Source organism: Aulonocara stuartgranti, assembly GCF_965226115.1.
Source record: "Aulonocara stuartgranti genome assembly, chromosome: 5".
Classification (NCBI taxonomy): Eukaryota; Metazoa; Chordata; class Actinopteri; order Cichliformes; family Cichlidae; genus Aulonocara; species Aulonocara stuartgranti.
The window spans coordinates 31606117-31666635 of NC_138943.1; the positions used below are offsets into that span (position 1 = coordinate 31606117).

The 60519-nt window shown below is 41.1% G+C and overlaps 2 protein-coding genes across 10 annotated transcripts in view; one reads left to right on the forward strand and one right to left on the reverse strand.

The window, feature by feature from the left end:
• Positions 1 to 3746, forward strand: part of arl6ip5a (ADP-ribosylation factor-like 6 interacting protein 5a) — a 4878-nt gene extending 1132 nt beyond the window's left edge. The window contains exons 2-3 of the mRNA XM_082534277.1: positions 2532 to 2749; positions 2923 to 3746. Coding sequence (XP_082390403.1) covers positions 2532 to 2749; positions 2923 to 3083 — 379 coding nt within the window. The 3' untranslated portion in view covers positions 3084 to 3746. The remainder of the gene's footprint in view (positions 1 to 2531; positions 2750 to 2922) is intronic.
• Positions 3747 to 7271: 3525 nt separating this feature from the next.
• Positions 7272 to 49276, reverse strand: frmd4ba (FERM domain containing 4Ba). 9 transcript variants are annotated; one of them, XR_014276956.1, is made up of 25 exons: positions 48887 to 49276; positions 29812 to 29877; positions 29604 to 29698; positions 29365 to 29457; positions 29009 to 29093; positions 27654 to 27710; positions 27247 to 27269; positions 23247 to 23330; positions 22419 to 22484; positions 21830 to 21887; positions 21316 to 21402; positions 16353 to 16429; positions 14818 to 14956; positions 13511 to 13652; positions 13279 to 13412; positions 13083 to 13199; positions 12463 to 12691; positions 12267 to 12323; positions 12044 to 12179; positions 11075 to 11239; positions 10216 to 10979; positions 9986 to 10109; positions 9379 to 9611; positions 8856 to 9003; positions 8294 to 8407 (listed from the first exon to the last, which is right to left on the reverse strand). XR_014276956.1 is itself a non-coding variant. In XM_082534388.1 (24 exons), exons 2-24 carry the CDS (start codon positions 29875 to 29877, stop codon positions 8351 to 8353), a joined length of 3006 nt encoding a protein of 1001 aa, XP_082390514.1. In that variant the 5' UTR covers positions 48887 to 49271; the 3' UTR covers positions 7272 to 8350. The 9 variants fall into 9 exon arrangements, 6 of the variants coding, with proteins under 6 accessions (XP_082390514.1, XP_082390515.1, XP_082390512.1 ...); XR_014276957.1 differs by having other exon boundaries at positions 9400 to 9611; positions 9986 to 10112; positions 48887 to 49274; XR_014276958.1 differs by having other exon boundaries at positions 9986 to 10112; positions 48887 to 49274.
• Between the last annotated feature and the right edge of the window lie 11243 nt (positions 49277 to 60519).

Genomic DNA, 60519 nt, shown 5'->3' on the forward strand with positions numbered 1-60519 from the left:
TTTTTGCAAGCTTACCAAAGAAGTATTAAAAGTCAGTGTAGGCAGATTAAGTAGGGACTATGTGCAGTGTACTCAGTATTATACCTGTAGACCAAACCTACAAGAAGAAGAGGATTTTCAGGATTAGAGCAACATTCCTACAAATTAGCAAGAAATCAGCTCTCCATGTTGACTAAACAATAGAGCTAAATATGAGGAAGTAGAGCTAAACCGTCAAAGTATAGATGAGGTGACTGTAACAAGACATTAAAAGAAAAAGTCACTGCAAAAGGAAAAGTTCCAAGTAAAAGTACTACAGAATGCCCAAAGAGCCTCTGTGGACTTTGTGGAGATTAACTTTTCTGCTATAAAAGGATGAACATCTGCATATGACAATGAGTTGATCATGCTACATTTTAACCGCTTCCACCTTCATCAAGCCGTGTTTCCTGAAGTTTTCTTGAGCTTTTTTGATGCCAGTAATCCAACAAAGCCTGACTAAGTTGCTTAGCAGGCCACTAGCCACATTTACTGAGGTCATGGACTTGGCCTGGTGGCATCACTGTCGTCGTGCCAAGGCTGGATCTATCACAAAGCAAATATGTCTGCACAGGCACAAGAGATATCTTGATGTCTTGATAGAGATGAGAATAGAATGCTTCAATCTGCTGATTTATTTAAACCTTAGACAATGTGATTATATCAAATTTGGACAATGAGAAGTGTTATTGTGTTTTGAAAATGTAATAAATGCTCAGATTGTCCTATCCTGGATTTGTAAGATTTCAGCCTCACAAAAGTTAATTCTATTTTCTGTTCCTTAGTGCTCTAAATGTTTTTAGTGTGTGAGACATCTGAGCCGCCGACGAGCCAGTTTAGCAGCCCTGCTGTTGAAGAATGTGGTTTGGCATCTTTTGCACTGTCTGTAGTTTCCATGAAACAAGAAAAAGAAAAGGATATCATGTGCATAGCAGTATATGTTGCTCCAAGTATTTAAATCGTTAAGTGTTATCAGGGCCTTCACACATGCATGAAGGCATGCACATGTGCGCTAACACACCTTGATACCATCACTGATTCTGCTTTTCCTCTTTAGCCCTGAGAATATCCACAGCACAGTTTTCCAGTCCATCTTGAATGTGGTCAGCGCAAAGAGGACAGCTCTGGTTTTGCTTATATGCAGTTTTAACTTGCATTTGTGGATGCACCAGTTTAAAATTTATTTCTCATCAGTAGTTTTTAGAAGTGTTCCTGTGCTATTATGCAGTGTTGCGCAAGGGTCTGAAGAGGTCACAGCTAACTCGGTGACACCCCCACACTTTTGGACTGTCTTCTCTGAATCTTTTAACAGCAACACTTCGGGCAAACTCAACCTGTTTTGGATGCTTGTTTTCTATCAAGTCATATTTCTAAGTTTTAGTGTGAAATGTTCCACCAGAGTTGTTTGGGGTTTTTTTGTTTGTCTGTTTTTGTTTTGTTTGCATTTCACAACTTTTCCATTTTTCTTTTATGAAACAGGTTTAGTGGCATCAGGTTGCAAACAGCAAGGGGCGTTTCTCAGTTTCAGTGGAAAAATATTAATCATCCCAAGTGTACACACACTTATAAGTATTAGGGGCACATTAAGAAAAATGGAGTTGTTTCAAGACAAACTGCCACGTTTGCCTGTGTACATGAGTTAGTGATCAGCCAGCGTGTGATACAACATACATGCTCTGATATTGAAACTATCGATGCCCTACGAACTGTCCATTACAAGCTGTTTCAAAAGAGAAATCATTCCCTTCATTGTTGCTAAAACTGATTCTGAAGTAGTTTCACCAACTCAGAGGGCAGAGCAACCGTGGCATTTTGTCTTGAACAACTGTAATCTCCACATTTCGACTTTTTTCTCGAAATAGAATTGCGACTCTAATCTTGAAATTTTGACTTTATTCTAATTCTTTTTATTCGCTAAATTTTTCTTGATTTGCCCCTACTGCTGTTTCGTACAATTAAACTAATCTGAGATTTGATTTTTGTAAACCAATCTGATCCACTCAGCAGTTGCTGTTGCACACACAGCATCTGACCACTTGATGGAGCCAGTTAGCACACAAGAACAGCGCCTGTGCTCCAGCTGCATGTCAGATTCAAGATTCGGGACTGTTTATTGTCATTATGCAAGCATAACGACATTAAGGCAAAAAAAAAAAAGAGCCTTAAATCACATAAATATACTGACAAAATACATTATATGCAGCATGTACACAGTGAAAGTGGGCCTTTTGCATGCTTGGACTGAACATGAGTTATTTACTGGCTGTGTATGTCTGTGTATACCTGAGTGTCATAATCGTGTGAAGCTGAGCAGTAGAAAAGCGCACTTTACACAAGTTATTTTACATATTATAAAATGCACATAAGGAGGTATAACCCGAGGGGTAGGACCTGGAGTTGGGCAGACGAATATTGCACACAAGGGTTGTACGTCGTTACCATGGCGTCAAGTTCAGCAGTATGCCAAAGCTATTTAAACTTGCCCTCATATGTTCTATGCTGCTGCCTTGCAGGATCCTGAAACCTCTGGAGACGCTCATAGCCATAGTCGTGGTGTCGGTCGTGTTCGTGGTTTCGGTGTGGGTGGGGGAGAACGGAGCTGCGATCAACAACTTTAAGAAGCAGAAACCTTCAGCGTTCATCATTTTGATCATGGTTACCAGCTGCATATTGATTTCCATGCTGGGGAGCATCTTGGTATTCATGTGGGCCATCACTTTACCCCTGACTTGTAAGTTTGGCTTTCAGAGGGGATTGGGTGATTGAATGTCTAATAATTCTTCAGAGCATAATGATCACTGCATTTGTGACATCATGAAATGTTTCAAAATCAATGAAACACATTTTCCAGATCCTCAAAGTGTGATATTACAGCTGACATTTTTCTACGGGTTTGTTTTTCAGTAATATTTGCACATGCTTCATGTCGCAAACGCAATATGATGAATAAGCTGGAGAACAAGATGGATGGATTTGGACTGAAGAAGACGTTTATGGGCATTCTGCTGGATTCTCTGGGTCAGCAGGAGGAAACCATTCAAAAGATAAACAACTTTCTGAATTAAAAGTTAAAGAGTGACTGGATTTGAGAAGAACCAAATGCACATCTGTGCGCCAAAGATTTTGACTTTTTTTTTTTTTTTAATTTTGCTTAGATTTCATACGTTTGTCTCTCTCAGTCTAAACCCCTTGAAGTTTCATGCACAGCTTGTGATTTAAAATGAAAGATTGTTATCTAAAGGGCTTTATCTTTACCTCAGGGCTTCTGTCACTCTACCCAGAACTCGTCAGGGTACTTTTTTTTTTTTTCTTTCTCCGAACAGTGATGAGGGCGTGTGAGTGCAGCCTCACATCTCTGCTATGCAGTGTGCAAGTGTTCCTGTAAAACCAGCTGCAGACTTAACCCTGGGTACGAAATCTGTGTTCAATCATTCTCAGAAACAGCCGTCAGCCCTGTCTGTTTGTACTCAGCTAAAATTGCGAAAGCAGCACGAGTGTTGCCTTTTAACAAAGAATGAAGAGTGCACGCTCAGTTTAGCTGTACTGCCAAGAAGCTCGGAGGCTGGATTGAATAATCTGCTCACGTAAAATGTAACACCAGCTTCAGTCCACCAGCCCACCCGATGCTCATCCAAATAAAAAGTAGACAAAAGAGAGAGGACTGCTGTGTCTCAAGTCAAACTGCTTTGTCAATATTGTAAAATAAAGACTTCAAAGGTGACCCGTGACCATCAGTGTTCCCTCTGAATCTTTGAGTGCTTCATCTTGACAGTGATGGATTGGTTAACTTTACTTTCCTCTCCACTTACCCCAAATGCTAATCAGTGGGCTTGCAGTAGATTATAGTGCAGAGAGCTGACAGTAGATTCATCTGCACTCACTCACCTCCAAACCTGATTTAGTCGCTGTGTCAGCTTCTCTTTTATTGGATTCCATTTAAAATTGATTGCAGATAACAAGAATCCATCCAGAACCTAATGCTCTGTTATTCGGTTTGAAGCGGCAGCGAGGGGAAAACGAGAGGATGGTCCATGTTAACCCTTTGCTTTCTAAGTTTGCTGTAGATGATGATCTCTTCGCATTGCTCAGTTAGACTCAGCTGCTGGGTTTCCCCTCCTTTTTGTACTTCAGCACTGATTTATGTCCTGCGGTGCTTCATCAGCATCCATATTGTGAAACTTGGACGAGTGAGTATAAGCACCGGTGGCAGTCTAGTCAAGTAAAGTCATGTCTCAGAGGGCACAGTGGAAGCCCTTGTTCTAGCTGCTGATGCAGCTGCTGCGAAGATCGTATCAGCACGTGTGCTGCTGCACACCCAACAGGTGTGTGTGTTTGGTCTTTTCTTCTTCACAGTCTCTCCAGGAGTGAGGCCTCTTTTACACTCTACAATACCAAAATCTTGTTTCTGTGCATTTCTGGGCAAAAATCAGCTGCTTTCACCTGCTGTGCGCTTCTTGCACGGGTCACTGAGCAATGTACAGTACACAGTGCTTGCTTTTGCATGGTTACGCGTACTTGCTGTGCTGCCTTCCACTTGACCCCTGCGTCCCCACCCCCCTCCTTTTCCCTGAGAGGCTTTGGCTTGTGGCTAGCTAAGCTGGTTAGCTAGCCTCATAACTCAAACAGCCTGTCATTCAGCAGATCTCGGCTGCTTAGACCTACACCACAGTCGATCATGTGACCCATTAATGATGACCCACCATGACCTGTGCAGTCTGCTGTATCCTCATGTGAGCTGTTCCACCTTCCGGTTTGTCCATGGGCTTTTTGTTTTTTTTTTGTTGTTGCTGTTGCCTCCTTTTGAAGGAAGAGACAGGAATGAGCTGTGAGAGCATGTGACCTGGTCAGCTAATCCAGTCGTTCACCTTTCATAGCTTGTCAGAGTCATTACTCCCTGAATCCTGGGGAAGTCGCAGGATTCGGGGAGTAAGCACAGCATGATTTCAAGCCATTTTAATCTCAGTTTGGCTGAGCCCTGTGGCTGCTCAGTTTAGTGTTTCATGTGTGACACTTCCTGTGTGTGCTACCATTGGGAACATTGTACATTCTATATTTAATAATCACTCAGTGTACAGCTGGTCTATTACAGTCTTTATCATATAACTGCCTGCACTGACGAAAATCAAGGATTAATGAAAAAAGTGAAACTGAACTAAAACATATTAGCTGCGGGGCTGTAATGCGGAAACAAGAAGCTGAAAGGTCCTAAAACGGACAGCCATGGAGCTTAGGGGATTTGGTGAGTTTTTCTTTTCCTTGAACTTATTTACACAAAAGAAAATGTATACAAAAGATGGACACCATGCCACCATGACGCCACCCATTGTTTATTTAAGTCCAGTTGTCAGGCATCGTGCGTGTGTTTCCGCCATTGCTATTGTCATTTTGGAAACAGACTTGCTGAACGAGGGGGGGGGGACCTGACAGAAAATCAACGGACAGTACCCACTCATGAGTTGTCATACACAAAATATGACCGTTATACTGGTTATATTACCTATATAAAGCAAGGCTGCCCAGCAGGCGGGTCATTTTCCACTTGGATCACTGTCCTTCTGGAGCTGTTTGAAATTTCTGTTCCCATTGTTGATTGTAACACATTTGCAGTTTATTATAGTTCATTTCAGTATTTTCACACATTGCTTGTAACTGCCACTTGACCTCATTCAGTTGCAAACTGATAGCAGACTGACTCCATCTTATCATTTTATCACCACATCAAGGCACCAAAGTCTTTTTGAAGAAGCCAACTGACAGCAAGTGGTCGTAGACATGGTCCCTGTCTACGAAGCGACCCCATCAAGGACACGAAGTGAGGAGTTCATTACACACATTCATGATAATTTGGGTTGTGCTGCAGTCTCCAACCACTCTCTTCCCTAGTTTGCCCCAAGGGTTGTTTTTCCCCATAAGCCTCTATGCAGAATGCAGGTCTAAGGCACTTCAGGATCCAGGAGCTGTGTCGATCATTTATGTACAATCTATGGTTCTCATGGTAATCTAATACACTATTCAACACTGTTTAGTGCAGGTTTAAATCAGAAACCATTCAGTCAATGAACTTGTAATACAGATATTTGATGCCAGTACTTCCAGTACTTGACAGGTTTCAATACTTTGCGTAACTGACGTTTCCATTAGTCACACAGGTATTGGAGTCCATGTACAGCCTTAATCCACTCTGCATTACAAGAGTTTTGTGTGTTGCGTTTTAGATAAAGAGAAAGTCAATAGAAATCTATTGTTTATGTAGTGAAGTGTCAGCTGGAACAGCCTCCCATGATGTGTAACTACAGCTGGTGTGGCGCGGCCGAGACAGGGAGACAGCTGGATGAAGAGCTCTCCCCCTCTTTCGCTGCCCGAGGAGCTGGAATTGTCCAAGACCTCCCTTGAGCTTGCTCAAGAAGCATAAAACTGAGAGGCACTCTGAGCAAGGAAAGCTGCTCAACTCTGGCCGTCTTAAAGAGGGGACCCGAGGCAGGATACATCGATAGAAAATGTGCAGCAGCACAGGAAGGAAAGGAAGGGGAATGGTAGTGAAAGGTTATAGTACAATGTGAAGGGAGGAGGGCTCGGATAACATGTGTAAAACAGACTTCTCATAACATGAATGCCTGCAGGGAGGGTTTGATGCTATAAACACTAGCTTGTCATTCACACAGAAGACACAAGGAGAGGTTTTATAGCCCATAGTGGGTGTGACAGCCTTTAAAGACTGGTTTGGTCGGTTTACAGCTTAAGAACCCGCACACACAAAAAAGCGCCTGGTTACACAGCAAGGCAGTGAGAAAGTACAGCAGAGCGACAGAACTCTGCAGAGCAGTGAGTTTCTAAAACCGGCTCATTTATTCACACTTGACTGTCATTATGAGTGATTGCAGCTCTGTATTCATTCATTCTTAAGATGCTCAAAAGAAAAAAACCCAGTACTTTAGAGTTATCTCTCTTACTATAATCTGCTTCCTTGAATGAACACCAGATAAGCAGCTTCCAAATTTATATGAGGAAAACTCATTTGTGTTGTGTTCTGCAGTCATTAAATGTAAATGACACTTTAGGTTTTCTACCTATTTTCCTTCTGGAAGTGGTGATTATTGCACTTTTATACCCAATTTCATTAACTGAATTGGCCCAGCAGACGTTCATTTAGCTAATTCAAAGGATTTGGATTTAAATCCTGTGTTGTCCTGCACTAAGGGGGATAAGACGCTTCGAAGGCTCAGTTTTAAATAAATATCACCCACAAACAAAAGCACTGGGAAATTCAATTTTTTTTAATCCAAACCATTGTAATTATACAAATTACTAAGAACCAGCTTAACAATAATTGTTTACTATATATTACATGCTTTTCAAATACATAAAAATGCTCTAAAATAATAAAAAAAGACTAAGCCAGTGTATTTACATACCAACATTTACACAGTTTTAATCTCTTGAGAGAAATTTGGAGCACCAGTCCATGATTTCCAGCATGGATGAAATAACCATGTTCAAAACAAAACAAAACTGGTTTTTCTGTCTTCCCACAGAGGCAGTAATATTCGAAACTGGTGACTCAGGTAATACTTAAGTGGTGCAACAAATAAGCATTTGGCTCAATTATGGTGTAAGTATTGACAGTGAAGCAAACTGAATACTTTGTAAATGACAAACGAGTGTAGAGACCGGAACGGTAACAGATGTTGTAATAGAAACGTGGATCAGGTGACTGCAGAATGTTTCCGGAAGGAGCCTTTTCTCTCGACTCCTATTTAACGAGTTCAGTGCTTCATTAATGACCTTATAAATCCGTGTCTAATCCTTCATGGTTACAGTGTTCATATGAGTGTGCAAGTAGCACAACAGGATCAGTCATGTTCTTTGTTCATTGCCGCTCGGTATCCTCTTAGAGAGACAGTTTTCGTCCTTGGTTCAGTATCTCTAAAGAGTAATGCTATACCCTTTGCTATACCATTCAGTCCACTGCAGGGCTTGGTATAGTTTCAGTGCACAGGTCCCATCACTACAAACACTCGCAACCCCATGATTAGACACTCCAATGGGGTTCTTGTTGTGATTTAAAATACAGGGATGGGCATCAGTTTGGCAACTGCGTTCAAGAGATCCAGAAATGAGAATACTTCATTTAACGTGCTGAGTTCCACAGAAGTTAAATTCCTTCATTCTTTGGGTTCCTTTTACAAGGAAATTACAAAACAGGTAAGTGCAGTTTAAGGCACAGTGACGTTTTGTCAAGGTGAAGTTTTTGCACAGTTGTAAGGTATCCGGCTAAACTATTGTTCCTGGTTTTGAGTCTTCATGCCAGTAAAGCTGTTCTTCGGGGTCCATGTTAGTGTGCATTTGGCTGTTGATGTGGGAGTCCATTTGGCTGACATCTATATAGGATCTGTAATGAACACACAAAACAAACACATTAGGCTGCAAACTGCTGACTGTGACTGACTACGGGGTTAGAATCGATTAACCCTGGGCTGTGCATCTAAACTACAAAGGTAAAATGTCAATATAAAACAGCAATGTGAGCCATCACCTGTGTTTCAGATTTTGTAATGTGAATGCTGATTTCAAAGCCAGGGTCAAACATTCTCACCCAGTTATAAGGCAGATGCACACAGACACAATAGTCGTCTATACACAAACACATGGCCTTCCAATGCAACAGTGCTCAGGGGTCACATTTTCCCTTTGCCACACAAGTGCTCTCCCACCACCACCACGAGGCACCAAAGTTCGTCAGTGAAATCAAATGATCTGGTGCTTTCTGTCAGTCCCTGCTATGCATAAAAATTAACACATCACCATCACCATGTGGGGAAGTTTTTACACTTTCTCACCCTTTCTTCTCTCCTGTGACTTTGATTATTGGGGGGGAGGGGATAATTTTCCTGGTCAGTAGCATAGGAAGCACCACCACACCTCTCTAAATACCCAGGGGGGCATGCCATCCTATCACATCCTCGCCACTCAAACTCTGGGAGACATCTGTGCATGAGAGGGGGGCAAAGGTCAGTGGTGAATGAAAGCGCATGGGCAAAGAGTGGAGGGAAAAAACAAACAAACAAAAACAAACAAAATCTTGACAGTAAAGGAAGACTGCGGAGAAATGTGACCACTGGATGACAATGTGGCAGTTGAGGAGGAAGTAGGACAAGCATATTTATATTTTTTTATATTTTTTCTTAAGGAAGCCATGCAATCACAGTATCAGACATGACACTGAATGATCAGTCAAACATCTCAAAAATGCAAAGTTCACTTCAAAACATCAACAAGCAGACTCACGAGTCAGACTGCGGGCACACTAAAAGAAGCAACTGCACGGGGTCTGGCCGATGCTGTTTACTTACTATGAGCTACCTTTAGAAAAAGACACCTTACTGAGCCTGTGCCCTCTGGAGGATTGTGGCTGCGCAGGGCTGGAGGCCACCTGCCTGACCCGACAGCCAGGGGAGTAGTAGGAGGAGGGGGAGGAGGAGGGAAAGGAAGAAGAGGGCAGGGAGGAAGTGGAAGGATAACCAGAGGAGGAAGAACTAGCAGGGATAAAGGCACAGCACCTCTGGCCATCAGGGCTGTGCCAGGAGTCGCCATATCTATAAGAGAGCAGGGGCCAGTGGACAGTTAGGGAGAGCAGAACCATTTTTAAGCTCTTAGGAGGAACTGACTGCGGGCAGCACAGATCCTCTAATCCCATCAATGAATACGGCTGTGAAATTAAACACTGGCCTGTTTGTGGATTCAGTTTCATAATTTATAGGTGAAGGTAAAGAAAAGATGAAATTGGCAACACATTATTTCACATTGCTGATGGGTGTAAGGGATAAAACACCAAATAGCAGCTCGTGTTTTCTGTAGCCATTCCCTCTAGGTAATTAAACACTAGCACTTAACTCTGAGGATAAGAAGGATCAGGGAGTGGCTTATTGGATAAGTAGAAGAGCTGAGGGCCAGGTTTTTCCCATCTTACCTGCTGTGGGTGGAGTGGGCGTAGGAGGCTGTGCTGTAAGAGAAAGACTGCGGTGCATGCACGGGCATGTCATATTCCAGCATAGCACTGCCGGTCATGTGACTGTGCCAGTTTCCACTGGAGGCTACTGAGGACATGGCAGAAAAATGGTACAAGTCAGAAAACAACCCACCAACATGTAGAACCAGTGTTAGAAACATAATTCAGAGGACATTGTGAAATTGTCTAACCTGACGAGTAGGAAAGGTTCCTGCTGCTGTAGGCTTGTGGTGCATGTGTGGTTGGATAGCCCAGACTCTGCTGGGAGCCTCTGTCATACTCATAGTCGTACGCAGCCTGTTTTTGTGCAGTGTTACGTTTGTACCAGCCTCTCAAGTGTTCAGCCACCAGGGCCTTCTGGATGTTCTTGTTGATCTGTTCGTTGCTTCGAGGCACTGGACGCTGCCTGGATGGCCGTATCGTGGCGTACACGTTCTGTGATGCACCGTCTATCTCGTCATTACCGTAGTGACCATACACGCTGGGGCTTTGATAAGCTGTTTGGGTGTGGTGGTAGGAAGGGTTAACATTATAGTGTCCCTCCATTTCATTGTCGTAAACATAGACTCCATTGGAGTAAGGCTCCGGTTCTGCGTAGTTGGGATAGCCTGTGACATAGTAGGCTGTTGTGGTGGGCCGAGCCCGAGGCTGGTAGCCATAGCACCGAGTGTCTGGCTGAGCCAGGTTGGGCATGCTGCCCGTGTTGGCGTACATGTCTTTTCTGTGGCGCCCGCGCACTCTGCGCCCGTGGGTGTGGTGGTTACCAGGGACGCTGTATTCCACACTAGACTGGCTTGTGTAGGAGGAACCGTCATCGAGCATCTCGGTGCTGTTGCTGCGTCGAGCTGACGGGACAGTCAGTGTTGGCATGGATGGTTTGGTCTCGATCATGAGCTGAGACTGTGACTCCAGACTCCCGCTACGCTGGCGGAAGTGTTGTGGAGAATCCTCTGATCTGCAATTAAAATTAAAGTTTAGTGAATGTAATGCATAAGAGCCGTTTATGAAGCGGGTCTTCAAAATAATGAAAGAACTACATAAAGCTCATACCTCAGCTGTGTGCTGCTGTATGCGTTGCGGGTGAGGAGGGGAGTGGGTGGCATGCTGCGTGCATCACGTGGCTGCCTGGAAGCTGCTTTACATGGGCTGCTGTAGACCGATAAGGTGTCATTGTGACTGTAATGGTGCGCTTCCTGGTCTTGGTCATAATGTAATCTAGAACACAGATAGGAAATATGTTCAGATGATTAACACCACTATCTTCTTGACAGTAAATCTAGGAAAGGAAGAAAAAAAAAAGGAAAAAACAAAACAGGGTTTGCTCGACTGCGGCACTTTAGTCATTCCTTACACCTGAATGAGTTCCACTGCATAGACCATTAATCTTTTCATGCAGCAGCAAGCATTATGACTTTTACCACCCTTCTTTTAAATGAACCTGAGAGTAAAACATCACCCGCACCACTCTAAACACTAACGCAGTAGCTGGTGTTTAAACAACATTTCCAGCACCGCCTTCTGTTTCCCTTTTCCTCTCAGCTTGGGATTGTTGTTTGCTCCTTTACAGGCAGAGACATGTTGTTTTTTCATCTATTTTTAAAGCCGGTGTGTTTGGGCTGATAAGCAGACTGTTGGAGAGGCAGGAGAAGGAGGGAGGAGGTTGACTGTCAGGAATGTAGCTCTGGATCTACTCTACAGGTCTGTACTAGCTTCACGCTTCAGGCCCCTGGAGAAACAACAGGCATTGCGTATCTCCACAGAAAAACAGTTCAGCCATGTTTCCCTGTCATCAGTCATCATACCCATCAATCCAGTGGTTCTCTCAACTTGCCTACATGTATCTTTGTTTTTATTTTCTAGCATTTTACACGCATACTTCCAACTGCCTGTGTGTTGAGCTCTGCCTGTATACTGTGTCTGAACAGAGTTGTGTAGTTGCTCACATTCAGTCTCCTCTTCAGTCACAGTGTTAGGACACTAATAAAGTATGCTCCATGAGTGTGGGTGCTGGTCGCATACCTGCTGTCTGCGAGCTGGTCATTGGCAGAGGCTCGTCTGTCTTTATTGTAATGAGCATCCAGAGTGTCTGCGTGGTGTGGTCTGGGGGAGTATTGGACTGAACGAGACCGCTGCCTCTGGGAGCCAAGCTCATCATCTGGGAGTGAAAAGTCATTGTTTTAAGTATAACTCATTCATAAATGAGATGGGATTTAGGAAGCACATGCACACTGAGCACACTAACCATCATCCAGAGTGAGGCTGTCAGATAGCGAGCTGAGTTCTGAAGGCTGGGGATCATCTGGTCAGAGGACAGAGAGAGACAAGTGTTCTAAGAAATGTCTCTGATATTATTATCCACAGTCTTGTCTCACTATGACTAATGTTCTACAAGCTCTGATATGCAAGTATGTGTCACTGCCACTGTTCGTGAAATCTACCTCGTAAGATCAGTGAGGCTCTCTGAGTGGGTTTCTGTCCTTTTTTGACCCTGTAGTCGTTGATCTGTTTCTCAATCTCTTCCAGGTTTCTCATAGCGTCAAGATAGTTGTGCTTCCTTTTCCTTTTCACAGTCTTGCACAGGTCAGCCTCATTGGCTAGCTTCATGGCTGCTTCCACAATCTTTTGCTGCAAGGCAAACCGACTCTCCAGATTCCTCAGATGTGGATCCTGTAGGAAAACACAAGACTGACACAGTTAATGGGGACTTTCCAAAAAACACACAGATCTTGTTGGAGCAGAGGCACCCATATGAACAAAGAAACAGACATAAAGCACTCAAAGCTAAAAACACAAAGACATCAGTCTTTTAGAGTCATTTTATATACTCATCTTTAGTTAAAGACAGAAACTAGGTACAGCTCCCCATAAGAGTCTCATATGATATGTTACACAGTGTAGGCCTCAAAAACAGAACTGAACTCCAAAAGCCTCACTTTAAAAAGTCAGCTGATCTAAATGAGCCGTAGCTAAACAACAACAGTGGGGCACTAATGGTGTTTCAAGTGTCACAGCAGCCTCACACAGCAAAACCACAGCACAAACAAATATCTGCATTCACCTCATCATAGGGGAAAAGATCATCCAGTTTGAAGGCTGTCCCAACACGCCGTCGCACGTGAGGAACCTTCTCACCTGTGGCCAGGGGATATTCCTTAGGCAATCTTCCTGTAAGCTCCTGCAAATGAGAATAGCAGCCAGAAGTCAGCTGAGAATTTGACACTTTTGGAAACAAATCCAGTAAGACAGACACTCACAGCTTCTCTTAAGCAGATCTTTTTCAGTTCTTCAAGTTTCGCTGACAGTTTGTCTTGAAGTTCCTTTTCCTTCTTTTTCAATTCAGCGATCTTCTCTTTCTTCTGTTCCTCGCTGACTTCAGAGTCAGCAGAACCTGGAACAGGGACAAAATAAAATAAAAAAAATTAATACATTATCACCTATCAATCTGATGTAGAATAGAAGTCATTATTTGATTATCTGTCTGCTTACCAGTTGAGATTAGGCTTCCATTGCTGGCCATTATTAGGTGATTTTTGCTCTCAATACTGGAAAGTTTAGTGATCCGGGGGGCGGAGATCTCAGTGAGGTCTACTGCGATGTCTCCTGAACTCCTGGTAGTGGTCATCTTTGACTGTAAGTGAGGAAAGAGAAGATTAGGAGGAGAAAAGGGAAGGCGATAGTATTTAATTTTATTGATAGCACAGTGCATCATGACAGCTGCAGTGGCATGCTAAATATTTATCATCAATTGACTTCATTGACTTCCTGTGCATGGCATCAAACCTGACATGCCATGCGCCTCCAAGACATAGCCTGAATAACTTCATATAACTGCAACCGCACACACTCAACCATCTTAACTATGAAATGCACATAACACACATAACACCTGCCTCAGTGCTCAAGCCCAGTGTGCGTTTCCGGAAGAGTTGAACACTTGTTCCAGGATCTTTGCTTTTAATTCACAGTGTATTTTACTTTTCTGTGCTTTCCAAACTAAATACTTTCTTTGTGCACATGTGCCTTATCCCTTATCCCCCCACCTTAAGCTACAAATAAAACAAAAATACGTCAAATACTACAATTCTATAATGAATACTATATCCACAACATCATAAAAGTATTTCCTGGGGTGCAATTTCAAGCACTTTGTGCACTTTCAGTTTCATTTTGCAAAAGTGAATTAGAGAGGGTCTGGTTACATGAATTATAACAGCTTTTAAACTTAAGACCTAACAACCTTCCAACATAAAACTCAATGGCATGGAATCTGTTTACTTTAAAACTGGAAGCCCTCGATAAACTCTGAGTCAAGATATTTACACTAGTCACGAGTAAGGGACACGGATCAGGCAGTGTATCACATGAAGAACAGTCATTGTTGTAAAAGGCTGTGACACAACAAACCGTTTAAACATCATTCGGTCACTGTTCAAACTGAAAAAGACTGCAAGCTTTTCTTTGTTGCAATCCATCTAGAGGTTACTCCTTTTACAGCCTACTGAAAATAGGTCAACACCACAAGACAAACTAAAAACATGCAAATAACAAGAAGATTTAGCATTCAAAATTTAAAAACTAAAAACAAGGAAAAAGTCCATTATGGTCTCTTCAATCTTATGATTGACTCTACTCCGAGAAACCACCATGCATATTCTCTAAACACATCAAACAGTGTAAATTACTGGTGTAAACTGGTGTAGACTGTTTCTTTGTGTTTCACAATAGAAAAACTGGCAGACAGTGTGAACAAAGCAAAGTGAATCATGGAGGAGAAAAAACAGGCAGACACTCACTTTGCTTTGCTTCATGTCCAGGTAAAACTGGTGCTGACTGATGGCCATCACCCAGATGGTTTTAATTAGTGAATGGCTGGCATACCACGTGTGAATAACCAGGCCAGACTGTCCAAAGGTTCGCTTGGTCACTGCTCTTCTGTAGAAGATAAGATGGACATCCAATACTTGCTGTATTGCAGATACAATCTGTTTAATTGCTTAAATTCGAGTGCCTATAATATGTTCATTTAAAGATTCCTCATTTTATTTTGGGTGTGTACCTAAAGCCCAGTGTGCCCCAAACAGTCCCAGGAAATATAAGCCAAACTAATGCTGGTCTAAGATCTGTTGGCTGGTATCAACAGTATGAATCTGGTATGTATCCAGAAAAGACTACTCGTCATATCATCCCATAAAGCACAAGGTTTTAATCAACTTGTTTTTCATGTATTTATATTACAAATATATATTACAAGGGAATGACAGTAAAAAAGAAAAAAAAATCCAGCCAAGTTTAGCTTCCACTATAGCACAAAGAGAAAAAACAGTAACCCACAGCCAATTCTTATTTATTGTTTTCAAATCAATCTTTAAGTCATTTTTGATTGTCCTTCAGTATTACGGTGCTCACTTAGCTCTGGCCTGTGGGCAAATGATCAAATGCTTACTTCAGCCACATTAGCTCGCAGCATAGTGCAACTACAGACTCTCCTATTCTTGTGAGGACACTGTCATCAAAAACTAATCCACCGGGTGCTCAGTTTCTCAGAGAGCATTAGAAACTTCTAAAAGTCAGCTCTTACTGGCAGCAAAAGAACATGCTTGTTTGTGGATGAAACATTTTAAAGTCAGACCTAGTGGACACAGCTCTAGCAAGTTGGCGAAAATGGAGAATGCGAGGCAGTCATTCTATGCTTAAGGGAGTGCCAAACTAGCTGCTAGCTAGTTAACCTGATTACAGAGCGATAACATGGATAACACATTTATATGGGTACATAAAGGAAGTAAGGGCTCAAGTGTCAACGAAGCATTTCACGTAGTTCAGCAACAGTGTTTGTTATCCAACTACAGAACCCGTTACATACATAACAGCTATATAACAAATCAAAGGAAATTAGAAATAACTAGACAGCACAAGGAGAACAAAAATATTATTAAATCTAATTAAAACTAATAATTAAAACTTCTAGATCTCTGTGTAATAATATACTAAGTAGATATGAGGAATAATTTTAAATCTGAAGCTGTCTGTTAGGTTTAATAATGGCTTTAACTGCTGGAAGTGGCACATTAAAGCTTGTGTTAAGGGCAGAGGGCTTATAACAACCTTAGAATAATAAACAGCCACTGAGCAGCAGGAAAAGACTCATTTAACAGACATGTTAAAAGGCTTTAACAAGGTGTCCTAAATGGGCCAGTGGCTGCAGATGACCTTCACAGTGTGTAAGGTGTAGGATAAGGAAGCAAGAGCAGTTGCTAAAATGGGAACACTTCAGAATACAAGGAAAGCAGCTATTAGGTTAAGTGAAGATAAAGTGGGTTTGTCTTCTGACCTGTGCGGGTCGTTCACTTCCACTGAAAACTTCTTCTCACGGAAATACAAATTCTCCAACTGCTTCCACTGAAACAACTGCAGAGACACAGAGAGGGTTCGGCGGAAAGGAGGGGAAGGGACAGACAGAGATAGATTACACATCACTGAGCACACATCAGCCAACACAACACTATAGAAATATGGATTTACATTACATGAACAAAAAAGAGGAATCAATACCACCAAAAGATACTAAGCAGAGAGGTGGGTATCTAGAAAACTGGCTTAGATTCAGCCACAGCAGCCTGCCTGTGAACACGGTTTATAACGTATACAAAATAACTGCTCAAGTCATGAATGGGACTCAGTGGGCCAGCCAGTCAGGTGTAAGTTCAGGCTAACAAAAGAGTAATTATGAAGCTGCTGCAACTGCAGGAACAAAACTGTGCCAGGCAGCAAGCCAGCTTTTCATTTCTCTCTGTTGAAGAGAACAGACACGACTTCTCTGTGTCAGAAGAAACATCTGTTCTACCGATACGGAAACAACTCAAACAGATTTAAAGTTTTTGTTGCCTTTCAAGAACTCTTTTCTGCTCACGTACAGGAAAAAACATAATAATAAGACCAAAACAATGGGGCTGCCAGTGTTCATAGAAACTGCTTTACCTGATACCAACTCACGAGACAAGGACTGAAACGCCCCATTGTACAAAAACGTATATATATACACACACACATGCTTCTCGGGCTAAGAATCCAGTATCCAGTTCCATTTTCAGAGTTTATTCTCAGTAAAACAAGTACAGCACATCACAGCAGTGACAGACACAATGCTTTACACATTACAGAAAGCACAGCACACTAACAATCTAGAGAAGAGCACAAAGATACTAAAACATGCCAACTTAAAGATTATTTAAATCAGCCTGACAGGTAACTAGTGGACACCACAACATGGCTTACCGTGAACGTTGTATCTGTGCTTATCAAATCTCTGAGGAATTCTCTGGACTTGTATTGAATCCTTTGACTTTCCCACAGGGCTTGAGCTTCTTCGAACAATACTCTCTCTTGTCTGTTGTGAAGCCAGATAGGTGTTGCAAGAGTTTTGGTTGAGATAGCCACGCCCCCCCACCCCCCTCCTTAACCCCAACCCCTCCTCCACCTCTCTCTCCTCCTACGATAGCAGGGACACCTCCTGCAGCCTCCAGTGCTTAGTACTGCTCTGCACTCTCTTTCCCCCCCCCTTCTCTTCTACGCAGCTCTCTTCCTTTTTGGTCAAACCAGATAAGCAGGTTGTACACAACTATTTGATGAACCAGATATTTCACCTTTGCTCTGCTTACTGTCACTCACAGACATTTAAATGCCCCACACTAAATGTGGGAAGTGTTCTGCCGCCCTTACTGTAAACAGAAGACGGAGCACTGCCATGTATAATAATCCACTACAACCATCTCCCCCACCAAGAAAACATGCTGGCAATAAGTAACTTTGGGATAATCATTAATAGCAGTGGCTTTCTTTGCCATTGTGAGAGCAAGTGAGCACACAGCATGGCCCAAATTACCCTACAACCTGAGCCTACAATACTGAAACTGTACATAAATGCTTAGTTCAAACAGGGTATTCCAGCATGACAGATCATTCCACTAAATACTGCACTCCTAGCAGCTGGTAGACACATTTAAAGACCTAATTTTCTTGTGGAGGTCCTCACGAAAATTACCACTGTCTAGTCACCACCATTTAACATCAATCACACAGTAACAACTGATACTTGTGTTGGCTCACTCATTCTGCTAGAGAAACTTCACACCTGTGTGCCAGCGCATAATAAAACTCTAAGGCGGCTTCTGGTAGAACCACTGCTCGAAAAAATGTTAGAGATGTGACACACCTCAAACTCGGCAATCACGAGACCTCTCAAAGAGGAAACAGTCCATGAAATCACCCAGATCACATTTAGAGAAAGCAGAATCAGTTTGCTAAAACCAGAAAACTAACCGGAATTAACAGCACACAAAAATTTTCTGTCTTCATTTTCTGTCATCTTCCTTGTTTTTGCCAAATGTGTCATTACAGGCAGGTGGAAGTGTGCCAGAAATGCCTGTGGTTTCAGATGGGATCAGGCTGTTCTCATGGAGACACACCCACAAGCCCAAGGACCCCCAGGGCCACAAGTCCTCAAAAATCATACATGGATTTTAAAAAGGAGCCTGACTCACATGCCAATACAGAAAAAGATCTGCCACACCCATCACAGAGTACGTCACATACCAGGGTTCTACTTGAACACTGTACATTTCCATGGCATGACACAACATGACACACAGCTCAAAGTAGTGATAAACTGATAAAAATGTAGCTCCTGGAACAAAAAAACATCCTGTTTTATTTCATAACAGGAGTGAGGTGAGTTGAGTGAAGATAGGAAAACAACAAAAACACACACCATAGAAAAGAAGTTTGTTCAGTTTTTATTTTTCTTGAACAGAGAGTGAGAACACTTTTATACCCCCAGCTGACACTGTCTCGTAATGACCTGAAGACTGGTTTTGGTTCTGCTGGCTCATCGTACGTGTGGACCAGCATGAGGTCCCATTACATGAAGGGAGAGAGCCCAAGTGACGCAGAGAGAGAGAGAGGGAGACTGACTCCTGGTTTAATTTAAGAAGAAATTAAATGTCGACTTGCCATCTGCCTGAGTCCCAGAAACAGTTGTGGCACTCCAGTTTTGCTCCTTCATATTAAAGCATCACAGGCTTCCTAATTACAATTCTGCATCTTTTTCCTCCCATTCCACATTCAGATCTTTGGGATAGATAATCAGTGGGTGTTATCTACATGCTTATATACAGTTCCATTATGTATGCATAATGGAAGCGGGAGAGTATTCACTTTACTAAATATGTCACTTTTCTAAAGCACAGCAGGGAAAGGGGCCTTTTCAGTTTCAGGGTATTCAGTTAAAAGTGATCAAAGTGGGGTGTGTGGAAAGAAGATAATATTGGGTTAAGCTATCATAGCTGCTTTTTAGTTTTACTAGACTTATACAATCAAAAAATAAAAAAGCAGCACTGAGCAAATGTTTTGTCCTCTTTAAATCAGCACTACAACAATGGCAGCAAGTACTAATTTCCTGTTATCTATTTAATGAAAAACTGTTCAAAGCAACATTGTTGAGAAGGGAAAATGTTCACACAGAATTGAAAATTACATTTAAAACTGCCGTGATGGTCAACTGACCTCCCCTTAATACTAAAATCCAGCACCTCACCCACATCCACAGATAACTGTTTTGTTTGATCAATTGTGTTCCCTCTGACACACACACACACACACACACACACACACACACACACACACACACACACACACAATTACCATAATGAATGCAGCATGCTGAGAGGGGATGGGCAGGAGGCAAGGAGGGATGGGATGGGTGGAATACAAGGGCTATGAACTAAGACAAGAATACTACCCGGATATAGAGACCTCCCTTCAAGGTAAAGGAAAATGAGGGAAACAGAGGCTTCTAATTACCAGCAAGAACAACAAAAAGAGTTATTAAGAAAAAAAAAGCCACATTCTCCCCCCCAACAGGAAACTCTTATGAAGTTTTTATGCTCCTGCCCTGAGTAGAAGACTTAGAAAAGGCAAAAAGGCAGTCTTGCTTTGGATGAACATTTCCAACATCCCAAAATACAAATTCTACCTATCCACTTGGCTATCGAGGAGAAAACTCTGGTCCCAAAGCTTTGCTGCTTCCCTGGAGCACCATAATTACCCCTCCTATAGGACTGCTGGGAGAGCCACGCTGTGCGTCTGCCCATTAATGCCTTGCCTCAGTACTGCACACCCTGCTATGTCAACAGGTTCATACTGTATAAAAGCAGCTATGATGAGACTAAAGAAAGAGGCCAGTGAAAATGCCTGGGTAGAACATTATTAAATGACACCTCCCAGACAAAGGAGACAACAATCACGGACACAGCTACACATTAAGAACGTTTGCCCTATAAGCAGGGAATCTTTAAACTGCAATGGATACTATACAAACTACATTATTACCAGAGTGATGTTTTAAGACACACACCACTACAAATTCAGTACAAGTTATAAGTATAATTTTAAAGCCACTAATCTTATATAACTGGAGTAAGCTACAAATTATAGAAAAAAAACAGCTTTGCAAGAGCTGTTATTTTTATTTAACACACTGGCCTGGTGATATATTTTTAGAATTAATCAAAAAAGGACTATGACACTATTTTTTCAAAGTGTAGGTCTTTGTGTATTTTACCACTTAAACTTAGAAAGCAGATTTTATAATCCATACCACTCTGCATTCCACCCCTGCTAATACTGGTCCATACTGTATTTACTCCTGCAGCCTTGAAAGCACTACGCACATACTGACACTCCAAAATATTTCCCCCCCCCTATCTGTGTTCCTCTTTCTCCTGACTGGCATGGGAACCAGAGGCTTAATTACACCTATTTACAGTCTGGATGGATCATTAACCAGCCAGCAAGAAACACATGAGTGGAAGCAGAGTTGTCATCAGACAAAGCCTTTCAATGACCCTCAATGCATCATACTTCCACAAACTTAAGAGCTTTCAACTTTACATTCGATGAGTGACTTGATCAAGTATTAAATGGCACTTGTAAGAAAGCCAGGTCTATTTATAAAGCCCACACCCTAAGCTAGTCTGAGTAACTTTGCAAACCAAACAAAAGCAACAAACAAGTAAAACAAGTAAATTATAAATAGGAACGCAGATCCAAACCAAAATTTAACATATCCCTTTTTTAGTTCAGGCTCTGTGTCTCCATAAAGTTTCATGCAATTTGGCAAAGTAGATTCATCTGACAAACAGATGAATGCAGTACAAGTATACCTTCACCAAAGACAGGACAAGAGAAAGAAGAGCAACTGTGGCAAATACAGCAGCTATAACGAGAGGTCAACCCACCTGTCGAGGTTTCAGCTTATCCTGCCAATCGTACTGGCCAATGCCTTTATAGCTGACTCCCAGCCACCACGGTATTCCTTGCTTGTCCTGCAGGAAAGCACACACATGCAAATAAACCACACTTTCACTCCTTAGAGGTAACTTTATTGGTGTGTCTAAAAAAAAGAAAGAGGCCTGTTACCAAAGTAATTACCCTGTTAGGCTCACAACAATTGCAACTCAAGAAGAGATCAAATACATTTAAGCTCTTAAAACTTCAACACTGCTGTTTGATCTCCTCACACACCTTGATTTAATTAGGTTTGGTAAGGGAAAAATAAAACTGTGCATGAATAAGAAAGTGAGAAAAGCTGAATGGATAGATTGCTGTCTTAGCTGAATCAAAAAGCTCACATTTCAACCATCATAGGAAAAAAAAGTAGGAATAGGGGTTAGATTGATGTGTTTAGACTAGATGTAGACGTAAGCTTGTTTTAATGTTAAGCTACTGTATGACACAAGGCACTGCCATTACCTTCACTGGGTAATAATGGACTCCATATGTTGGCAGGGACTCCACCAGGGCCAGATACCTTCAGTGAAAGAGGAACAGGTTAACAGGAATTCAGCCACTTACACTTCATCACTGTCATCTGGCTGTTGTAATACAACAGACTGAGTGGGATTTAAGCTACAGCCATTGAGAAGCCACAATCATTTGAAGTGGCAAGCTGATCGATTTGTTTCAGGGCTGTGACAGAGTCCATTGATCAGTTCAAGGGCAGAAATCATCGGAGTGTAAATGACCCAGGGTTGCACAGAATTACAGTCCTGGGAAAAACAGTGCAGGGCTGACACTCTCCCAAGGCTGGCTGGCAAACTGCCGACTCTAAGAGCACCTCCTCTAATTAATGACACATTCTGGCATGGTGACAGTCACCTCTTAAAACAACAGCCACCACAGAGCAGACATGTTAAGTTAAAGAGTAAGACCTGACGTAGAAGCTGCTGTAATGCAGAAGAGAAGTTCAGCCTTAAATCATTTTTAGTCTCACACACACACACACACACACACACACACACACACACACACACACACACACACAGTTGTTTTCATGACTTACTGAACAATGGCTTGCCCTCTGGTCAGTCCTATCAGCTTCTTGTAATGTTCAATCACTTTTTCCTCACTGTAAATGGATAGATAAAACATTTAATGAATAATCCATCAAGTGTAGCATATTGAAGCCACAGAGGGATTGCTGTGCGAGGGCCATTTCTCCAACACACTTTCTGACTGCTCATGCAGAAAATGCAGTCTGCCCTACTGGCTTGCTAATGGCTCTCGTCTACCTCTCCTGCAAACGCCTCACATTTACATCCCATTGTAATCATTTCTTAACAGCCACACTGCAAACATACTGAAACTTAACACACAGAGAAAGCGAGAACGACAGACGTGTACATGTGGTCACCCAAGCACCATAACAATGTAATTTTAATTAGGATATTAAACTGCTGTATCAGCTTCAGAGACTGTAGCAGCCTCAGATGACCAAGATAAGCAAGAGCAAAGTGGATTGAAGAGGCAGACAGTGATCTTTCAGACAGTCTGTGGCTGTCAGCACCTCCCAGTGCTCTCCAGGACTAATGAGCAAACGTAATTAACACGACCCAGACGCTAATGAGTCACACTGTCAGAGGAAAAAGCTTCTGACAATAAGAGACTAGGTCTGCATTCAACCTTGACACCTAAAAAAGCTCATCAGAAGAGTTAACTGCTGTGTTCAACCAGGCGTTGCTGACCAGTGAGCAGATTTGTTAGAGTCGTGAAGAAAGGGGCTGTGGTGTTGGCTAAAAGTTTCTTTGGTGCTAATCCGAAACTACTTAATCATTCATTATCCTCGTGCATTTTGTGGTTTTCTCAGACCACAAGATCTCAGATATCTTACCAGTAGTTGAGAGACGGGTGTTCCCTTAATACTCTGGTGGGCAGGACTGGTAGCTGTTTCAGGTCTGATGTAGCAGTTTCAGCACTGGAGTGGGGGAAAAAAATTCTGTTAATTTACAGTAACAGAAAAAGTTATTGTGCTATCCTTTATTGCTGGCAGTGTGACAGTAAAGCACCAAAACTGCACCGATTATTGCCTGTTAACACACAATAGTGTACAAGACTTCCTATACATGGGAATCATGCTTAGAAGTCCAAGGTATCCTGTTTTGGCCTTAAAGTAAGTGGCCTGTGTTGACCATGAGTAAAGAAAATTTCAGTGTTTACGCAAAAATCTCAACCCAAAGTCTAAAAATGTGTCGAGAACATTTCTCCACATGTTCGGACTTTCACAGTGCGTTTTGGATTTCAATCTTAAGGCATGGCAGCAATAACTCACCCTTGTAGATCTTTAAAAAAGGTGCACTGTCAGGATATTGTTTTCATCTTTCTTATCTGAGGTAGAAAGAGTATAACGTCCCGCCAAGACAAAACTTGGGCTTTATTCATGTCTTGCCAGACTTCATTTGCGCAGCACATGCAGAGCTTTTAAGTCACAAAGGGCTTGGAGAAAAATAATCTCTTAAAAAATATCAAAGCCGTTCTATGCAGGTTCTCCGCAGTAAGCCACTTCAGTTATGTAATTTACTGCATGTAAATAATAGTATATCGATTCCTCTTCACGGGTAAGCCAAAGAAGGGGTGTTCTCATGCACAAACCAACCAACTGTTGTAATCACTTTATCTGTACAGAACTGTGGTGTTACTGACTGTCAAGGTCTCTGATACTGAACCATGAGTCACTGCAGCCTCTTGTAGATGGGAGCACTGGGTCTACAGTTTCTGTCAGACAAAAACGGCTCAGGCTTGGCGGGCCAGTCCACTGGAGACCTGAACAAAAGCCATTCACAAGCACTTGGCAGCCTCTGCCTGTGTTGAAAAGTACTGTATGGGCCAGTCCTATTACAAAACAATCCATGTCTTCTCAGACAGGCCTATAATATTAATATGTAGATCACACCATATTTAATATAAAGCTATTAGAACATCCTCAGCTCTTGTGCTATCTAACTAAATTACAATAACCTTGAAAATAAGTATTGAATGACTTTAAGATCATAACCATTTAACCTCAAGCTGACTTTGTGGTCATCACTTTAGCTCATCTTCAGAGAGTAATGGAATCAAACGGTAAGACGGAACCCTAACGATCCAGCTATGCGAACCTGCTCCCTAAACCAAAGGAAAAGAGTGAACCACCACAAGGACAGAGGCTCCTGACTCATTCTCCCCTGTAGTTACCTCTCCTAGGTTGACTGGGTTTTGCTGCCACGGCACTTAGCTGTGTGTTTGATGGCATACATTTTATGGGGAGCTGGGGCCTGGTGTTGTCGAGGTGATCTACTCTGCAGCCGCACTGCCGTGTCAGCAATCTGGAATTCATTACTATGTCTGTTATCTTCCCGCAGAATGCAGCGTGGGGGCAATTCCTACACCCAGTGCAGCCCAACCCGGAGCAGCCTACCCAGTGTGGGAGCGATAATGCTCATGTGTCAGCTGTTCCACAGGGCTGAGACATGGCGAGTTTGGAAGAGAGCACAATGAGAGAGCTGGTTGCTGTGAATCGACCACTAACTACAGGGTACACCTGCAAATAGAACTGAAGACCAAAACTGTCTGGGTGTAATGCCGGTTTATGCGCCGCACATTTTGAACTAAACAGACACTCAAGTTAACTCGAAATCATCAACAGATGAATAGACAAATGTCTGAAGATTACGTTTGAAGGTAATTACAATTACTCAAAAGAAAGAAAAAAAATCCCCAGCCGCTCTTTAAACTGTAAGGCATAATTAAAGCCATCAATCAGTTCAGTGATTTCCAATGCTTCCACCAAACCCCAGAGAACTGCTGAAACTTGTTGCTGTGAATTATACCTGCAGGTGCGGAGAGGACAGCAATAAAGTGTGAATCAGTATGCAATACTGCACAGGAAAAGGAATTCTAACACAGAACACAATGGGAGACCTGATGGCGCATTAATTCAAATCACAGCAGGGGGCCAGCCCACACCAAAACAAAAGCATGACTACAGTGAGTCCTCCTGACGCCAAGTTGTCTGCAATTGGACAGTGGGTCTGGCTCATCCCTCTTAAGGCAGCTGTGTCTGTATGCGGAGGGCTCCCTGACTCCTCCGCAGCTAATCTTTACTGCTCCAGGACCCTTCGCTGATACAGTATATGGGAGGCACATTCATATGCTTCCTGAGGGGATTTACTTGGCCTATTCTCTCACAGGAGTAGAAATAAAGGAGATCACTGACAGGGATGAGAAATACTTCCACAGAGAAGTGGGGGATGCACCAGGACAATAATAGTGGTAGATAAATGGGATGGGGGTGCTATGATCAAGTCAGACAAGGAAAAAAGTATTTTGCCACTGAGGGAAATCCATTCTATTTATTAATGTGTAAAGTAAACAAAATCTATTGTGTTTTACAGCCTAAAATCTAGCAACCACAATGCAAGTAGATATCCCTGCAAATACAGACTAACGAAACTCCCAAAAAACTAAAACAGAACTGTTTGATTTGGAAACTTCCCATCATCCTCTCTGATTCTTCCAGATTTGTTGGCCAGTTTTCTTTTATTGTGCTTTCAGAGTCAGGGCAAAGTACAGCCCATCCCTACACCCACATGAACTGAAAGTTCAGACAGTAAAGTGCATGTTACACTTTAAGGATATAACAAGCCTGAAATCAAAACACACTGAAATGAAACACAAGAGGAATAAATCTGCATTGAAGCTATAATAAATGGTAATTAATATTTATCAGGTCAGTCGCGCTTGTAAGAAAATGGAGCAAGTTAATGAGCACAAGCAGATGCAGCCAAGTTGTGTTTTTCCCTTTTTTTCCTGCAGGAGAACAAAGGCAAAGGTTTGACAAGAGGTTGAACTGCATTTTCAGCATTGCATATATATCGCCATTCAAACAACACAAGCGCACTCGCCTTACAAAGCACAAATCTTTGTTTCTGCACAATGGACGGAGAGGCCTTTAGAGGCAAAGCAAAGAGACAACACATGCAGGTTCAGGCTGCTTCAAGCTGCTTGCTCATTCAATCAGACAGGCCAGTGTTTACTAGTGGCAGCAAATGTCCTTCACTTCTATGACTGGAGGGGGAAAAAAGACAAAAAAAAAACAAACAAACCCCCCCCCCCCCCACACACTTTATCACTAGGCAGGCTTCTGAGAGCAAGTTGACTATGAAAGCATTATCACAACTAGTGAACAGATTATTGAGCTCTGGAACAGAATCTCCCACCAGTGTCATCGACCCAATCGTGTACACTACGTCCCATGTTTGTACATGTGTCATTCAGGCCATGTTTGTTAGGGTACGTGACATTTATTAATAGATGACGCCATCACTACATGCCAAAAAGTAAATCTGTAAAGTGTTCCATATGTTTAGAGCACAAACACATTGCATCATTGCAATTGCATACGCAAAGGCAGGAATTAATAGTAAATCTGTCTTTGAAAGCACTATGTGGATAATGCCAAGCCACATGAGGTTCAGGTAAATGCCACAAGAGCAACCAGAAAAAAAAAAAGAAAAGAAAAAACAAAATTATTAACTCAGATAAGTCCACCATAATACAAAATCTGAGCCAGCAAGTTGTACATTAACAGACAGCCATCGTTTAAACAAACAGAACTGACCAATGAACTTGGCAAACTCTGCTTCCTTTATAGATGACAGGAACAAATACTTTATAGATTATGCAAAGCCTGCATTCAAGTGCATAACTTAACTTATAAAAATGTGTATGGAAATCCGTTTATCCAATACATCAAAACATCTTTCTAAACTTCAACAGATAGTACTGTTTTGAATGAAAATCAACTTGATGTAATAAAGACCTTTGAGCCAGGCAATATTTCAAGGGGTTCTTACCTGCTGTAATCTCCTTTGGCCTCCTAAAAATGGGAAAACAAAGAAATTAGTGAAAATATTGCTAGAAAAGTCAAGACTTAATAAACTGTGCTAGTAGCTAACATTACCGCAGAGGTCAGTCACTACAAAGGCAACATTACATAGTAAACATCAACACGTTTAATTTTGAATTTCATTCATTTCAATAGCTAATAGCTAAAAGCAAGCATGTAGTCGAAGCATAAGGTGATTTTAGACGTCACTGTTGATATAAAAAGGCACAGTTTGGGTAACAACAGCTCCGACTGTAGCCCCCCCACCCCCTCAAGAGACAACTATTTTCAAATGTTGCGAGTCCACCGAGCGTCCTCGTTTGGGCTGAGTGACAACACTTTAGCCTGGAAAGGCTGCGACAAAATCTTTCTTACCTGCAATGCGAACGCGGCTAACTTGAACACATTTTCACTCTCCACTTCAATGGTCTCCTGTTGTTAAAAAAAGAAGAAGAAGAAGAAGAAAAAATTGGCAAGGGTATTTAAAAAGACAATGTGTAGCCCGTTTGAAACACTTGACTTGAGAGAAAAACCTTCCCGTCCCGTACCTCGGTCCCACCGTTACCGACTGAACCACTCTCGCAAAGTCAACCCCGTGTTACAAAAAAAAAAAACTGCCCGTGAAGAGGATTTAACATGTTTTTCAGTCCCCGAATTTATCCTGTCGTTTACTCGTTAAAACTTAACGCACACACCGGAGTGCAGAGAGAGCCTGGGTTAATGCCCTGACTGAAGTTGCTGCCCCCTCGGCAAAGTGGTACGGTCCGAAAGCAGGTTCAACAGTCTGCGTCTCCCATGGAGATCAGTCTGCTCTCCCCGCGAAAAGAAAAAACGGCAACCGCAACGTTTGATCACGTGCTGCCTTCATGTGCTCCTCGTATACCCCACGTTCCCCTGTCCTCTTTTAGCAAATTTGCGCAGAACTTCACACATTTAAGTTTATTTCAAAATGATTAAAAATAATCAAACACCAGTATCTATTAACGTTTATTAACTCTTGTCAGCAAGTAGCACAATAATTTTGCTTAATTTTTTTTTATAAATAATTTAACTAAAATACAAAGGGAAAGTGACTCCGGAGCTCTGAGTTTTTCATTTCTGTGTTGAAACCTTTTGTTCTGTTTGAATGTACCCTAAACATTAACATTCGACTTTGATAACACCGTTAGTAAATTAGAACAACACTAGGTGGTTTCCAATTGCCACTGAAAGCAGCATTCTGCTCTTGAGCGGTGGTAGAGGGCCTACTGAGAGATATAACAGTATATTATGAATAAATATTACGTAGGCACAACAATTCAGTGTAAAGAACCATGAGCAAAGGAAATCAGCGCATAGCAGGCTATGGGAAGTTGTTACATCTGAAGCAAAATGATGGGAATTTGTGATTTGTCATGCTAAAACAATAGGGAATCAAAATGGGCAATATTAATTCTGTAGAAAAGTGCATGTTTTATTTTTAAAATGTGCATCATGTAGATTTTTTTTCTTAATATTTACTCAAAATTAAATTACCCAGAGCTGTTATGCACCTTCCCATAATGCAATCAGCTATTGTGTGCAATTTATTAAAATGCCAGTTTTGGATACCCTTATACAAAATATTAAAAATAATAATAATTTTTTAAAATATTTTGCTTCAGATGTAACAACTTCACATAGCCTGCTGTGAGCTGATTTTCTTTGCTCATATATATTATATAAAACACATTTTGCTCGCAAACACTTACATTAAACACTAGAGATTTAGCATTTAGGAAGAACAGCTCCACTGTTGTGTTGTCTTTCAAGAGGGTGATCTTCTCAATGTAAAACCTGTGAAAAGTTTATTTTGGGTCAGTAAGGCTTACTAGAAACAGATTGCCAGTGCAAGTCAGCCATTGTTTGAGCATTAAGCACATCATCATGTTCAACACAGTAATGCTGTTTGGAAGACATACAGCTGGATTTAAACCATGTTCCATTACTGCCACCTGCTGGTCATGACGAAACAGTGGATGTTGCTTCAAAACGGGGCTCTCATTATTATAGTGTGTAGAACAATAAGACATGATAGGCTGATGCTTCCAGTAAAACACTCACTCACCTCACAAGGAACTTGAGCTCCAAAGGCCCCGAAGTCTTGGAGAAGTAATGATCGAGGACTTTACGATCTAGCTGGAGCCAGTTACTCTGGCCACTGAGCAGGGATTAATTGCAAAAGAAAAAAAAGAAAATCATTTTTGCAATACAGCTATTTTTCAATTATTTCCCTTTTATTGTTAAAGTAAATTTTCCTCAAGTGCACTTTTGCATTAAAGTGTACACATGTGGAAATGTACTTACGTGTCATCTATGAAGCACAATCCAAAGTACTCTTTCTCCTTCAGATTAAAATGTGACGCTACCAGATCTAGCAGTTCACGGGACAAAAGCTTGGGCTGTAAAGTTTTAAATAATATGCAGGAGCTCAGTTTAAACTACTACTACTATTATTTTTTTAAACATAAAACACCATAAATACAATGTGAAATAAATTAAAAGGGTGACGTACCTGAACCAGCAGCTCCAGCTTGCGGTCATCAAGGAGGTGAACTTGGCACAGGCGGCCCTCTGTCATCTAGAGGGGAGAAACAAAGACAACTCCTGTAAAACAACACCAGAACACCTCACTGTCTCCACATCCACCTGTGCGTCTCAGCTCAAAGCTGTGCCTCCACTGTTTCAGGCCTCTTTTCAGGTCCTCTTCAGTGTCACGATTGGCTTTGAATAGGTAAGAAAATCCACAAGCTAAGCACCCATTTGGGACCCACGCTCCCAAAGATCAAAGTCTTCACAAGATCATTCTCTTTACATGTCTGAAAACTATTGTTTAAAAGTCCACTGGCAACACTTTGGCCACAGGTCTGCTTTTTATAAGGCCACAGTGAATCTCAGAAAAAGACATGGAGATTCTTTTGCCGCCAGACAGGATCCCATATCCTGTCTGCTGGTGTGTCCTTTTCACCCACATATCCTTCCTCTGCATCAACACTAGTCCTATGAAAACATTTAAGATGTCGTCATCCCACTTTTTCCTCTGCTGTAAAGAAAGAGCAGTGAAAGACAATGATGTCCTCCTCCAGAGTTTAATTGAATTCCCAGTCTATTGTTTATGATGAATGGTTTGTAAGACTCATTATGTTGCAGTCAGCAGAACTGTCTTTCACTGCAGAGCACCGTAAACATTATTGTCTTGTGATAACTTATAACTTAATTTTTTAAGCTGCCACCAACACTTTGATCTGGTTCTGATCATTTGAGACGTGCACACTCCAAGTGCCATTAATACAGAAAAGGGATTTCTATGTAGCACTGAGGAATGCAGCGACACTGCTATATTCATTTCCTTGTGTTAACATATATTATTCCTTGCTAGTGGAGGCATCGGTCTGCTACAATGTACTATGAACACACTTCATATTTGCAGGCTTTATTCAAACACTCCTGTCTGTAGAGTAGCTGCATATAAGGCTGCCATGAGCAGCTGTTAGCTTAGCTTGGCATGATGATGGGAAACAATGGGAAGCAGCTAGCTTGGTACTGTCAAAAGGAAGTTCGACTACAAGCACAGCTGAAACATTGACATGGTTCAATGTTATTTCATCTTTCAAAAACTTCATTCCCTCTTAGTTTGACCAGCCCAAAGTGGTTTTTGTAATATCATGTAGTAGACTGAGCCTGTGAAACACACTAGAGGGAAGAAGCGCCAGCAAACACAATCTCAACATATAAGAAAGCTTATAGTGATAATGTTAAAGCTTCTCATTGGGGCTGGATCAGGTGATCATTTAGTTAAGATGTAATAGGCCCCAGCTGCTGTGTGCTTGCTATGACGCACTGAGCATTTCTCCATCATTGGAACTCTCCACGTGTTTACACACCACTATGCTATTTCATCTTTTATTTTGAAAGTCTGGCTTTCTCGCACAGTGTCCTTTGTTCTGCCTTCCTCCACTCACCCCCAACAAGTCGCAGGACATGACTGCCCCTCCCTGAGCCTGGTTCTGCTGGAGGTTTCTTCCTGTTAAAATGGAGTTTTTTTCTTCACACTGTCTCCAAGTGCTTGCTCATAGGGGTTGTCTGATTGTTGGGGGTTTTTCCTCTGTCATTGCAGGGTCTTTACCCTACTTGAGGTGACAACTTTTGGGATTTGGCCTCTTTGGAGGTAACTGAGGGTCACACTGACCTCCATTCAGGGAGACCACAGGCAGGGAAGACGTCTTGTGGCACTTTTTTAACCTTAAATGTACTAGGACATATCGTTCTCAGCACCACAACAGAGCAGTCATTTCACTTTTATACAGCACAGGCTGCTTTTCCAAGCTGCTGTTTTTCAACACCCAAAACCTCAGTGAGACTTACGCTTCCAGAGACAGCTGGATGTGTGTGTTCAGTTGTGTGTACGGTCATGCTAACTTTTTATTGTGCCATAATTTTGCTGAAAGCTGTAAAGTTCCAGATTTTAAAACGACCTCCTCCGTCTACTGTGCACGTGTCCAAAGGTTTAAGCCTCTGAATCTCTGCCAAAGACAAACATAAAGAATCACAGCAGCTCGACTGTATGAGAAACACATCTTTGGCAGCTTTGTTGTGGTCTGCCCATTATGTGGTTCTCTTTTCATACTTCTTTGTGTCTTGCTCTCTTTTGTCTTGTGTCTCCTGGGCTTTCTTGTCTGTGTCTGTCAGTGTTTCTTTCTTATCTTTTCGTGTGCGTCATGTCACGTTTTTACTCCCTCTTTTTGTTGTTGTTGGGTTTTTTTTTCCTAGCCTTGTTATTGTCACATGCCTCTTGATTGCGTTGACCAGAGTCTCATTAATTCCCTGTGTATTTAGACTCCTGTCCTCCCTTTGTTAGTCATCAGTTTATCTGTTTACTGGCCACCTGTACGGTTGCCTTTCTGATTTGGTGTTGTGCTGTTTGACCTTCTGCTGGTTTATGTTTGAACTGTGTTTTGCAACAGTTTTGGTAAGTCGTATTAAAGCTGATATTGTTATATTACCTCTTAGCCACATTTTTGCATTTAGGACTCTCCTGAACTCCACACATAACAAGATTTGCCTTGATAAGAATTATAGTAGATGACAGTAATGTCCATTGTTTAAACAGGGATTAATCACTATAGCAACCCTTTTATGAGTTGTTGTTGCTGTCCAAGCCACAGTCCTTCCAAGAGCCTATCTATCAATGCTGTATTGTTGTAAGCCGGGGACATCAAAACAGAAAGAAAGGGACAAAGGTCTTTAGATAATGGTCCGATTTTAAACTCACAGCCAGTCGTTAAAGTGACCTCACTATCTAAAACTGCGTGGGACACAAAGCCTCTCATCCATAAGTTTTTACTCTCCGTGTCAATGTTTAATTATTTGTTAAAAGTGTCTATAACGGTATCCTGTCCTCCGTAAAATAATGTGCACAGCAGAAACAAGGTCTTGTATCGTTCTTTATGATGACTAAAATCAGGTTATCACCTCACTAAATTAACCCATGGTTTCCCAATCTAGTTATCAGTTCATTCAAATAATACAGGCTGTACTTCCTGAGAATTCTCAGGAGGAATAACATCACACAGAGACTGCTGGTGTCCTTCTACAGAGCCACCATTGAGAGTGTTCTAACTTACTGCATATGCATCTGGTACACTAGCTGCACAGGGGCTCAGAGGAAAGCACTCCAAGGGATCATTAACACCGCCCAAAAGATCACTGGCTGCCCTCTCCCCACACTGGAAGTTCTACACAACGCCCACTGTTTTAAAAAGGCCCAAAACATCATAAAAGACACCTCACATCCTGGCCACTCCCTGTTCGAACTGTTGCCCTCAGGCAGACGGTACAGGGCAATCAGAGCAAGGACTAATAGACTCAAACACAGCTGTTATCCAACTGCAATAACACATCTGAATACTACAAAAAAAATGTCCATCACGCCACTCTTGTGTTAATCTATGCACGGTCTGAAGCATGTGTGTGGGAATGTATGTGAATGTTTTACTGTTATATCTTATTAGTATTTTAAGTATTCTATCTATTTTATTTATTGAATTTTATTGTTTTATTTATATTTTGATATTGCTAGGGATGATGCAATGATCGGGGACCATTCTTAATTTCGTTGTTCTCAATGACAATGACAATAAAGTTTCTGATTCTGATTCTGATAAGTAGTGGTTATACAAAGGAAAACAAAATTATAATATTATAAATATATGAAGAGGTTAAACAAATAATACAGACTGAAAGCTACACAGACAGGCCCACTTTGATGCTTCAGAGATTAATTCTAGGAAACAACAAACTTTTCAGTGACATAGAGGAATGCTTACATTTAATTGTTGTATTATGTGCATTTTGGGGGTTGAGGAAGTCAATTTCAAGTACTATGAAAATGAAAATAGCGCTGCTTTAAAATTAAAGGGATGTGATACCTGTCTTTTTTCAGAACTCCTTTTCAAAGAAGTCAGTGTCAGGTTTTCTGTTTGCTCTTTCAAAGACACAAATGAACTTTACCTTCACATGATAGCATGCAGGGAAAGAGCAAAACCCGAGAGAGAAACCTGAGTCTGCCCAGATGACGTCCATGAAAGTAAGATGCGTAAACCACGCAGACAGCGCTCAGGTGTTCCAGGAACCACGCATTTCAAAGAAAATTTTGGAAGTGCCCCTTGTTTACCCGGACGCCGAGATCAAACGGCCGGTCACGCTGCTTTCCAAATGATTACCACGTGTCCTGGGAGAGGGACCCTTGTTAAAAAAACAGACTTTGTGACTCAGCATGAGGCAGCCTGTGCCTCCTCACGTTCACACAAATAAACACATGCATGCACTAATGAGCCAGATGAGGAAAAAGCACTGACTCACTTCAGTCAGAGGAAAGTTTGGCCATAAAAATCCAATACAGTAATTAATCACAAGTGCTGCCCAGGCAGCTAGTAAAATCAGCTTTATCTGACTTCCTCCCACTTGAGATATTTACACTAATGCCCTCATACCTGGTAGCATTTCCCAATCCTGAACCAGGCTTCTAGGAAGCGTCTGCATGGCATCAGCCCACGATTGTACCAGCTCCTCAGTGTCTGATGCGCCAGGCTCCAGACAAGCTGGCTACCCGATGCCACCAGATCCTCCATCCCACGTATGATACGCACAGCCATGTCCGAATGCTCTTTCTCTCCGCTGGCCACCTTTCTTTCTTCTTCTACTGGTGACACCTTGCACTTTCAGAATGAGTAGAAGAGCTGATCTGTGGACCACTTTGTTTTGCTTGAGAGCAACAAGCTTAAAGGGAGCACTTACACTCCAGTACACACAGACACACACACTAGTCTACTATGTCTCCCCCAGCTGATGTAATGTCAGTGAGAGTCGGCGCTCTGGAGAGGCTGGAGCAGAGCAGCGTGCCTCCGGCTTGGTCCTGGGCCCCAGTCCAAAACACTGCCTCACAGAGTGCAGGGGAGGGCAGGACAGAACCACAAAGCCCCTGCTGCAAAGGCTCCATCTCCCACCACATAAACACACTTGTATACTAATACAACTTACATGCGAACAAACCTCAGCTGGCCACTCTAAAGTCCCACATTCGTTCATCTGTGGCTCACAGTAGTATAATGTTGAATTTTTTTTTTTGAGGGGGGGGGATTGGGCAAAAGCGAATGACTACATCTCTCGCATTACTTTTTTATTTCAGCATTTATTTCAGTTTCATTGTCTGAGAAAGGGTGTGGGAATGGTCCGTCACTTTGTCTGGGATGTGGGGAGCAATTTCCTGAGGAGTCCAGACATTCCCACCCTCTATATTCTGCAGAAACACTAAAAATAATTGGTCCTGTTTGGATCAGCATGGCTGGCAAAACTGACGAGGCAAAACTAAAAGTGATACCGTCTGGGGAAAATCAGTTGGGAGGGCTTTGATGCAAACACGCCTTGTTTCTTCCTTTCATACGGCTGTAAATAATAGGTGAACTTCACGCGTGAGCTGAACACCTGAGTCAGACCTACAACTTGGAGAAGGTTGAGCAAAAACAGCACGAAAGGAGAGATGGGGGAGTGCTGCGGCTCACATCGAAGCAATATCCTGATGTTTGTCTATGTGATCCCAGTTTCTGAGAAATTTAAAAGTGGCCACAGACAACAAGGTGCCGTTTCAATGCACATGATCAATGTAACCGTCTGCTACATCTGCAATGACAACACAGAAGAAGGGTGGAGACAGAGGTGAGAGAAGGAGCCTATTAGTGAAAATTGTGTATTATTAATTACCAATGAAAAAGCAGGGCAGAAAGTGAAGGTTTGTGTGTAAACAAACACAACCTTAGCACCCATCAGGAGCCGCCATGTATCTAAAATGCATTGTGTGCGCAGCTATGCATGCACCGTCTCTGTGCAGGAAGTGCACAGGCTACTGTCTGTTTTAGCTCCCTTCCTACTTCATTTAAGTCATCTTTTTTCAGATTGGCAGCCCCTGGCAAACAAAAGATTGGTAATGTGCCATCACTGTACCGAACAGCATGCCAGGGATACACTTTCATTTTCTTGCATTCATTTCAAGCGTCCAGAAAGGATTAAATACATGTGATGTTGTAATCCATCTCACTTGAATCAGATGGATCTACTTCTAAGTGAAAGGATTCACTGTCCTAAATGTAAAGTTGCAGCTAACTATAATAAACACGGACAGGCGTGCAAAGCCACAGCTGCCTGGAGGGCAGCGGTCGAGAGAGCCAAACATATGGTGGACACTGTTGCTGCTGTTGAACACACACGTGCTTGCCATGTGTGCAAAGGAGGCCGATGTGTTCTGGTCCACATCATTCTGAAACATGAACAGGGGCTTATGCATCTGTGGCACACATTTCTGCCATGTAAACATCTTGACTTTCCACTTAGAGCATGTCACATAAACTGTCTGGTTAATAAGCATTTAAACTGCCTGAAAACAATTTCTTGCATTAAAAAAAAAAAAAGATCACTCTTTGATTCTTGCAAAATTAAATGAACCCATTTGGTAGTGGGTACATTCATTATGTAGAGTGAACAATAAATTAGCTAGGTACACTGGTTAAACAAACAATTATCAGTGTATAGACATGCAGATGCTGTCTTTAAGACACACAGTTTTACTCTCTATACCAAGTTTCAAAGAGGAACTAACTGATATGAACTTTTCCAGATAAAAGTTAATATCATCCGTTGGGTAGATACATATTTAGAATATCTATCTGAAACTCTGTGACTCTGTGTGATCTGTAAGTAATGTTAAATCTTAAATAACTGCTTTTTTGGGCAGATGCAGTACTGTATACACCTTGTGACAACTACTCAAATACTAAATCTCATATTGAATAGTCATTCAGTCTAACTCTTAGAGGGGATGTGTGGCTAATTAGCACATAATTGCTCCATTATGTTCCCAAGTTACTTGCATTTTGGGCTCTGTGGTGTCGGCCAATCGTGACTAATGGCGCATCTTCTGCTTTTTGTGTCTGCAAACTCATGAGCACAAATGAGCTTGAAGCTTAAAAACAACATAAAAAGACAACAAAACCAGCTTTGATCTCTGCATGCCTGAAATAGGTTTCTTTGTCTCCTGGTGATCATAGTGACACACTCATTCTAACTTCTGAAATCTCACACAAAACAAGCTTGCAAGTACAAATCTGACCACTCAGTTCAAGGTAAAGTGATTACTCGACAGCTAAATAAATGCTTTCACAGAGAGAATTTATCACCTGTGTTCCCTCTTATCGTCCACTGTCACAGCAGCCGTAAATACCATGAGGTCACAGCATGGTCCGTCACCCCCTCTGATGTCACTTGTGTGTCACTCTGAATTAGTCATGTGCTTTCACAAGGCTGTGCTCACTTAAAGGCTCATTCTTTTCCAGCTGCTGTTGTACTTCACCTCGGACAGAATACGATCATTGTTGCGGACGCTGCAATGCACCTTTATTGCCAGCAGATGGGGTAACAGGGTGTCAGACAACCCTTGGGGGCAAATGGAGGCAATCCTTTTGTGGTAAATTATTCTGTTTGGAGGGTTTTCCTCATGCTTTTTTTTTTTTGCCAATGTCACACCATTTCTCCTCACATAAAGCTCTTATTTCACTTGTGACATGTGGATTGAAAATGTAATAAGAGTACAGACAGGCAAGTTGTTACAATTTAGCCAAATTCTATCCCTGAAGCTTCGTGTTAATAGGCTTGAATCTGTAGAGAATACAAGGCAGGGCATGACAGGGGGAGCCACGCTGCCAAGATCATCACGGTTTCTTGTCCCGGGGCTCTTTTCAACATGGGATGGCAATTACCGTGTACAGTAAGTGGTAGATTAATAGTCTAAACGGGGTAGGCCTCCCGGTGAACAGAACAGAGCCGGAGCAGGGCAGGGAAACAGCTGTCACCCACACACGCCTGCAGCTGACGAGCTTTGCCACATACAGAGACTGCAGCTGACACACTGAATGGAAGACATTTTGGACAGTACGCTTGACACACATACAAACGCACGCAGGTCGGCACTCTCACTTACAGTACCGTCTCCTCACAGGACCCTACCCACACACACTTATCACGCTTCCCGACTGTCAGTTGTAGTTAGAAATTTAGCAGGTGGACACAGCTGTCTGAGATCATGACACCCGATCAGAGCATGATTTGTAATCATACATCACAGATGAACAAATGTGGAACATAAAACATTAAAAAGGCCATCTTTGGTCATGCATAGTCTATGTCCTACTTTTTAAAGGGCTTTAATAGTGCAAGCATGGCTACGCTGATTATCAGATGTTATGCATCTTGTGTGTTCTCACTGTTGTTAACCTCCCCCTGACACATGGCTTGAAATCAATAAATCAGAAAGAACTAATCCTTTAAAGACAAAAGCTTTCAGATTTGACAACCAAGGCAGCGTAAGTGAGAGATATCTATTATGCATCTTGACTGAAATTGTCACCGCATCTGTTTAAGAAACCACAAGACATCTTAATTACAGCCAATTAACACTGTGTGATAGAGCTCCATTTGGCAATCATTGGTGAGACAGAAAAGCTTTGCGTGTGTGTGTCTGTGTGTGTTTGGGCAGTGTGGAGGGTGGAAAAAGAAAAGAAGACCGGGAAAGAGGCAAGGGCCCGGGGCTTCAGGCTGCCACCATGCACCTATCGGCTTTTGGGTTGTGACTAGGGATTTGGGGCCAGCTCCTCTTGCTGTACAGGATGGCCCTTAGGGGCACGCTGGAGGCCACAGGCCACGACAAACCATGTGTGTGAATAACCCAGATGCTATGAAGAGGAGGAGGTCAGGAGCTGGGGGAAGGGTGCAGGGGGCCTAGAGGCCACAATATGAGTCAACAGCCCAACACTGACTGCCACGACAAAATGTTGCCTCAAGGGACTGCGGGTGCACAGATTTGCCCAGGCATTTCTTAGAAGAAGCATAAAGAGCCAGTGTCAGAAGTTTTCAATATCATATCCAAGTGACGAAAAACATGAATGGCCACTGTGCACATCACCACAGGCATCCCAGTGAAACAAAGAGGGACGGAGCAGAGGGCGGGGGGAGGGGAGGAGACACTATCAGTCTGTAATGAGCCTTGAGGCCATGCACGGGGTGAAGTTATTGAGAGGGTATTATGATCTAAATCTGTATTATGATCTGAAACACTAAGAACTGTTTTGCAAATACAAAAAACTGAAATATGATGCTTTGGAACCCCACGAAATCAGAAGTCACGAGTGAATTTAAAGAGAAATACAGCTGTTAGTCAGCTGTCAATCAGTTACTTTTGGACAATTTAAAAAGATGGCTCTGGGAAAATTATGACACAACTCATACAAATTTCATACACTTTACAGACAATTATTTGCAAATATTTAAAACAGCTCACCAGCTGGCTGAAAAATGCATTTCAATCTTTGCTTCGCAGTCATTTATATCTGAGACCCAGCACACTGACTAAGCTGGATACAGCATAACAGGGAGAGCTAGGTTGCAAGGAGAAGGTGGGTTGCCAAGCAGCTTGCAGAGGTACAGCAGCTGTCGGTGCCCTATATAAGAAATTTCCCAGAGGAATTTATTAGAATTATGTCAGCAGATGTGATCTGCTGGTACTGTGGCTGAGCCTGCCTGCATTAATGCTACTCTTAGTATCTGTGGTTACATTATTTGTGGATGTTCAATTTGATTCCTAATGTTGCTTCTTAATCTGATTTTCACCCCGGGTAAGTGATCTGATACTCTGATGTATTGGCAGGTTTTCATCTGATAACAGAAATTGTGCCCTTAACACACGTAAAATTATCGACACTAGAAATTCCTTTGAGTCTTCCCGTTCCCATCTGTTAAATCAAAACATTTCCGTTCTGAAGTGTCTAAATCCATTTTGTGGCCACGGTTCGCGATTAGTAGAGACCTGGCAGATGATATCTGCATCTGTACATGTGAGTCCCTCTGGCTTATCATTCCCAATCCAATTTAGTGACTAGATAATCAGATCAGTGATATGGCCTTATCTGGCCATATAACACATGTCTGAGAAACCACAACAGATGTGCAGCTGTGAAGTGCACATGTCTACCCCCCTGTCCTGCGCAGGCACACTGCAGAACCCGTGAGACTCACGGAGACATCACTTTAAAGTAAAGACTTATGGGAGGTCTTATGGGAATACTGTACTGTCAGTATTAAGCCACCAATATGGTAGAATACCTCTATTTTTATCCTGTCGTATGAATACAAGCGCTCTCAGCGGGCCGAGAGCTCCCAAAGGTGCTGGCATTGTCAGAGCAATTTCATGAGGTGCCTTGATTTGAAGTGGAGTTGAGTTCATTGCGAGTCAAATGGGGATTTATATGTGCATGGAGTTTGTAGTGCAAAGAGCCTAAATATAAAAAAAAAAAAAAAAACAGGGCATCTGTTTCTGCTTTACTGCTGCAAGTATGTCTAATTCAATACTTTTACTGTTTATATGGTCACAAATTCTGAAACAGCTGCTACACAGCAGATGGAAAACATGTCTCATTGCTTTTCAATATTTTATTGACTTGAAAACACACCACATGAGAGCAAATTAAAATTTTAACTGTAAATATTCTTAGGAGTTGCCATGAAGACAGAAAAAGTGCTCAAAGCTCAGACAAAGAACCCAGTTCTTGTGGTAAAGAAACACACAAGCATCCAAAAATTGAGATTAGGAAGAGAGATGAGGCAGTAGCTGAAAAATATAGTCCACTAGGCTGCATTGCAAAGCACAAAGCTGAACCAATCCGTATTTGCATTTTGAAACTGGTTTAAATAACTCTTTGGTTTAAAAATAAATAAATAAATAAATAAAGAGGTCATAAAACAAACAAACCACCTGCCTCTGTGTTAAATTTGAGAATTTCTTAAGTTCATCGTTTTGCTTTTACAGCTTGAAAGTCCTCACTTGCTGCTCTCCTTCTGTGTATTTGCAGCTTCCAAAAAACAACTTTGCCAAAAAACTCAGAGAGACCCACAGAACAGAATGACAGACTGACCAAGATGCCAACAACAGCAAAAAACATCAGACGAAGTGAGTGAAGCAGGCGGAGACCTAAACTGAGCTAAAACCAGAGAGACCATTAAGTATGACATGTAACCGTTTTTGTGGTCTGCGAGCAAGAAGCAAGAAGAAAACAACACGAAGGGCATCAAAGCAGAAACATTAACAGGATCTGAGTCTTTCTGAACTCTAATTTTGTGGCTTGACTGAAAATGATAAAGACAACATGCAAAAGTTGTCAGCAAAGTGCAAATTATTGGTGCCCAGTCACCTTTTGAATTGAAATAACTTGTGAGTTGTAATAATAATATTGATAAAAGTAATAAAGGCAGAAAATGTTGCAAATGTTTGAATTTTTTTCTTTATGACATGAAATCAGAGTTGTTACCTGAATAAATAGCACAATACTTTTCAATATCAAAATTCTGAAAACACAGTGGTATATTATTGATATTGTTTTTTTGCTGGTCTTTTATTGCAGCGTTTCTACCAGGGAAGCAATTCTTCTGGAACTGAAGGAAGCTGCATACGGCTAGAGGTTAAACAGGCCTGGAATGACATTCTGACACCTTCAGTTAATGAGCAATTAAATGTGATGGGCAGGTTAATTCATACTGTCAAATGAGTTAATTTCTCATGCCTTTCCATCTGATGCCATGGTGATGTTTACTCGGAAAATAAGGACATAGCCTGCTTACATCTTCAAAACCTCCCTTTTCCCTCATCGTCACTGTGATGCATTCAAGGGGCAGATGTAAAGTTGCGGTAACAGTACTTTAGCAATATGCTAGTAGAACAGAAGAGCAGCAAATGTAAACGGAGCAACGTTTTTCTACGTGGTAGAATGTTAAAGTGTGACTGAGAGAGAAGCACAGGACAAGAGAGGAAGATGAGAGATTTCCAAAGGTGACGACTGCAAGTGAAATTTTATAAACTAGAAATTTAAATCTTCTGTTTATATCTTGATCTTTTTAACAATTTTTTTAAACAAAGTTTCAGTCCAGTATTCAACAAAATCCAAAGTATTATCCTGCTTATGTTATCTGGAAATACACTTTACCATATTGACAGCTAGTGTTGCCCCTAGCTGCTGCAGTCCATACGCTAAAATGTTTGTAATGACTAACATTAAATGCGTAAGCTAGCTTAATGACGCTAAACTTGCTAACGCTACAGTACAGTACCCAGTCTACTTTTTTTTTTTTTTTTTTACAATTATTAAGTACATGGGATAAATTTTGGTTTGATATCGAGACTCATGCAGTTCTACTGGTACTACCACAAACTACCAAATGTCTGGTACTTCTGGCATGCCTAAAATGTAATGTGATTAATTTTGATGATATTCAGAAGTCCATTCTGGAAAACCATTTAAATGTAACCACACAAATTTTAAACCACTGATCATCTTCGCCACTATGACAACCACCGCTGCCCCTGAGGACACCGAGTGTCATCTTTCTTCCCGGTGTGCTCGACACCTGTTATAACTGTGCCCTGCACACAACCCCCATATCAGCTTTCCATCCAAGTCCAGTGTAGAGTGTCATCAAATGCTGTCCTGACATCATTTATTTCTAGTCCAGGTCTGATTCTGCAGGTAACATTGCTGAGGGAAGACCTCAACTTGTTGCTTAGCACACTTTTGTGAAGTGCTTAGTAAGCACACGGCTGATACAATAGTATAAAGTAGGTTAAAGGGTACTCTCACATTGTACAAACCCAGTACACAAGCCTCTTAGGAACACAATGCAACCTTGAAAATAAAAAACCCTCTAGATCAAAGTCGTATTTTTCTATTGAATTACAGGTTTTCCCCCTATGACGCAGTTTCCTTGTCATTGTGTCACACTCCTAAATCTTTCCTGCATGTTAGAGCTAAAATGCAGACGCTCATCCATGTCCGAAAGCTCAGTCTGATCTGTCTGAGTGAACCAGCAGGATGCTCGTTTTCGGTCCACAGGGCAGGTGATAATTACTTCCTGCAGATCGCTCTAACCCACCCTCCACCCCCTTTGCCCCCAACTCCTCCCCTCATCCCAAGCTGCCATGGTGAAGGTGACCGCAGCTGGATGATTTCTGTCTTTCTAAACTCATGCGATCTGTGAGCAGCTAGTGTCTGCATGTGTATTAGCTGGAGCGGGGGCGTTGCTTTCCACTATTAACCCAGTACAAGAGGAAGCTCAGGTAACCCCTCTATTAATGATGAATGCTACGCTCTAGTGAGCGAGCACCTGCAGTATCCAGCCATCAATATATACACTCTGTACGGCCACAGACCCACACAAAATAAATTTATAGAGATATGATTTGAAAAAAAAAAATCAAACCAATTCAGCAGGAAATTACTTTGTGAGGAGTTATGAGGGCATCGCATATTCACAGAAGTCTCCAGTGTGTGTCTTTAACATGCCTCTAACCCTTCTGGCACTAAATGTGTGAAACACTCACATGGGGTTTTAAGAGCTGAGGAGTATTGATCATTGTGGGTATGAAGCTGTGGGGTATGTCTGCTTGGGAAGCACGGTTGCTTTTTTCTTTCCAGCTCCACCACCATGTACCTCTCCATTTGTGCCTGAGAGGATAATAATAGCAACTCAAGCCCTTTCCGTCCATCCCTCCGCCTTTACCTTACACACATTTGCTGGGCAGGGACTCTCATTCTGAACATTCAGGCTTTTAAGCACCCGCCTTTACATCACCACCTCGCAGCTCTCCTAATGTGTAATTTGGGTGTAGTGTGTATTCAGGAGTGAAATACAGAGAAATGGGGAATGATTACAGGAGAGGGATTGTTGAATAGATAGAGGTGCACAAGCGGCATCATTTCAGGGAGAGTCACTCCCCTCCATATCTCCAAAAAAAAAAAAAAAAAAAACCTCCCGGGCAAGCCGACAGCAGCAGCACAGATAGAAAGAAAGGTGGTGGAGGGCTTTGCTTTGTTGTTATTTTCATTTTCTCAGCCTCACAGCAATTATATTCTAGTCGGAAAAACAGGCAATGATGAGGAGCAGGAGGAAGAACAGAAACGGGGGTGTTCACTTCTGGAGCGGAACTGTGCACTGAGCTGTTGGGTTCAAGGTTCCCTTAAATGCCCGAGGATGTGGCTGAAACTGGGAGGAGGAAGGCGCTCCTCTGCTCAGGTCTGCTAGAAGATCCACATCTCAACTGCACACCTGAGCAGCAGTACACAGTGTTATGATTCAAGAAGTCTTATGAATACAGACAGTTGGGAAAACCAGGAAATGTAAGTGGTTGGAGAGACATTGTTTAAAAATGGTTATTTGCCTATCCTGATACCAACGTGGCATTCAAATGCCTGTGTCTGTCTATACCAGGGGTGTCAAACATAAGGCCTTGGGGCCAGAATTGGCCCGACAAAAACTCTAATCCATGAAGGAGTGCAACGATTTCCTGTTGATGAAGACTGTTCACTCCCATTACCATTCATACTCCACCAAATTAAATAAAAGATAAATGAACAAAAACTTTATATTTTATTAAAAAGGTCCTGATAGTTCATTGCACAGACTTTCCTACTGTCTGTGGAATCAACTATTGTGACTTTTTTCTGCAATTTTACTCATGGTGGCTGTATGTGGTTGACATCCCTGGTCTATACACTCAAAATAAATTATTATTAATAATAATAATAATAAATATCTGACTGTACTTGTGTAATGAAATTAGTTAAAATCAGGTCAAATGAAATGTACTTAATTGGTATACATTCAGATTTTCTTTCATTATTAATTATTTGAATAAGTAAATCTTTGATTTTTATATATTTCAGTTGCATTTTGCATTTTAAAATTAGGATGAAGAATCATTACTTTGAGTTTATGTGTTTGTATCTGGCTCAAATTAACAGCAACGCTTTTTCTTTAAAAATAATCAGATGATGCCAAAAAACTGGTATCCACTGCTTCATAATTTCCACATTTGTCATAAAATGAGTGAGTCCGCTCTAGCTTATGCATCTCCCCGGAAGCTTTAGACACCGGTTATTCCCGAACACATTTATGTGGGTTTTACTGTTTATCCTCTGGAATAAATGGGAACATTACTGACCCGCTTGCTGTTGGAATCATAGTAAAAATAATAATAATAATAATAATAATTCCACGACAGGGTTTTGCAGCAATAGAAAAAAGTATCACTGAAACTGCTTCTTCTGTTATCTGTACACCCTCAGTTATTCTCCGAATTACACAAGGTTGGCAAACATTATCGCTGGCTGGATTATGGTCACAGGCAATGACTTTCTTTGGATAAACAAAGCATGTACCAAAGAAACGTTAGAGGGAAGAGGATGAGGCTGACGGTGGATGAATAAAGCACTGGACTGTGACACCAAACAGTGGAGTGGACAACCTTAGATCCTGAACAGAATCCTTTCATGACCCTTAAAGGTGCAGAAATATAACCATAAAAATGAATTAATAACACTTTTGGTGATACAAGTAGACAAATTGCAAGATGGGATTTTTGGCTTGTATTCACTGACACTTTAGTGATACTGCAACATTTCAGATGCCTAATTAACAGCACCTTGTCACCCTATCTCTTTAGATACTGTTGGGACCCCTTGTTGTCATTTGTTAACTCACTGGGCTCCCGTACAGCCTGCAGGGTTATGCTCCAGATAAACATCTTGTCAAATGAGGAAGTAGAAAAACTGACAGGACAGCGGTGTCACCCAGAAAGCAGGAGTTTGAATGTAATGCATCACAGCTAGTTTTTGGACTTAACTGGGAGTTTGAACTGGGACTGGAGTGTATATACATTAGCTGTGTGTAAAAAAACAAAACAACAACATTATATAGCAATATCTAATAAAGATTTTTAAAAAAAGGTGGGCTGTGCTATACTGTGCAAAAGTCTTCTGAAGTGGACCAGCTTTCTTATCAAGACGGTCGCCAACTGCCTGTTTCGCCCAATTTGAACACACTTATGTTGGTATAGCCATGCACAGTTGAAACTGATTTATTTTACCACAAATGTTACCCTTTTATTCTGTGCCTGTCCCTGGTTCAGTAGCCACTGATACGCGTGGGTAACCCGTGAATATAACCTTGTGTCCATCCTTTAAATAATTCATAAGGAGGTGGTCTTGAATGATGCATTTTGAGGGGGAATTTGTCCACAAACTGGGAAGGGCCTGCCCTTAAACAGATTGGAGCTTGTTTTAATGCAGTCTCTTTTATCTAAATGATATGGAAACAGACTCCCAGAGGAATACCAAACCCAGCTCAGATCCACTCTCCAAGGTTGATGCAAGTGTTTTCTGCTTTATTCTGAAGGGAAATAAACACACAAACAGAGTCTGAGCACACCGCATTAAAGGACCGCATCCCTCAGCAACCAAGCGAAAACTATCACTGTACACATGTGGCATTTTTGGTACTGCAAATTTTGAAACTGGCAATTAAAGTGGGAAATTTCCCAGTGTCTGTGCTTTGAATGCGAAACTGTGGTCCAGACTCTTTGTTTTACTCAGGATGTCCTTTCTGAAAGGAAAAGAGATGTCTGCACACTGCGTAGCTGTTTCACTACCAATGAGGAACAGATTCCTGTTGACACAACTTTTCAGTGATTATGTTATGGAAAGAACTAGAGTCATTTACTGCAAACACTGGAGGACTGACACATTAGTGATAAAACATTTAGGACTAAATATTTTCACTAAACGTCCGCATGACCTCTTCATTCAGATGTCCTGAGGTCTGGTGATCTGAATAGATTTCCACTGTGAATATAGATTACTGATGACCCACAAACACTGAACTGAAAAACACTCCAGCGTCTGACCTTTTAATTAGGCCTCAAGCACTCCGAGAGGTCTAATCAACACACATTTTTTGCTTTAGTTATGAGAAATCTTTTTGACCCAACACTTGAATACTGTCAGATGATCAAAGGGCAACATCTATTTTATGTTTGGAATTTCTGCAAAGCTAACTCTCGTTTTACAAATGAAGAATTCAGTTTCACTCATTTCCCGTTAATGCAGTCATTGAGACTCCAGAAGTCCCTCATGCAGTAGCAATTAAAGGAAATGAGGAGATGCACAAAAACAATGCATTTTAAGGCCACGAGTTCAAGCTTCCTTAAATTTAAAAGAAATATCTGAACACAAGTCACACAAGAGACTCTTCTGTGATTTGTTGCTTTTAACAGAGGGAGAAAACAAAGTTAGCATAAACACAGAAATTCTGCTAGAGTTTCTGTAGACTGATGCTACCTACCACAAATTGGTAGATACAAATCGTAAATGGCCGGCAGCATCTAAACATTTCAGTAAAACTATGTTAGCTAATGCTATCTAAGCATTGGATTTACACACGTTTAGTTACAATGAGTGAAGAATGCATTCTGTACCTCTGAAGTGTTAAAAAATGTCATGTCAATACAGTACTAATGCACTAATGCAGATTTTTGTTGGTGCTCAAACGATACTAGTTAAGATTAAGATGGCACCTGCTCTGTTAAATATACTTTACGTTAGTTTTATGATATTTTGTCTGAATCTCGTGCCCTTGAAATACCTGATGTCCGCTTTTAAAAGTTTTCACAAGCTTGCTAAAGGAACAAGCAAACTTTATACTTCTGTATAAAATTTGGAAGAATTGCTGTTTACATCATCATGTCACATGGCACTCTTTGATAGTAAGTTTGATCTCCCAGAGTGGAAGACATCTCTCAGACCAGTCTGGCAGGATTTCTGCTTGCTGAAAGTGCTGGGTTGCATGAACCTGCATGGTGACTGTATCACATAGTCTAACTGACAAATGTTATCATTCATACCTATGCATGATTAGATGCGTGGGAAAGAAAAAAATGCTGATGAGCAACTTTTAACACAAAGCAGGTTCATTGAGGAGAGGTGAGAACACGTCTCTTCAATGACGTGCACCTGTGCAGCTTAGGTCACACTGCACAGGTGGACTTGACGTGGTGTTTATTACTGTTTACCCTTTAAAAAACCGGCCCTGTGGTTAAGGCTGTTAATGGACTCTAATGGGCAAATGACTCCTATGTGCCGAGGCAAGCGTTGGAATATTCTGCGACAGTTAATAGCTTTATTGAATCAGAAGCGCTGACCCCATTAAAAGCAGCTGAACATCCTAGACTAAAAGTCAACACAAAGCAGCGCTGCCTTTGCAGTTTGCCTCTGTATGTGAGTCAAAAGAGAAAGACAGGCAGCACATGTTGCACTCATGAGGCACAATTTCAATATAGTCACCTATACAAAGCAGCCCCGTGCCTTTGTTCTGTATCACTCACACACTTCCTGTCACTGGGTTTCCTCATGCCAGAGCTGTATCATCACAAATGAATTCCACTTTAAGAGAAGAGAAACTCTTGCCTTGACTTCTTTTCTTATATAGAGAGGCTCAGTTTAAAGTATTTTTGTTTTTCACCATCCACACACTTACACAATACACTCATATGAGACCCATACAGGATATCACGTGCTTGGATAACCATTGTTTGTTTTGGCCAGGAAACAGGATATTCACACACAGGAGAATGACCGGCTGACCACAGAGTACTTTAAGACTTTTGCATTTTAAAAAAAAATGTTCACGAGTTCAGTTTTATGCTGACCTGACGGCGCACCACAATTGTTACTGACTGGGACACACTAATCATTGACAACGTCATAAACACACCAGCAAGTCACTCACGTTGACATGTCAACAGTTCAGCACCCAGCTGACACTGGGTCAGTAGTAGTCACGGAAAACGCAGGCGGGTTGCACAGTCATAGGATCCAGTCATAGTCACAGTCATAAGATTTGTGTTTTTAAACTTTTGCCACACAATATAGTTTTTCAAAGAGTTGATGAAGTGTTTAATTTACAAGCTTGGAGTATGGTGAAGAGCAAACATCTTGTCAGGTGTCACATGAGCACATACTGATAATCCAAGACAAACAAAACAAACGGTGTGGCTGCCAGAAAGCCTGTTACAGGTCCCCTCACACTGTGTTTACATTAGATTATTCCAGAAAAAAAAACAAACGGTTCTAAGCGGTATGTTCCCGTACGAATGAAACCATTCTTACCGTATTTCTTTTGTTGTGATGTGATCGCTCCTACTTATTGTCTGTCCGCAGAGCGTCTGAGCGCACACCGGTCAGTTTGAAAGGACAAAAAAAAACGCGCTCCTTATTAAAAGCGGGTGCTTCTTCACAATGAGACTTCTTGCTAAAATGAGGAGCCGCTTCAGAGGAAGTCGTGCTGAAAAGTCCAGGAGGAGAAGAGGCTGCTGCCTGCTCGGCATAGTAACCTTCTGTACCACACTCCACGCACACGGCGAGTCCCATCCATTCACACTCCCCGCCTCCTGCCGGCTTCCTCCTCCTCTTCTCTACCTTCCACTGATGCCCTGATGGGGCAGATGAATTTCCCACTGCTGCTGTTGGGAGCCAATAGAGAGGCGCTCTCTGCTGCCCAAATCCACCATTGCTCAGCGGAAGAGACAATTAAAAACAAAACACTGTATCAGAGTAAGCCCAAGATTAACTACTTTCAGTAATGGAGATTTAAAAAGCGATTCAGCAATTTATGTTCGTAAGACCGCTGTAATTTTAAATGTATTCCCTATTGCACCAGACTTAGCCAGTTTTAGTCCATTAGGCATAGTTAATCCCTTCGCACTGGCGGTTGTACCTCCCCAATATATTTATGTTGTTGTTAACTGTGCACAATAGACACACAAATAGCAAGCAGCTTTTATGGCGATCATATGAGAGTTTTACCAGAAGTCAGAGAAGCGTTTTGTCGAAGTGGAATAAAGTGTTATATATTTCCCACAGCTCAGTTTTTACACGACGGAAAAATGAATGTGAGTTTTAGAAAAGGATCAGGGATGCAAAATGGCCCACGAGCAGCTAAATGTCTTCTCCAACCGATCCAAACAGGTTGCTGTACAAAACACCACATGACAAATCAATAAAACAATGACAACAACAACAATACTTTGGCGGTGAGAGCTGAAAAAGCTCCACAGCACCAGGTTTTCAGTAGATTTTGGGGACGGCCAGGTGCAACAACTTCTGATATAACCAATCATTCATTTTTATTTTGCTCATGTTTGCTCATGTTAGTTGCTCATGTCAAATGGAGCACCTGCAGTGCCAAATTCAAAGGGAAACCCTATCCAAACCCCAGTTTCCCACAGCTCCTCTCCTTGGAGCCTTTTAGCATGTTTTTACTCACCGTTTTGCTTTTCTGACAGGCTGCTTTAATGCTTTGGTTCACTCTCATTCATCACATCATGTTTATCCATCTGACATCACAATATATTTGCAATACTGTGCAGGGAGTTGAGGTTAGATTGCAGGCCTGTAAGAACACCAGTGTATTATAGACTTTCCAGTGATCACAGGAAAGGAAAGGAGTGCCACACTGTTGTGCCTACATGGGGTTGGCTCAACAATAGGAAAGCTGAGTAATCCACAGAAACTCCAGGAGAAAGGAAATGGGAGGGATGAAACTGTCCATTTTATTATGAACCAGCTGAAGTACGTGCTGGTGTTGCTATAAGGTGACGTTCCCTTGGCTACCTCAGCCTTGTATATGCATGGAGGAGAGAACAAAAAAAAGGTCCTCATGTTTAAACGAAGGCGTGCTGTGCTACTGGAGCTAAATGCCCACCAAACCTAAATGAGTAACCCCAGGGACATCCCCAACCCCCCTCCTATTTGTGAGGATTTCTGTGAGCTTGTGATTAGGCTCACCCCAGTGCCATGTGTGCACCAAACCCCCCCAAACCTCCTCACATGCACACCAAATCTCTGCTTGGCCTTGGCTCCCATTGAGATTAGCCCACTATTGTTCTGATGACACTTCAAATAAGCTGTACTCTCATTATGGTAATACAACAGCACCATTGTGTTACCCAGTTATTTAAAAAAGACAAAGAAAAACAGTAACAAAAAAATGTCCTATATGGAGTACAGAGGGAAAGCAGATACATGTAAAAAGAAAATGGAATAACCAAGATAAGAAAACCCTTATTTGCAGTACATGAACTCATTTTTACCTCACAGAAAACTGAAGATCTGAAAACTGAAAATGTATCTGTTTAAGCCAAATAAATGCGAAGCAGCTGATTTGAAGCTGAAGTTAAACAACTGACAAGATGGGGAAACTCTCTAAAGAGGGCCTTAGTTTGTGCACAGGGAGGAAGCCATGGATTTTAAACACAAAGGGATTATGTTGTGCTCGTGGAACAGATGTTAGCACGTAGACAAGTCTACCCTCCTGAGAGTGGCCTCTGACTGACATACTGTCACACAGTTATTGGCCCATTGTTGGTGTGCATCCTGTCCTCTGGGTCTTTGGTTGCATTTTGCCCCCACCCCCTCCAGTAAAGCTTAACTCACCCAACACCAACCTTGACCTTGATGGGCTGCTAATGTCATCTTCCTTTATGTTCTGACAGACATTAACTCCGGCCAACTTCCAAGATCCTCTCCAAGCAAACTCCACATGCTCATGAATAGGTTGATATGAACAAAGACTGGATGACAATAAGTAAAGTCAACAATAAACGAGCACTGACCCTCCCGTTCCCCTCTTTTAAACCTTCAAGCTGTTGTGCCGTGGTCCTGTGCCACCAGTTATCATTCTTCCTCACAGCTTGGCCTTTTCAGCGTGTCTTTAGTATTTTCCAGGTCAGGGTGAATTAATTAAGTGGGTTTTCACTAAATGAAACCCAACCCCCACATATTCTGTAAAAATGAAGGGCTTTTTAGTTCGTTGTTGTGGGGAAAAAAAGATCATAGAACACAGACACTGTGTATAGACAGTGAAGTTTAAATTTAAAGAACAATCAAAACCAGCCAAGAAAAAGAAAAACAAACCTTTTTGCATTTTTAAATATTATGGCTGTTTTTATTATATTCCTCAAACCATATTGATGATTTGCCAACATCTGCCACGTTCCTTTCTGCTAGCTGTTCAACGTTCATGGCAAACATGCAGTTTATAGGCTGTGTAATTATTTCTTTAGGGAAGGGGAGATGACTCTTTAGGGTAAAATTAGGCTTCCAGCAATCTTCATGCACAACACACAGGTAGATAATTTGAGTTGCTCCCTTATTTCCCGAGGCGTCACCACAGCTGACAGATCTCCAGTTTGATGTGGTACAGATTTTCTGTCCTTGCTGTCACACCGCTTCCATTTATCCAATCTTGGCACCAGTACTATGAGTACACTAGCTTGTGAGTCCATCACAGTACCAACACCGTGTTTGACTGTTGATATTGTGTTCTTTTTATGGAGTATTGTTTTTATAACAGACATAACGGGGCTCAAACCTTCAAAGACGGTCAGCTTCTGTCTTCTCAGTCCACAGAATATTTTCCCAAAAGTCTAGCGGATCATCAAGATGTTTGTTTTCCGGCAAATATAAGGCAAGTTCGTATTTTTTTTGGTTTGTTTTTGTTCTTTTGTGAACTCCTGGATGAATTGTCAGTGCAGTCTTGGAGTAATTTTGTTATGTAACATTAACAGTTGTTTAATAATTTAACAAAGAAAGGCAATTACTTTTTCGCACAGGGTCAAATAGCTTTGGACAGCGTTTTACCCTTAACAAATAAAGTAATCCCTTAGACGCTGAATATTTACTTACTCAAGTTATCTTTGTTTAATATTATAATTTCTTTGGTGATCTGAAACATGTAAGTGTGACAAATGTGCATAAAAAACAAAACCCTGAGATATGAGGATGCCACTTTATGTAGCGATGTCCTAATGTATTTCTACCCCTTTATTAATGTCTTCTAGTGTATGTTTTTCAGGCTATCTATGTATTTGTATCAAGAAAGTCATGTTTTATATCTTGTATAGTTGCTCAGTGAGACTTAGTTTCTCTTTTAATTGAATTAGTTATTTAATTAATTATTTTACTTTTCTTTTATTTGGTTTTTATTTATATCTCATGTAATTTTATTTATAGTTCCAATGTACAGCACTTTGTGTCAGCTGTGGTTGTTTTAAAGTGCTTTATACATAAAGGTGATGATGATGATCATCATGTAGTAAAAACTAAAGGTAAGCCAGTATGGGATGGGTAATTTCCCCTTGAAAAACATCTTTTTGCTTTTTCTTTGTCTTCAAAATCTCATGTGATCACACTGGCAGAGAATCGAAACCTTTTGCAGGTTTTTGAGATTATTAGGACGCAGCTGGAGAGATACTGACTCAACAGGAAGCCAAGTAAAGACAGAGCACTCACACTGACAGGACAAAATCACATGCTGTGTGTTATAATGTTGTTCAGCCCTATGTACAAATGTGTTCTTTTTCTAATTGTTTTCTTATCTAATGTGCAACACTAGATTTTTTTAAAATAAATTTTAACTTCAATCCAACAGCTGTACTGAGAGAAGCAGCATTCACACGCTGTTGCAGTGCCACTATGTGGACTAGATGTGTAATGCAAGCTTTAAATGTAGATAGGAGCTTATCAACACAAAACACAAATCAGTTCCTATCACACACTTTCACTTCCAAAAACGTTGGCATGGTGCGCAAAATCTCACTTAAAACAGAATCCAATGATCTGCAAATTTTATAAGCTCATATTTTATATTTTTAAAGAAACAGCTGGAGGAAAACTTTACTGTTAATCAGGTTAAGTGGAAACAGATCAGTAACATCACTGGATATAAAAAGAGCATCTAAGAGAGGCAGAGGTTATCAGAAGTAAAGATGGGCAAAGATTCACAAATCTGCAAAGAAAAAAACTGCAAAACAAATTGTGGAGCAATTTCAGAATAATGTTCCTCAATGTAAAACTTAAATAAAATCAAAATGCCTTATCAGCAGAAGTACATAATATTCCAACAACTCTCCCTGTTAATCTTGAGAAATCTCTTTGTGCAATACCAAAAATCAACATTGGGGATCTTTGAGTTCTCAGGTGACACTTTATGAAAAACACGCATGATCCAGTCATGCAAATCACTGCATGGGCTTGGGAACACTTCCAAAAATCGCTGTGTGTGAACGCGGTTCCTTGTGCCATCAACAAACGCCGATAAAAGTTCCGTTATGCAAAGAAGCTTATTATCAACATTCAACTAGCCTGCGTTTCTGAAGGTATGGGGGTAAATGTTGATGTAATTAAATGACTAAGCACACAATTCTGTTTATTTTCTCACTTTTTCCTCTGTTTGCTGCTACTCTCTTTTGAAACAATTAATCAATTAATTGAAAACAAAGTCTTTTTTAGGTCCAAATCCCAAGAGGTCATAGTATTCAGATACAATATTAAGAAAACGTAACCTAGACACTAAACAACATTCCAGGTCAAAAGGAGTGAAGTTGTTCGGCTTTTTTTTGGCTTTGTCGCCCTCTAGTGAAAATTGACCTGAAACTGTTTGTTTGACCTACTCACTGACACAGAGCTGCTTTATTCTAGTACTTCTGTACCAGTTGAGTAACCTCACACAGCCTTTAACATTATCTCCTGACTACAAGATAATGTGCACTGCAGTCAGCTATGTGACATACCAACAGCGGTCTTACACAACAACCTTTCACACAGTAAAAAGAAAACATGCCAGTGGGTAATGCAAGAAAAATGAAAAGTAAAAACTGCTATTATGCTCTATGCTTGTATAGTGGCACCTGAATGCTTATAAATGTATGTCCCACATATCTGTTTTAGGTTTTTCAGCTATCACATGTCAAAATGTAACTTATATTTGTTCTAAAATTCAGTGCTTATTTGAAAGATGCCAAAAAGCAGAACATTTTTTTCTAATGCAACATGAGATCGATGTACTGTCTCACTGTTCTTAAACATATAAATCATGGTGAAGTGTTACAGCCTAAAGAGGTTCAGCCTTTCTAAAGTATTCTCAACATGTTGTAAAAGAAATGAAGAAATACAACAAAAGGGAAACAGCCGCAGTAATCAAGGTGAGTGGAGATAAAGAGTTGCTTTAAAATACTCTGCAGGTGATTGGAGAAGCAGGTGATTGCTGAGAAGTCAGCTCCTGGGAAGATTGGCAGCAATGACCCACTTGAGGATAATCTTTCTCACGGTGGAATGATGGACTTCAAATGACCTCATAACTCATCCCAGTTTGATGGCCTGCAACTTACTTCCCCAAGATCATTGCTGATATCTTTCATGCTTGGGATTATTCCTTCACAATAATGTGAGACTTTAAAAGTCAAACAGAAAATGATTACTTCAAATTCATGATGCAAAAGCTACGGAGTCGTGTGGTGTATTCAGTTTTTTCTTAAAATATCAAACTATATTGATGCTCACAGTACAATGAAACTGTAAAATATTTTGCAATAAAAACTTGGGGGGAAAAAATCAAGAAATAATATCGTAAGAATTTATATTTATTATAGATTCTCACCAGAGAAACACAAAGACTTTAGACAGTGTAAAGAAGCACTGAGTCTGACGGCTCCTCCAACAATGGCAACATAAATCCGTCCAAAGTCTATAAAAGCAGAAGCTATCACTTAACAACAATTTCACTTTTTATTTGTTTTTCCAAATATATCTGCATTCGTGAACATTTACCAGCGGGTGTTACTGAATGTCTTGGCCTTAAAAACCACTGCGTAAATGGAAAGCCCTGAGAAACTGCCCGTGGCCCCAGACACCAAGTCAGCAGACCAGCTGATGGCTTCGTGGATTGGTTACAACAAAGAAATCCTCATTTTAAAAAAAAATACCGTAACTGTTTAACTCTTTTGCTCCTCATCATACTATTTTTGAGTATTTAGTAAGTGGCAAAAGATAACATATATATTTGTTCTTGGCTAATATATACTGGTACCTTCTTTTGCTTTACTGACTGATTGCAGCATTACAAATAATGGACTACAGGAGTTCAACAACTTCAAGGAGGGAAAACAGCCAAAATGTGATGTGCTTTGAAACCCAGCGAGCATTTAGTTTGGCTTGTTATGTATTCATGATATTGTTCCTGTCATTGCAAGAAAATGCAGTGACAACGGTCATGTAAAACACACCTACAGCTGCAACCTTCTTGGCAGGAAGTTCCTAAGACACCGATTGGTCTTCATCAAGGTCATGGGCTTTTGTTTCCCCAGTGTCGAGTCTTACCTTACACTTAAAAGTCAACACTAAGAAAGGTGTCAGTTGGGTAGTTGGTCAAGGTATAAATATTTGTTAAATTAGCCTATTGCACTGTGATCCTGTAAGAGTACTGATACCATGGTAACAAACTCAAACTGATACCATGGTAATTATGGGTAAATAATTAATTAATTAATAAAACATCACTCTTCTTCCTTTGGCTGTTCACTTTGGGGGTCACCACCAGTGTTGGTCAAGTTACTTGAAAAAAGTAATCAGTAACTAATTACTGATTACTTCCCCAAAAAAGTAATCCCATTACTTTACTGATTACTTATTTTCAAAAGTAATTAATTAGTTACTTAGTTACTTTTTAAAAACACAATTTACAACCTGAATAGGTAATAAAGCGATAGATCTGTCAGCCCAATTCTACTTTTTCTGCATAATCCATCATACAAAATGTAATCAAAGGGAAAAGTCTCTTTTTAAAACTTGTTTTATTAGTTTTAATCTTTTAACTTTATGCATCCAGCAAAAATTTAATTATATGCACCATTCACTGACTGGAAGAAGTTTGTTTAACATTTAAACTTATTTTCTGCACATTCCAGCACATAAAATATTTTTTTTGTGTGTGTTTACACTCACTCTTTCAAATAGATGCAAGTAAAACACAGCAGAAAATAAAGAAAGTCAAAGACTAGCGGTCCTGTTGCTCTATTTTCACCTGTAAAGCAGGAGTGGGGTAGGCGGAGGTTTGCCCTGGTGCAGGTGTGCCGCAGCGGTCAGTGGAAGAATCCGCGAGTTTCTCTGTGAGTTTCTCTGTGAGTTTCTCTGTGAGTTTCTCTGTGAGTTTCCCATTACGTCGGTGTTTGCTTGGAAGTTTAGGGGTTTTTTCGCTTTAAAAAGAAGTTTTCTTCCCACGCACAATGGACGCTAATGTTTTTGTCACTTTTTATGGAATCAAACTTAAAGTAAGGTCAGTACTTCCACGCTTTAAACGCTGCACGCTCATACTCTCTCTGCACTCGATATGTGATCCATTGTTGATCTGCACACAGCTGTTGTCACGAACGTCGCACTCGCTTACGTCACTGCCATGAGACATTCTCGCAAAAAAAATCACGGTTTTAGTAACGCAGTAACGCAGCGTTCCTACGGGAAAGTAACGGTAATCTAATTACCATTTTTGCAATAGTAATCCCTTACTTTACTCGTTAGCTGAAAAAAGTAATCAGATTACAGTAACGCGTTACCCATCTCTGGTCACCACAGCCACCCCCATCTCATCCTATCCTTATCCTCTATTACACCAACCCTCTGCATGTCCTCCTTCACCACATCCATGAATCTCGGCTATGCTCTTTTTCTTTTCCTCCAGCCTGGAAGCTCCATATTCAACATCCTTTGCCGAATATATTCACCATTGCTCCTCTGCACTTGGGCAAAACCATCTGTTCCTCACTACTCTAACTTTGTGTCCAGCCTGAACTGTCCCTGTGATATGCTCATTTCTAATCTTCATCCATCCAGGTTCATCCAGGTAACCCCCAAAGAACATCTTAGCATCTTCAACTCTTAATACCACCTTGTTACTTTACCAAAAGAAGAAGAAAATCCCTTTATCAATCAAATTTCTAGCTCTACTCTCATTACATGCTTCAGATACACTGTACTTCCACTTTAGTACAAACAGTACAGCTTACACTCTAATTTATTTGCTGTTTCACTTTGACACATGGAATGATTAGATATTTGAAGTGTACTTGGAGTCATGACATTCCCATAAACTGCTGCTGAAACGTGACCGAACCTTTAGGGAATCCTAACACAGGAACTAAAGATAAAGAGGACAAAGAAGGGTCTGTCTGACAAATGAAAGATGCATTTTACTGTATTCTTCTCTATTCGACTTGAAATTTAGAAGACACTTCTGCGCTACCTAAGGAATTACAGCACAGTGCTTGCTTGTGGCATTGTGTGTTACGAGACCACACACTGATGGGCTAGGAAAAGGAAGCATTATCTGTGCTATTCTGCAATAGATCCTGTGAATAACCCATTATCATTGGGGAAGAACACAAGATGTAGCTTTGAATTGTCCTTTTGTGTGCACACAACTAAGCTTGTAACAAGTTGCATCCTCACACACCAACAAGTAAAATTCATTTGTATGCTTAACTCAGTTACGCATGGGGGGTGGCGGGGCAAGAAGCAAAACACATCTGACAAACCATATTTACAGTTTGTGGCTAACTTAATGTGCTAAAGGGCAAAACAGCAGGATTTTGTTTGCACCAGATGTGTTTTTTTTTCTTCTGACAATTGATCCCAAAAACTAAACCATAAATCATTTCAAGTTATTTTCTCCACAGGATACCAGGCCTCCAAAAACTCACTAGATAATTGTTGTACTCACACAGATTAAGACAAATGCTGGGTTGTAAAATCTTCTGTGAAGGTACTCAACAGTCAGATCATCCAAGTGCAAGAAGGTGATGAAACAGTCAGGGAAGGAAAGCACCAATTTTAGATCCAAGTTACAACATGGAAATGGCTGAATCACAACTCATGCTTCCTGTTTCTCAGCGGCTGCGCTGCAGCGTTTACAACCTCGGAAAATTTGGGCTTCCACAGGAAGACTAAGGATAGCCTCCTGCCATATCATTGTGTTCCATATGCGTCTGTCATTTAACACATGTGAGTGAGAGTCAGAAATCTAATTATACTTCTTACTTGTAATAAAGCACCAAAAGACATACTTCGAATAAATTAGATTTCTAAGAACACAACATTTTTTCCCACCTTTGGTTTTCATTAGTTTTAGTTCACTGTTGGAGCACACAACATGATGTCAAGCTAGAGACAAGACTTTCTATTGATAATGAAGGAAATGAGGACACTGACCCCCGTGGAGAAAATGTCATGGTTCGCTTGGTGGTTCAGAGCTACCATCACCACAGAACTGAAAAGCTGTTTGTAATGATACAGCAGATTTTTATGAAGCGATAGCATAACGTAACATGGTCAATTTGCCTTTGGCACAAGTGCTGCACACTGTATGGTAGGAAGACCTACATAAGCTATCCTGCTACATAACACAGTGCAGAGAAACACACACTGCTTAAAGACTAGTGATCAATAAGCAAGCAAATATGAAAACAATGTATATATCAATATAAAATACAGTAAAGGACAGACATAATGATCTTCACTTAAATTTTTAATTTGCTCCTAAAACGCCTGTGCACTGATGAGCACTTCTTACGTATCGCCTCCTCATTATCAAATCGCTCTTCAGCAGTTTCTCAGCATGTTTAACACTAAACTACTGTACAGTGCTTTTCCTGTCACACATCTGCAGCAGCTGTGTTGCTTGCATTCTATTATGTGTGTAATGTTACGATCCAATGTTGTCAGTGTTTTGTGTTAGGCGTGACTGTTATGTGTTTCCTGTTTTACTTTGAAGGTCTGTCTTATCTCAGTGTGTTCAGGTTACGCTTCCTTGTCTCGTCAGTTCTGATTTGCCCCAGCTGTGTTTCCCTCCTGTTGTCCATTCCCTGATTGCTCCCTCTATGTATTTAAGCCCTGTGTTTCAGTTTGTCATGGGTTGTGATCATTGTGGTGTTGGTATTGTGGTTTTGTATATAGCTGTAAATAGATTTGTAAAGTAGCAATTGAGTATTTTTTCCCCCCCACCTTGTATATATTGTTCACTGCAGCAGCCTAGTAGGCGTGAGAAGCCATTTTTGTTGATTAAGTTTTCTCCTGTTTTTCATGTAGTGAGTTAGGTAAGAGAATTGTCTTTTGTTTGGTTTTCATTTTTTTTGTAGGGAAGCGTAGGGACCATTAGGGAGTTTTTTGTTATTTTTGGCACTGCTCACTGCTGAAGCAAATAAATGGCTGCTTAGCATTTTAAAAGATATTATTGTTTGGGTTCTTGTTTTGGGTGGAGTGTGGTGGGCCAATGTTTTGTTGCGTTCAAGACATTCCTAGACTTAGAACGTAACAGTAACCTTTTCCTAATATTAGAACATTTGTAAAGTCAGCCATTCAATAATAAATAATCAGTGTAATTTGTCACATGCTGCCAGTTTCACACCTTTAATGTGAGTGTACTCATACCCAGATCAGAAAAGCCTGTGTGAACTCAACAAGCTGCCGACCGGCTTCGTATGACCCCGTATCCTGATTGGCAGTGTTAGGGTTAGTGAATCAAGATAGCAGGAAGATACCCTGGGTATGCTCAGCTTGCTTTGAGTCTCTTACAACAGCAACACACTCAAATCACAGAACTAAAGGTCAAATTCCAAACTAAACTTACCAAATAATCAGTACTTTACAGCACTTGTGTGATTATAAAACCAAAGAAAACCATCAGAAACAAACAAACAAATAAACAAAAACAAAAAAATCAGCAGCAAGTCCTTAATCTTCTTATTGATTTTACACTTGTGTCTCAAAGGTGCCGTATAAAAAGGGGTTACTGACTTATACTTAAAAACAAATTTCCCACGTGTGGGACTAATAAAGGTTATCTTATCTTAGTGTACCTAGTCTGGTTTTATTTCTTATTCTTTTTTGATTTCTACTGTAATAAATAAAATTTT

Excerpts from the sequence above, each read along its gene's own strand:
- frmd4ba (XM_082534384.1), bottom strand. The coding sequence starts at position 29,877 with ATGACAGAGGGCCGCCTGTGCCAAGTTCACCTCCTTGATGACCGCAAG. Across the intron at positions 23,331-27,246 it reads GCCAAAGGAGATTACAGCAG|TGCTGAAACTGCTACATCAG; the intron begins GTAAGAACCCCT and ends CCCCCACTCCAG. Across the intron at positions 12,692-13,082 it reads ATCTTTTCCCCTATGATGAG|GATCCACATCTGAGGAATCT; the intron begins GTGAATGCAGAT and ends GTTTTCCTACAG.